Here is a 72,089-nt window from a genome sequence, read left to right on the forward strand (position 1 = left end):
CTCTCTCTCCTTGTTTTGTTTTCTAGCATTTTTAGCCTTACAAAGGAGCCCTTATTTGCATGCTTCCAAGCCATATTTCAGGCCATTTTTGGTGAGTTTTAGGACCTGCATGAGCTCTGTCCAGAGTTTGTTTTGCCATATTGGGTGCCCATCCTGCATGAGTAGAACAACCCTCTTCATAGCTTATCAAAGGAGCATGCCATTCTTGCATGCATTGACTATGTTTCAGTGAGTTTTTAGGCTTTATTTGGCATGTCATACCTCTGAGTTTTACTGGTTTAGTGACCTCTTGAATGCCTCATATGCTTGTAGTATAAATCCTCTTTACTAGCTTACATTGCATGCTATCTTGGCCTTTGATTCTAGCATATTTTGGCCATACTCCAAACTGATTTTGTGCATGTTTTGGACTGCCTTAGCTCTATTTTTAGGCCTCTTGGTCGAATGATGCTTGCTATGCATGCTTGTAGTGTAATGCCCATGCCTAGCTTTGAGTTTTGAAGCTTCTTGCATGCTTGAATGGTGGTGTTTTCATGTTTTGGGGTCATTGAGCATGTCATTTCAGAGCCTATACTTGTTCCATATTCCCATGTTTTTCACTCTTTAAATGTGTTTGAGAGTCGTGCTTAAATACCTCATTTATGGGCCGTTGCATGAGCTTCATTTCCATGCCTTTCGAGTCATCATTTTAGTCCATTTTCCTACTGTTTTGGGCCTGCATAGGGACTGTTTGGGGCTGGTTTGGTCATTTGTGCATTGCTTTGCATACCTCTAATGTAACGCACTTCACTAGTTTCGGTATCCGGACCATCTAGTATGCATTGTGTGAGGTGTTTGCATGATTTGGAGCCACTCTGTATGACATTCAGAGCTGGAAAATGTGTGATTGTATGCCATATTTAATCCCTTGCCATGCCTTAGCAGAGTTGCACTTTGTGCCTTAGGTTTGGTCCCTCGCATTGTGCATGTTTGCATAAGTGTTGTTGCCTTAATTTCATCATGTTTGGCCATTGATTTGAGTGTAGCTGAGGCCCATTCATTTTAGTTTAAGTCCATCTTGCATTATGTATACCATATCCATGTTGTCGCATGCTTGATCGTCGCATTGTGTATGCCTTGTTCATGTCTCCGTGCATGTCCATCTTCGTATGTGCATTGCGTATGCCATATAGTTCATGTGCATTGAGTATGCCATTCTTAGTTCATAGCATTGTGTATGCTAGTTGCATGTTTGCATATCATCCCTCGCATGCTAGCATAATTAGGTTGCATTGCGTTTAGGGTTGCATGCTAGTCGTATTGTGTATGCCATGTATATTGCATTGTGTTTGGAATAGGGTTTAGTCTAAACACGGGAAACGAGGGACGTTTCGTACTCCAAGTGACGAAACGTGCCTCGATTCTCAGTCGCCGACACTCTGGATTACCCATGATGGAGTTTAGGCTCTGTTGTGTTTATATGTGCATTCATTTTACATCGAGTCGTGCAATCCGACTCCTCGGCCATCATGCATCGAGATGCATGATTGGTGGCACGAGGATCGAGGATTACACTTCCTGGAGCTTGTGCAATGATAGGGAGAGTGGTCATGCACACATATGTTGAAAATACTTTGCTATGCCCCTTTCTCGCTCTCTGTTACAGCAAATCGGAAACCAGCAGCAAAAACTGGTTAGCAGCCTTTTGGAGCTTTGTACAGTGTTCTGGGACCAGTTGCAAACTGAGGCAAATCGGGGCATCGCGATGGATTTCCCGACAAGGCGACTTGAGCATGCATGCATCCCTATCATTTGGAACAAAGCTGAGGCACTCCATTTTGTTTAATTTGCATGCTAGTTTCCTTACTTACTTAGTTAATTCGTTAATTAATTAATGTTGTGTAATAATTAGTTTAATTAGCTTAGATTAGCTAGTTTATTCTGTACTATTCATTCGGACCCTCCGAGGAGGGCAATGTTGTAATAAGTGTGCGTGTGTGTGTGATGCATGCCTTCCAACCTCACATCTTTCTCCCTTTTATTTACCAGCTTATGATGGTTAGTTTAGGGCACGTTTCAATTAGCATACTTATGCTCGCATGTTTGCATCCATTTATCTGTCTTGCATGCACCGAGCTCAGCACATCATACTAACTGCATTGTATTTCAATTCCGAGTTTAATACGTGTATCAGTTGTTGCATTTCATATGCCATTTTAGAATAGCCGAGCCTATCTTAGTTGCATTTTTGCATGTGTTGCATTAGGCATTTCAGCATAATTAGGATTCATGCATGATTTCTAATTAGCTTCTTTCTTTGGCTTGGAGTACTCGGTAAGTATTTATGCTTTAGCATCCTTGCATGCGTGTGAGTGACTGCCATGATAGCATGCTTACCATGAGGCTATTAGCTTATGTGATATAACTACCTGAATGCCTGTGGGTGAAGATTGGGTTATTTGAATTGAAACAATTCACCAATTGGGAGTTTTAAGCCCACTTGAGAGTGGCAAAATTATGTTTTCTTAAGCCCACTTGAAGGTGGCAAATCCACCTCTTAGCCTATTTGCGAGTAGCGCCATCAAACCATCTTTCAAATAAACAAACATGAAATGTTTTGTTCCAACTCAAACGATCCAGTCTATACTTGTATGTTGCGTGCATCACGTAGAAATTCTAGGCTAATAACCGGAATAAGAGCACATAATGTTTTCAAAACTCGATATCATGGTTAGTAGAGGCCGATCTTTGATCGGGCCAGCGGGGGTGCTCACGAAGTGACCTTCCCCAATCGTACCCAAGTTCCCGAGCCGAGGCAACTTTGGTGATGATGGACACGTGGCCTTAGGCACGAGTCAGGGTTTCCTAAATTCCTCAAAAATAAAATATTTAGGTGGCGACTCTGTATCTGGCAAAGCAGTCCATGTTTGGAACTTCTTTCTAAAAATCTGTTTTCCAAAACGATTTGCCGGATTTGGACTCTTTGGTGATTTATCGGTCTCGCATTGCACTTTACGGGACTAGATTCAGAACCGTGACACATTGAGTTTGAACTGTAGTGAGCCCAAATGAACAAAACAGGATTTCTTCCGGGACATTCGGAGACGTCTACTAGCGGCCATCCTGTAGACACCCCATTTTTGACCGTCCTCAAGACTTGGACGTCACCGTTTGAACACTCGGTGATTATCCATGTTTGTGTTCGTTTGGAGTTCCCGGAGGTCTCGGCTCACGCGCCTTGCCTCAGGATCCCCGAACTCGACCGTTTAGTGTCTGGTTTTGCACCAAACACTTGCATCTTGCCCTTGAGAGGCAGGGTGGGGCTTGTAGACCATCCCCACCCACCACCGGCAATGGCTAGAGGCCACCGGCTGGTGTTTGCTGCCACCGGCAATTTTTATTGCCGGCCGGCACCTTTTGTTGCCGGTCAGCACTATTTTGTGCCGGTCGGCACTCTTTTTGGCCAAGATGGCATTTTTGGCCGGCCGATTGCTGTTCATCTGCTTTTGCAGATATTTTTAGACAGCTGTCTTGCTTTTGCATCCCTTCATACACGTGTATGGAGGGATCTCCCTCTTGTAAAGCTTGTCTTGTAAGCTTTACAAGACATATAGAGAGAAGCTCTCTCTAAGGGAAAAAAAAAAAGAGAACTTAGGTTAGAGAGAGAGAGATTTTGGAGAGCAAAAAACAGCCATTGTTGAGCTCTTGTTCTAGGGTTTGGGTGAGATACATTTTCTATCTCTCTTTCCCTCTCATTTGTTCACTAGGTGCTTTGTGTCTTACTATTGCACACAAACACCTAGTGTTTCACCTTCCTCTTGAAACTAGGGTTCTAAGGGCTTGTTCTTGAGTTTCTTGACTGGTTTGGAGCCAAAGGAGGCCATTGGAGCATCATTTGTGAAGAAGGCTTCAAGGGTGAGAATCTAGTCCCATTTTCCCCCATTTTTGCATTGATTTTATACCTATCTTAGAGCTGTTTTTGTGCTTATTGTATAACATAAAAAAGTTCTGTTTTTAGGCCCTCTTTATTGTTTATTAAGAGTGTTTTGTTGTTTGAGGGTTGTTGACCACCCTTAGGCCTTAAAAGGCCTCATTTTGAGCCATTTTGTGCTAGCTCCGGGATTTTGGTGTTGGGGTCTCTTCACCACTGAAATCTTGAGGGATTTCAGTGGTGAGGATGATGCTTTGAAGTCCCAAGAAGGAGAGGGCCACCCCCTCTCCTTGTTGTCCTTGAAAAGGACATATTTTGGCCTCTTAAGGAAGCCTATGCTTGAGTGTGTGTTGAGCATGTTTGGTTTGTTTTTCATGCTTATATATCCATAATATAACATGATTTTAAGTTGGTTTTGGAACACCACGCATGCTTAGCATAGTTGCCATGTAATGCCTTATTTATGCCTTAACATGTTTTAGGTTGTTAGCCTTTGTTGGAGCATGTTTTAGGCTTGCATTTGTGAAGATTTTGTGCTTATCTTGACATGTTTTAGGTCTGTCCCTAAGTGTTTGGGTTGATTTTGGCATGCTTAATATAGCTCCTTTGTATTTGGGCTTGTTAGCCTTGAGTATGTGCATGTGTAACATGACACCTTTGCATCGAATTGGTGATTTGGGGTCCCTCCACATTAGGGGTGGGCGCGGGTCGGTTGTGGCCACGGAACCTCCAATCCGCCATCCGTCCGCCAGATTGGCGGATTGAAGAAAATCAATCCGCATCCGTCCGCCAATCCGGCGGATGTGGATTGAGCGGATTAGCGGTTTGGCGGATGGATGCGAATCGGTTTGGCGGTTTAAAATTTTATAAATTTTCAACATAATTCAACTTGTGCACTTCCTCAAATAAAAAAAAAAGAAAAAAAAGAAAAAGAAAGTATTACAGTCAATGACTTAAAAAAGTATTACAATCATTGTATGCCTTATCCAAAGAAAAAAAGTTTGAAACTTTAGAATATCACGATCACTGCATGCCTCATCCACATATTACAATCACAGCATGATTCATCCCCATAAAATATTACAATCTGTGATTCTTAAAATATAATAACAATTCAAACCACCAAAACCATGAACAGAGTAGTAGTAGAGATTGAATGTCTCTGTATTGTTACATCTACATATGTTTTTGAAAACAAAAACCAACCATCATATATCATATTTTCTATTTATTATTTTTAGAGTTACATTTAAAAACTAAAAAATATATATGAATAATACGTTTATTTTTTTCAATTCAAAAAATATATTCTAGTTGAAAACTTTTTTTCAACAAAATATTTAAACTCTTTTTCAATTGAAAACACAAACATAATATTTAATCAAATTGAAAATACAAAGTCTTATAAATTACTAGGGGTGCTCGTGATTTGGCGGTTTGGCGGTTCGGTTGCGGCCAAAAAATCTCAAATCCGCCATCCGTCCGCCAAATTGGCGGATTTGAGAAAATCAATCCGCAACCATCCGCTCGTCATCACGCATCCGTCCAAAATGTGGCGGATCGGTTCGGTTCGGTCGGTTTTGGCGGATCGGTATATCCGCTGCTCACCCCTACTCCACATGTTATTTCAGTCCCATTTCCATGCTTGTTTGATTGCCTTGCATGCCTCTTTAATGCTTTGGAAGCTTGTGTAGCAATGCTCCATGTTTTGGTGTCTATGCATGCCTTTGTTTTTGGGTCATTTAGATGCCATCTAAGGGGTCCTTAGGCCTTGTTTTGATGCCCCAAAACTCTGTTTTTGGTTGATAAGCTCATACCATGTTTAGTCTTGTAAGTGTATTTCAATGCTCCTTGGATTTGCTTTGAACACTTAGACTATTTGTTGCATGTTTAGCTTGATTTGTTGCTTGGTTTGGCACCATGTATTAGCATGATTTTCAGAGCTTATGTTGCATGCTTTTAGTCCATGTTTGTCCCTTTCAAGTGTGCTTGAATGTTGCTTGATTTGTGCTTAAGTGTTGGTCCTTATGTGCATATGTGTGTGTATGCCATTTAGCCCTCACTTTTTAGCACTATGGCTACTGTTTTAGGCCTATTTAGAGTTGCCTAATTCATGTACAAGACCATCTTGCCATCCATTTGCATTGCCATATGTATGCTTGCATGATTGCATAAGTTCATTGCCATGCCATGTTGCATCCTTAGCTTGTATGCCTAGGTTGCATTGCATCTTGCATGCATTCCTTGTCCCTTGACTTGGGTGATAGGGATTGGGAGTTTTGTTTGATTGGTTTGCATACATTTGAAATCAAAGTTGCATACTCGGTTCTTTGGGCCATCATACATGGAAATGCGTGATTGGTGGTCCGAGAATCGAGGCACATGCCCCTTTGAGTCATTATCATGATAAGGGACATGATTATTGCATACATGCCTTGAATTGTGCTGCCATGCTTTGCCTTGCCCTCTGTTGCTGTGAGTTGCAGGTTCTGCAGGCCTTCTTTGCCGACCGGCAGTGTAAGGTGCCGGCCGGCAATATTTTCTCTGCCAACAGATTTATTTTGTGCCGATGGCCATACCACACTGCCGGTGGCAATTTCATTCAGCCGGTGGTACTCCCCAGTGTCCAGGGATGCAACCCTGAGGTTTTGACAGCCTCCAGATGAGTGAAGGAAGGAAAACAGAGGCAGCTTGCGCATGGCGACGCGCTTCTCGAGGCGTTTTACTGTTTTTCTTATTCTATTTAATTTGTTAATTAAATTAGGCAATTTGTAATATTAATTAGCTTGCGTAGTTAATTAATTTGTAATATTTATTCGGTCCCTCCGAGCGAGGGCAAATCTGTAATAAGTGTGTGTGGGTGGTGTGTATGTCTTCCAACCTCACTTCTTTCCTCCCTTTTACTTACCTGCTTTAATGGTTAGTATTAGGACACGTTTAATTTAGCATACCTTATGCTACGCATGTGTGCATCCATGCATTTGTATTACATGCATTAGGCTCGGTATATCACGCTAACCGCATTTGTACTTCAAATTCTAAACTGAATATGTGATAGTTGTGCATTCTCACATGCCATGTTTAGGATAGCCGAGCCTATTCTAGCAACACTTTGTATGCGATGCATTAGGCACTTAACATGGACTTGGATCATGCATGTTTGCTAACAAGTTCTTTGTTTTGGCACGGAGTACGATGTAAGTATTTCCGCTTTAGCATGTCGCATGAGTGTGAATGTTGCCATGACAGCATGCTTAACATGTGGCTAGATGCTTATGTGTTAAACTGTTTTGGATGCCTGTGGGTGAAGGTTGGATTGTTTGAGTTGGAAGAACTCATTGAAATCCGTGTTTTAGCCTACCTGCGGGTAGCAAATCCAAAGCATTTTCAAAACAAACGGATATGCAATGTTTATTCCAAATTAGGCAATCTAGTCTATACTTGTTTGCTGCGCGCATAACATAGTAATTCTAGGCTAATAAATGGAATAAGAACACATAACGTTTTCAAAATCGGATATCATGGTTAGTAGAGGCCGGTCTTCGGACCGGGCGAAAGGGGGTGCTCATAGCTGACCTTCCCCGATCGTACCCAAGCTCCCGAGCCGAGACAACTCCGGTGATGACAGACATGTGGCCTTCGGCACCGAGTCAGGGTTTCCTAAATTTCCCCATTTTAAAAATATTTAGGTGGCGACTCTATATCTGGCAAAGCAGTCCATGTTTGGCACTACTTTTTCAAAAATCTGTTTCTCAAAACGATTTGCCAGATTTGGACTCTTTGGTTCAGATTAAGAACCGTGACACAAATCGAGAGTCCGAACTGTAGCGAGGTCCCTCCGCGGACTTGTTACACATCCCCATCAACTTTTGAACCTCTTTTACTGAACATGGGGAGCCAAGCTCCAAGATTGCTGTGATTTGCCTCAGGTTGGCTTCAATTCCTCTGTGGTTGACAATGTAACCCAAGAATTTTCCAGAGCCGATTCCAAACGCACATTTGGAAGCGTTCAGCTTCATTCTGTATTTGCATAAAATGTTGAATGTCTCTTCCAGATCGGATAGATGATTTTGCTCTTCCATGGACATGACCACCATATCGTCAATGTACACTTCTATAGTGTGGCCGAGTTGCTCCTTGAACATGGCAGTGACTAGTCTCTAGTAAGTAGCCCTTGTATTCTTCAGCCCAAAAGGCATAACCTTATAGCAATAGATTTCTTTTGGGGTGAGAAATGCAGTTTTTTCTTGGTCCTCTGGATGCATGGCAATCTGATGATAACCTTTGTAGGCATCGAGGAAGCTCATACGCTGATGACGTGCCGTAGCATCTACAAGTTGGTCTATTCTGGGGAGAGGAAAACAATCTTTGGGGTAGGCTTTGTTGAGGTCCATGAAATCAACGTACACTCGCCAAGTCCTATTTTTCTTCTTCACAACCACAGTATTAGAGAGCCATATAGGGTAGGTCACTTCCCTGATTGCCCCAGCATCAAGCAACCGGTCAACCTCTTCAACGACAGCGGCAGTGTGCTCTGTGGCTGACCGCCGGCTTTTCTGAATAATCGGCTTGCATTTAGGGTCAACATTTAAACGGTGCTGGGAAACAGACAGATCTACACCTGGCATTTCATATGGAGTCCACGCAAATACATTAAGGTTATAGAGAAGGAAAGAAATCAGCTGTTGCCTGTCGGCTTGATTCAGCGAAACGCCGACTATGAAGAACTTGTTTGGGTTTTCGTTAATCTCAACTCAGTCTAGGGCTTCTGTGGCCTTTTCACTTGGGAGCCGCTCGACATTGTCGAGGTTGACTCGATCCGGCACCTCAATAGAATTGACTTGCAACTCCTTTGACATCTTCCAGAAAGGAGATAACATGCTTGTGCCGATTGCCGGGAGCCACGGATTTGCTCAATGCCATGTTTTGTCGGGAAGCGTAGCAGTTGATGATAGGTGCTTGGCACGGCCCGCATAGTATGCAACCAAGTTTGCCCCATGATGAGATTGTACGGCGAAGGAAGCTTGACGACTAAGAATTCCACATCCTCTGTTCGGGAGCCCGCTCGAACCGGTAGTGTGATTTTTCCCAACGGGTACTCTGGATTTGCATTGAAGCCGAATAATGGATAAGGAGCCGAAGACAGGTCTCATTCGTTGAATCCGAGTTTGACGAAGGTCTTGTAATACATAACCTCCGAAGTACTCCCCGGGTCTATGAGAACGTGTTCAACGGTAAATCAGTTTACGCATAGTTAATAACCAATGGATCAATATGGGGTAGTGTTAAGCCGATCAGATCAGAATCGTCAAAGGTAATATCCGGAGCTTCATGGGGCTATTTTACTGGTGTGAGTTGCTTTTGGGGGACTAGATGCGATTGAATTGCATGCACGGTTGGGGCCGTTGGCAGGCTATATATCATGTGAATGACGCCGAGCGGAGGTGAATCTTGCTAAAGGGTAACTATTTTGGATGTGCTCTTTCGGACATGTTGTTGGAGCCGACCATCTTGCACCAACTCCTCAAGGTGGTCTTTCAAAGCATAGCAACTGTTAGTATCATAACCGTGATCTTTGTGATAGTCACACCGCCTATCCCGTCTTCTCGTTTCGGGAGGTCCCACCGTTTTTGATGGCCATTTGAAGAATAGAAGGTGTTAAACCTTGGCCATAACTACACTGATTGGATCTGATAACTCCGTGTATTTCTTGTCAGTGCGCCTCTGGTGCCTGCTGCTATCCACTTGAAGCTGCTCACCACTTGAAGCTGCTCATTAGCTCGGTGTGGACACTAGTCATTTGATCGGCGTGAATCCCGTCTTCTATCTCGCTTAGCCCGATTTCGTGATTCAGGACTCCGTGGTGGTATAGCATTTATCGGCTGCACGACTTCAGGCTAGACCAACTTAGCGGCTTTATGCCCATCTTTGACCCAGAGGGCATTGTCTTCTACTTTGCAGTATTCCTCAACTTTTTTCATCAACGCCCAGACCGTTTTTGGGGGCCGTCTGGTCAAAGAGCTGCGGAGGGCACTGTCTGGATGTAACCCCATTTTGAAGGCGGTGATGGCCATGGAGTCATTGTAAGCATCCTCCACTAGATTAAAACATTCCCAATACCGCGCCGAATACGCACGGAGGGTTTCGCCCGGTTGAATTTGCATTGCCCACAGAGAATCGGCTTGCTTCGGTTGGACCTCGTTAGTGATTAACCTTGCCCTGAAGGATTTTTTGGAGTTGGTGAAAGCTTTTGATCGATGCCGGCTCTAGTTTATAATACCACCTGACAGCCAATGGTCCCAAACTACTGGGAAATATTCGACACATGAGGGCCTCGTCGCCTGCATGCAATGTCATGGCTTGCTTGTAGTGCTGGATGTGATCGATGGGGTCTGATTTTCCATCATAGAGAGTGAACGACGGAGCTTTGAACTTTTTGGATAGAACCGCCCTTGCGATCTGTCGCACAAAAGGATCGTGTCGGTCTTCTTCGTTTGAATTTTTTCTACGTCGCTTATGCCTTATACGTACACTCTCTTCAGAGGAACTGGTGGCTTCGAGGCGACCCTTCTTTTTGGGCTCTGGGGATAATGAGTCAGAGTCGCTATCAGTGTTTTGTTGTCGGGCTCGAGGTCGTTGACCACCTACCTTCAGAGGTCGTTTCGGATCTTGGCGTACAGCTTGTTTGGACTTCGCCACTTCCAAGGCCAAATCCTGACGGAGACGTTCGTTCTCAGCGATCATGTTCTCCAACCTCTGCTCGTTTTGCTTTGCTTGCTCCATGATCGCTTGCATTGTCTCATGCGCTGAAGTCAAGGGTGAACCGAAGTTCAAGGCGAGTCTAGCGGCGATAGTCTCTAGTCCGAGCATGTTTGTTGGAGTGAGATCGTCTCTCTGTGTGGTCTCGTCAGTGACTATCAGACGGTCTTCCATTACGCCCGCCATGGATGTATTTGAGTATTCCCACAGACGGCGCCAATTATGGAGAAGTGGTTTGAAAATACTCTTCTGATCCTGGGGACGCTCGTGATCCTCAATTAGTCACCTGAAAAGGAATAAACACTCTGGTCGGGGGTGCCAGAATTAGCACTCCGACGGATAAGTCAATATATACTCTCTTGATTGCTTGTACCTTAAGTTAAGCACACTCATTCTCACATACCTCTTTCTGGCTGATATCCCTCTATTTATATCTTTTCTTTCTTGGGCCTCGGGGTTGGGCCCACCTTCAGTTCGCCATTCGGCTTATTTTGTAGCGAACTGCTTTTCACTCGGCCCCTTGTCCAACCGGCCATTTGACCGAATAAGGAGGGATTTGAACATGCGAGACGGAGTCGAATGCTATATATATCTCAACTCTCCAAGTTAAACTATTCGGCCTCTTTATGACTTCCAATATTCGGCCCCCACAACACTCATGCAAGTATGCTAAAGCGAAAAAAGCTTACCGAGTACTCTGAGCCAAAACAGAAACTAGTTAGAAAAATGCATGATCCTAACTATACAAGATGCCTAATGCAACACATACAATATGCAATTAATAGGCTCGGCTACTAATATGGCATATGATTGATTTGACAACATGCGGTTGACACATATTCAAATAAGATATCGAAATAGCGATGCAGTTTGAATGATGCGCTGAGCCTTGGTGCATGCAAGACAAATGAATGGATGCAAACATGCAAGCACAAGGTATGCTAATTGAAAATGTCCCTAAACTAACTATCAAAAGCGGTTAAATAAAAGGAAGAAAGACGTGGGGTTGGAAGACATTCACACACACGCACACTTATTACAACATCATACCCTCGCGAAAGAGGGTCTGAATGAATAAGCTAAGCTAAACAAACTAATCTAATTAAGCTAATTAGACTAATTATTACAAGCCGATCAAATAACTAGTAAACTACTTACTAATTATTACAACACTTTAACTAATTAGCAAACTAATTAATTAAACAAATTCACATTTTAACTAATCATGCAAAGCATTAAAACTACACTGCCACAGCTCTGCTTCGGGAAATGGAGGATGCATACGCTCGGTTTTTGCCCCGAAAAGCTACCATTTTGCTCTTGAGAGGCTCTGTTTGCAGGGTTGAACATACTCCAGAATCTTTCTGCTCCACCTTACCAAACACTTGCTGAGGATTGCACCAGTGGCCTGTCGGCTATGGGAGGTTGCTGTCGGCCCCTTGCCAGCCAAAAGTATGCCCTGCCGGCCAAGAATAGGCACTGCCGGCCATCAGTGAGCCACTGCCGGCCATTGGTGCTCTGAGTCACCACACTGCAACAGAGCACAAACAGAGGAAAATGGAGGGTTTTCTAGGGGTTTATTTGTACTGTGCCCCTCCTTATCATCTCAAAACATCAGAGGAGTGGCACTCTTGGATCCAAAACTACCAACCAAGCATTTTTAATGCATGATGGCCAAGGAACCAAGGAGTACAATTTCATTGTATGCAAAAACAAGACTCAAGACCATCACCCTATCATGTGCAATCAAGGACAATGGAGACTAAGGAGATTGGCTCATTTCATCACTTTGAGTATGAAATACTCCAATCTTCCTTGTGTTCAATATAACGTCCGATTGAACACATGCAATGCAACACAACATGCTTATCATGCTCAAGTTTTACTTGCATGTTTTGTTTACTCATTTTAAGTTACCAACTCATTCTTTAATTGATTTAGTCCATTGGTGAGAGTCCTCTAAAGAGAAAGGAGTGTCAACCAAAAGATGATTTAAGGCAAGAGAGAGGTCATGCCTTTGGTTAGTAGAAACCCTTAAAGAGGATTAGAACCATTAAGCACAAACTCTATCTCAAGCTTAAAGGATCCCAAACTTGAAACAACTCTCAAAAGCAATTGAAAGAGTAAAACAAATGAGAATGTGACAGAGCTATATATGCTAAAATTACATGCAAAATGACACTACAACATGCAACCAACTCAAGCAACTCATGTTTAAATGCCTAAAACAATAAGCTAGTGAATGAAATTGCACTACAACCATACAAAGCAAAGCTCAAATGACCCTAACCACCCAAAACAGAGCTAAGGAAGGTCAAAATAGTAGCAAAAACATGCTAGACTTGAGCTAAAACAAGCTAGATTACAAAGCTAAAACATAGAGCATGCTAGACTAGTAAGCAAGACACAAGGAGGGGAGGCTAACTCCTCCAATTTTGGACATGTTTTTTGCCATTGAAATAGCTCTGAAAAACAGTGGTAAAAGCCTCAACAAAAGATGATTTAAGGGTGGGAAACACAAGGGCAAAGGCCTCCAAAACAAGGTACAAAGAAGGGCCATCAACCCCTCAACCTTTAATGGCCTTAGGACCCAAGCTTCAGCCCAAAAACATAGAGTTTTTATAGCCCAAAATCAATTGGAAAACATGCTGGAATGAAGACAAAACTAGCTAAGACAATAAGCTAAAACATGGGGTTACACTATAACCATGCAAAAGACTACTCATACAACACAAACAACTCAAATCAAAGCTAAAGAAGCCCAAATTAGAGGCAAAAACATGTTGGAAATAAGCTAAGTTAAGCTGCAAAAACATGCTAACATATGGAGCTAACTAGGCATGAAAGCTAAAAACAAGGAGGGGAGGCTAACCCCTCCAATTTTGGACCTCAAAACAAAGTTTTTATCACTAAAAAACCTCTGAATTTCAATGGTTAAAAGGCCAAAAGAGTTGGTTTGAAAGTGATGAAAAGATGACACAAAAGCTTAACAAGCAAAGAGACAAGAAGGGTGGACCACCCCCAAACTCAAAATAGCCTCAAACCACCATTTTTCAGCCTAAAAAATAGAGGTTTTTGTAGTTGAAAACCAGCTCAAAAATAGTGTGAAAAGATGGCAAAACAAGTGTTCAAAGCAAGCTAGCAAAGCAAGTAATATACCTCTTGGAGCCAAATCACAAAATAGGCATAAATTTGAGCTTGAACCACCTTCTAGAGCTCAAAGGAGGCTCCAAGAGAGCATTAAGCAACCTCAGCCCAAAGATGAACCACTTTGGTTAAGGATGTATAGGCAAAAGAGAAGTGTATCTCTACTTGTATGCATAAAGGTTCAAGAGAGAGAAATGTAGAGAGAGAGACTCCCCAAAATATTTCACTCCTAAAATATTCTAACCTTGAAAACCAAAGAGAAGGCCCTCTATATATAGAAAAATGAGGCTTCAGGTCGAAAATATCTCAAAAGGGACAGCTGGAACAGTTGGAAGATAAATATCTGCCAAAATCTGACTTTTTGCACCGATGGCCAGCAAGGGATCATTGATGGCCGGCACAGGTCCATTATTGGCCGGAAAGGAACACTCTTGGATGGCACATGGCCGGCACATGGCCAGAAAATCCCATCCATGGCCAGCAACCCCCACCTCTGGTTGACCAGAAAAATATGCTTTTTGGGCCCAACTTCAAATGGGCATATCTCCTTCATCTGGACTCCTTTGCAGGTCATTCTTGAGCCCTAATTTTAGCCCCAGATGTCTTCTTTCCAATGGTGGAAACCTCACATCACAATTCCAAGTTTTCAAGAAGATATTCTTGTTTTAGTGAAGACTGCTCAGTTTCAGCCCTACCCAGATTCATGCATAACTTCTCCTCAACTAGTTCTCTTCTCTCCTCTCCCATTTACTTCAACTACAAACCCCAAAATAAGGTTTTTTTGAAAGATTTTTCAAATATTTCACCTCCCTTTCATTTATTTCCACTTTATCCTTGCTCGGTTTACCGAAAAGCGCAACACTTAACAAAATGTGAGCCTCGGAATATCGTAGAAACTTCTTTTCGAAAATATTTTGAAAGAGAGGGTTTTAAGGTCTAAAAACCATTCAAAATAGTTTTGGTCCAAAATGGGGTGTAAGGTTGGGATTTGACTCTCTCATTGCAGAAGAAATCAAACCTTTGCACTGCACAATTTTCACCATCAAGTAAGCAATCAGCGGTGCCCAAGTCTTAAGGGCAGTAAAAAATGGGGTGTCTACACCAACCAAAGTAGAGAAAGCTATGGGGATTGATAATAACCCATTTCCAGAGATTGAGGAAGCTACAACCAATGTTGGTGTGCCAGACTTCCAAAGCCTATTCTTGAAGGAGTTTGAGGAGGTTAACGTGTAGATGCATGTTGCCAGCAAGACTGATTTCAAGAAAGAGGTCAGAAGTTTACCAGCAGATGGACATAACTTTGCAGACCAAAAAGAGTACTTCAGTGAGGAGGCACTGGATGATGATTCTCTAGAGGTAGCTGTCATGCAAAGGATGTGTCCCCGTTGCAGGTTAAGCTACAAATGGTTGAAAGGTCTTCCAATTGATGGAAAATAATATTATAAGGATTTACAGAGAAGCCCTAAACCAACCAGTACTTACAACAAGAGGCCATACCCAACTGGTCCCAAACAACAACCATTCTTGGCTGGACCACCATCTGCTAGATTGTATCCCAAAGGTAAGAGACCCTGCATGAGTTCAGACCACCCAACTACTGCAGGATGAAAAGTAATTATCCTGAGAGGAGGCCTGGAGTGGGCCCAAGTTATGGGATTAGGGCCAAAGATTGGCCTCCAAGATCAGCCTTGAACAACATGGAAGGTAACTCCCCTGACAAAAGGCCTGAGTTAGGCCTAAGACATGGGTTTAGGGCCAAGCAATGGCCTCCACAGGCAGCTTCGAAGCTGGCTTCGAAGACAAAATGAGTTGGTTCAGCAACTGAACTAATAAGTTCATGGGTACCTGGGGTTCCAATTTGGTTTGTCATACAGAACAAGCCTAAGGAAATCCCTGCCCAGAGGAGTGTCTTTGGAGACCAAGGCAGAATGGTCAAACCTCCCTTGGTGGCTCCAAATAATTGGGTGTTACTGAAGTATCGAAAAACAAAAGAACCAGATATGGTTCCAGTAATCTCCAGATCTCAAAGGAGGAAAATGCAGTGAAGGTACACCCAGTACCAGAGAGATCTGAAGGAAAGTGAGAAAAGTTCTTCACTAACCCAGTCAAAAAGCCAGATAAAGGAAAGCCCAAAATTGGCTCTTCAAGTCAAGGGAAGCATTAGTAGGGAACAATTGGCTAAAGTTCACACTGAACTGAAAGCCAAGGAAAAATCCACCTCAGCAGGCCTTGAAAAGGCTTTGATGGAAAGTAACAGTGAGACAGAAGGAGAAGTTGAATTAGGCCAAAGGAAATAAATGGCTGAAGAGGAGATGTTCGAAGCCTTCATGGCTGAACAGACATTTTTGATCGAAAAACTAGTGGGAGCAGACCATTCGAAGGAAGTCACTAGTACTGAAGTTCCAGAGTGTAGCATAGAAGATGCTTATGAAGTAACTGAACAAGTTAGCCTGGAAAAGAAACAAGATCAGCCAGCAGTTCAGTTTGGCTCATTTCCTCCGGTGTCAGTAAATATGGCGCATATACTGCCACATGAGTTCTAGGCTGAGAACGGAAACCAAGAAGGTCAGGAGATTGATCCTATTCTAGTTTCTAGTGAAGACTCACAGGTTAGCATGATTCAAGATGAGTCTGAGATAGCTACACCAATGGAAACTGAAAATGAGAGTGAGGAAGTGAGTATTAACCTCTCATACCCTTTTGAGTATCTTATAACATCCATGACACAGTATGTCAAGCCCTTGTATATCAAGGCTTTTTTCGATGGGATACAGATGAACAGCGTAATAGTGGATAATAGGGCAACAGTGAACCTGCTTCCGAAATCTTCTTTGAAGAAACTAGAAAAAAGGAACCCCAGATTAATCCTAACCAGTACAACCATTGTTGGCTTTGCTGGGGATAAGCAGATGGCTCAGGGTATTTTACCCTTTAACCTGAGTGTGGGAACCAGAGATTGCATGACGACATTCTTTGTTATTGATAGTAATGCTAAGTATAATGCTTTACTTGGCAGGGATTGGATCCACACCAACAAATGTGTGCCTTCCTCTCTACATCAAAAGATAATGATGGCCTTATGCAATGGAGAGACAGAGGAGATCAATGTAGACCCTCAACACTTTGTAGCTTGTGCTGACTTTGCAGAAGCCAAATTGTATACTGAAGGAGTGACACCACTCAGTATACTGAGAAAACCTGATGGATCAACCGAAGTGATGGCTGATGAGGAATTAGCACACCTGAAGCACTTAGTCCAGGAAAGTGCCAATGAAGAATTTGTCACCAAGGATGACAATGATGCTTGGTTGTAGGCAAAAAGATGAAACCCAGGAGGCTAGATCTTTGGCTTTAGTTAAATTTTCAGTATTGGACATAAAATTGATAGTCTAGAAGGTTCAAGAACAAGAGAAAGAAGCCATGGTAGTTGGCTATAAGCAAGAGCAGCAACAGGTCATGTTTTTGGCCTTTGATAAATACTATGCAATGGACATTGAAACAAAAGTCCAGGAGATATAGAAATAAGAAGCCTTATGGACAGACTTTGTCTATGAGTGTAGACACCCCATTTTTGACCCCCCTTAAGACTTGGGCACTACTGATTGATTATTCGATGGTGCAAGTTGTGCAGTGCAAAGGTTCGATTTCTTCGGCAAGGCGAGCGTCAAATCCCAACCTTACACCCCATTTTGGACCAAAACTATTTTGAATGGTTTTTAAAACCCTCTCTTTCAAAATATTTTTGAAAAAGTTCCTACGATGTTCTGAGGCTCGCATTTTGTTAAATGTTGCGCTTTTTGGTAAACCGAGCAAGGACAAAGTGGAAATGAATGAAAGAGAGGTGAAATCTTTGAAAGAATCTTTAAAACATCTTATTTAAAGGTTTGGATTTGAAGAAAATTGGAGTGGAGAGAAGAAACCAAGTTGGAGAAGAAGTTGGGCATGAATCCGAGTAGGATCGAAACTAAGCAGTGTTCACTAAAAGAGGCATATCTCTTAGCACACTTGGGATTTTGATGTGAGGCTACCACCATTGGAAATAAGACTTCCAAGGGTTCAGTTTAGGCTCACGAATGACATGCAAAGGAGTCCATATGAAGTAAATATGCCCATTTGAAGTTGGACCCAAAAAACAGATTTTTCTGGCCAACCAGAGGTGGAAGTTACTGGCCATGAATGGGTTTTTCTGGCCATGTGCCGGCCATGAATGGCCTTTGTCGACCATGTGCCATCCAAGAGTGTGCCTTGCCGGCCAATAATGGACCTACGCCGGCCATCAATGATCCCTTGCTGGCCATTGATGCAAAAAGTCAGATTTTGGCAGATATTTATCTTCCAATTGTTCTACCTATCCCTTTTGGGATATTTTCGACCTGAAGCATCATTCTTCTATATATAGAGAGCCTTCTCTATTTTTTTCAAGGTTAGAACATTTTAGGAGTGAAATATTTTGGGGAGTCTCTCTCTCTACAATTTTCTCTCTCTCTCTCTAGATTTCTCTCTCTCTTGAGCATTTGTGCTTAAAAGCTTGCATACATCAAACTTTAGCGCATCAACCCTTAACCAAAGTGGTTCATCTTTGGGCTGAAGTTGCTTGAAGCTATCTTGGAGCTCCTTAAGTGGCTTTTGGCTTGAATTGGCGCCATTAATCACTCTTCTCTTCAAGAGGTATAACTATTACCTTTTAAGCTTGTTTTTATACTTGTTTTTGCCATTTTTTCGTACTGTTTTAAAAAAAAAAAATGTAACATTTTAAAAAAAACGTTCTTAATGTATTTTTTCCAAACGTAACATTCCAATCAATGTAACACACAAAAACTTCTTAGTTTACTTTTTCCAAACGTAAAACTCTAATGTAACACATTAATAAATTCGTTAGTGTACTTTTTCCAAACATAACAATGTAACATTCTAAAAAAAAAATTAGTATATTTTTTTCAAATGCAATACTCTAATCAATGTAACACACAAAAACTCCCTAATGTATTTTTTTCCCAACAATGCTAGAGGGTCACAATTTTTGTGGCCACAATGGCTCAAAACTGTCAAAACGACGTCGTTTTGGCATGTTTTGCACCCAAAACGACGTCGTTTTAGCAGTTTTGAGCCATTGTGGCCACAATAATTGTGGCTCTCAAACATTTTCCTTTTTTTCCAAACGTAGCACTCTATTGTAATACTCCAATGTAACACCAGGAAACCACACTACAAAAATGTAGATTTCCACACTCGACAACCAACACTTCAGCTAACAATTTCTTCAAAAATAATCTTTCACAACTCACCTTTCCATTCTTATCCCAAAAATGAATTGGAAAATTAGAAAAATGAATCACAAAAAGGCATTTATATATTATATAAGGAAAATGAGATTTTTAACCCACAAGCCATGTCAATATCTCAATCTTAATTTTCTAATTTTTTCTAATTTTTTTTTTAAAATAAAAAAAAATCCCGCTCATCCTTATTTTTGGCACTTTTTGAATTTGAAAAAAAAAAAAAAACCCTAACTACCAGAGTCGTTTTTTAAAATGAAAAAAAAAATCTCGCTCATCTTTATTCTTGCCATGATTTTTCCAATTTTACAAATCAAAAAAAGAAGGCGTTTTTTATTCCTAAAATTAATCATTCCTTCCTTACAGTCAAACAAAGAAGAAGTTTTCCAATTTAAAAAATAATGATTAATAAATCACACACTCAAAATTACTAACCGTTTATTACTTATTTTCTAATTTCAAATAATTAATTACAAATCAAATAATCTATATATATTAAGCAAGAGGAAGTTTTCAAAGATGAAGGGTGTGGAACCTCCAAAATCTCATACTAAATTTTACGGTTTTTTAATAATAAAAAAAAAATCTATTGGTTAATTCTCATTTAATCATAAAAATAAAATTCTAATAATCCCATAAAGAACTCTAACTATCCCATAAATTATGACTTTGAAAAGGAAAGTTTCTTAACCATTTCAAAATTTAGATTTGTGTCACTATACATGGATGCAATTTACTAGAATCTAATTATAATCATAAAAATAAGGAAAATGGTAATTTATCACTTTTAAAAGGAATATATATTTTTCCATTTCAAAATTTAAATTTATGTGCCATTAAGTATGATAAACAATTCATTAGAATTTTCAATTTCCTTAAAAGCAACCAAAACCATGAACACAACTTCCCAATTGAAAACTTTTCGTAACCATATATTTAACAAGATGTAACCATATATTAAAGCTTGCTATAATGGATATATCGTAATTTTCTAAGAAGCTTCTACTAATTGAACAAAAATCTTGCCATGAATTTATATCCTTCTTGATTTTCCTTATTTTTGTACTTTACCACAGCCACCACCCTTTATAAATTGTCATCAAATTCAATGATGCCTTTTCTCAACTATCATCAACAATCCCTGTGCTTCGCCTCATATTTCGAACAGTAAGAAAACTTCAATTTGTAATTCTTCATTTACAGTGATTTTTTTTTCATCTATTTTTTGTGATTTTTTCTTGATATTTGATTGTTGTTCTTTTCATCTATTTTTAGTGATTTTTTCTTAATATTTGAGTCAAGTCTTGTGGGAGCTCCAATATCCCAATCTTAATTTCCTAATTTTCTAATTTTTTTATTAAAAAAAGCCTCCCCCCATTCAATTTCAGCCTTTTTGAATTTTGAAAACCATAAACCCTACCCCGCCGCAGCATTCAATTTTAGCCTTTTTGACTTCTCCTTATACCGCCGCTCATCATTTTTTTTTTACAATCTTCACTTATTTTTTGTATGAGAAGGACAAACCAAGATAGAGAGAAAGTTTTAGAGAGATACAGAGAAAGTTGGAGAGTATACGGGAAAAAAGGCTGACACATCCACAGTCACAATCTTCAAAATCTGTAAGTAATCTTTTCATTTACTTTTCAATGGTTCTTTTTTATTATTATTATGAGCAAAAATGTGATTGTGGTTTTTTTTTTTTTTTTTCAAGTAATCTTTTAATATTTGATCACACGATGATTGTATTTTTGAACTGATTAAGTTTTTTTAAGTCACTATGTTCTTTGAAAAAAAAAATGATTGTGTCATTTAAATATTGATTAAAAAAATTTGTAATTAATTTGTGATTGAATTTTTAACTCACTGTATTTTTAACTCACTATATTTGTGATTGTGTTTTTTAACTATCAACTGACTTCATTGCTCTTTTTTTTATTATGAGCAAAAATGTGATTGTGTTTTTTTACACGTTTTGATCATACAATGGTTTTATTTTTCAACTGATTGTGATTTTTTACTCTCCATTTTGATCACATGATAAAAAAAAAATTGTTTCGGTTGTGACACTCTCTGTATTTTTTGAAAAAATAATTGGATTATATTCATTAGGTTGACTTGAAGTACTCACTATCAATTATGATTAGATTGTATTTTGTCTACCAAAAAAAATTATAATTTAATTTTTTAACTCACTGTATATTTTGGAAAAAAAAAAATGATTGTATTTTTTCACTATCAATTGACTTAATTTGTGATTGGGTTTTTATTCACTTTGTTTTTTGAAAAAAAAAAAATTTGATTGATTGTATTTTTTAACTATCAATTGGCTTCATTGTTTATTTTTTTATTATGAGCAAAAATGTGATTGTATTTTTTTACCGATTATGTTTTTTTACACTCCATTTCAATCACATTATGAGAAAAAAAAATGTTTGGGTTGTGACAAGTTTTTTGAAAAAAAAAAAAAAAAAAAAAGATTGTATTCATTGTGTTTTTAACTATCAATTGACTTCATTGCTTTTCTTTTTATTATGAGCAAAAATTCACATATTTTTTTTACTCGAATGACAAATCATGACCAGAACAAACCAAGATAGAGATAAAGTTTTAGAGAGAGAGTTGGAGAGACTATGGGGAAAAAGGCTAACACCTCCACAATCACATTCTTTATTTCAACACAATTTTCACAATCTTCAATTCAAAGCCGGTAGGTAATCTTTTCATTATTTTTTAATGATTCCTTTTTTTTATTTTTCTTTTTTATTTATTATGAGCAAAAATATTATGAGTTAATTACTTAAAAATTCTATTTACAAATGTTATGGTAGCTCAGGTCTTATTTAAGATTTTTTAAATCAATAAGTCATATTTAGTAAAATTAAAAATATTATCAGTTTTTTCTAATTTTTAAAACCAAGAACATTATCAATTTTGCATACTAATGTTTCAGATAATTGTTTCACTAACTGATGGAAAAAAACAAAATATGGAATTAAACATTTTTGCCCTTCTATTTATTGGTTTGATTCAACTATCTAATAAAATCGAGAATATTAACAGTTTTTTTCTAGTTTTAAAACTGAGAACATTATCAATTTTTTTATTTTTAAAGTTTTTTTTTTCAATTTTGCACATCAATATTCCATCATCATTCTCTTTTATTGACACAAAATTTTCACTTGTGCACAAAAAAATAATTCAATTTTTTCAAAAAAAAAAAGTTTTTTTTTACACATAATTTTTTTTAGTTTTTTCAATTTGAAAGTTGATATTTTAATGTTTTGAAAATCAAAATAAATGTCAAATCATTATGTTCCTTTATAGATAATCATAAATGATGAACAATCATGGTTTGAAGGGCAATTCCGACTATTAAAAATTTAACGGAACTTGAAGGTCTAAAATATCTTAGTTAGGACTTAATGGAGTATAAGTTTATAAATTAGGACTTGTGTGTAAATGTCCCAAATATTATTCTGATTTTTAACACTCTGTTTTGATGATACGATGATTGTATTTTTAAACTGATTGTGTTTTTTTATACTCCATTTAAATCACTTGATGAGAAAAAAAAAATTATAATTGGATTTTTTAACTCACTGTGTTTTTCGAAAAAAAAAATTATTGTGTATTTTAAATATCAATTAAAAAAATTTATAATCAATTTGTGATTGGGTTTTTAACTTATTGCATTTTTTTTATAAAAAAAAATGATTGTTAACATTGTTAACTGTGTTGTTTGAAAAGAAAAATGATTGTGTTTTTTAACTATAAACTGACTTCATTGCTTTTCTTTTTATTATGAGCTAAAATGTGATTCTATTTTTTTACACTCCGTTTTGATCACACGGTGATTTTATTTTTTAACTGATTGTGTTTTTTTACACTCTATTTCGATCATATGATAAGAAAAAATATTGTTTGGCTTTTGACAATCTCTATGTTTTTTGACCCCCAAAAAAAAAGGTATTGTATTCATTAGGTTCACATAAAGTATCCACTATTCATAATTATTAGATTGTATTTTGTCTAGTAAAAAAAATTATAATTGTGTTTTTTAACTCACTGTGCGTTTTGGAAAAAAATGGATGCATTTTTTAACTACCAATTGACTTCATTGCTTTTTTTATTATGAGCAAAAATGTGATTGTGTTTTTTCACACTCCCTTTTCATCGCATGGTAATTTAATTTTTTAACTGATTGTGTTTTTTTACACTCTATTTTGATCACATGGTGAGAAAAAAAAAATTGTTTGGGTTGTGACACTCTATGCGTTTTTTGAAAAAAAAAAAATGAATTATATTCATTAGGTTCACATAAAGTACCCACTATTGATGATGATTAGATTGAATTTTGTCTAGCAAAAAAAAAAATTTGTAATTGGATTTTTTAACTCACTGTGTTTTTTAATTATCAATTGACTTAATTTGTGATTGAGAAAGATTGCATTTTTTAACTATCAATTGACTTAATTTGTGATTGGGTTTTTAACTCACTGTGTTTTTTGGAAAAAAGAAAAAAAAAATTGATTGTGTTTTTTAACTGACAATTGACTTCGTTTATTATTATTATTATTATTATTATTATTATTATTATTATTATTATTATTATTATTATTATGAGCAAAATTGTGATTATATTTTTTTTACATTCCGTTTTGATCACACAGAGATTTTATTTTTTAACTGATTGTGTTTTTTTACACTCCATTTCGATCACATGATAAGAAAAAAAATTCGTTTGGGTTGTGACAATCTCTATGTTTTTTGAAAAAAAAAAAAATGGATTGTATTCATTATATTCACATAAGTACTCACTATTGATAATGATTAGATTGTATTTTGTCTTGCAAAAAAAAAATTGTAATTGGGTCTTTAACTCACTGTGTTTTATGGGGAAAAAAAAAATAATCAGTGTGTTTGGTTTCAATTTTTTGAATTTAGTTTTTTGTTTTTCATATTTTTTTGTTTTAGTGAATATTTTTAAAATTTAATGTATTTTTTTTACTTTTTTAGATGGACCTTACTTAGATGTATCTAAATAGTAAAATATTTGTGAAAATATATTTTTAAAAATTAATAAATACACAAAAATATGAAATTGTACTGAATTTTCATTATTTATTTTTTTTGTATTTTTTGGTATTTAGTGTATTTTTTAAAGATTTTTTCACAAATATTATACTTTTTAAGTGTATTTATGTCAGGTGTGTCTAAAAAAAATTTAAAAAAATGCTTAAAATATTTTAAAAAATCATTGAAAACATTAAAATACGAAAAATAAAAAAGTAGAATTTTCTGAAAATTGTTTTCTGAAAACTGGAACCAAACAAGCTTTATTGTATTTTTTAACTAGCAATTGACTTAATTTGTGATTGAATTTTTTTACACTCCGTTTTGATCACACCGTGATTTTATTTTTAGCTGATTTTGTTTGTTTACATTCTATTTCAATCACATGGTGAGAAAAAAAAAATTGTTTGAATTGTGACAATCCTTGTGCTTTTTAAAAACTTATTCAGTCAAGTAATAAATATTTTTTTTAAATTCAATCTCGTGCATAGTACGGGTGATATACTAGTTCACTTAAAGTAAAATGGCACCAAATCAAACAAATGTAACTTTCCAAAACCTAAAGGACTAATTGGTTTATAAAAAACTTTTAAGACTAAATAAATTAACATTCCCTTATATGAGATTTATGAGTAAAATTTCCGTTAAAAGTATTACAATTTTTAGTTGAGAATAATAGGAGACAAGAGTTGTGGGGGTCAAAATATAATATACCATTTACTATTTCATTTTTTAAACACGTTTCAACTAAACTTGCTGGGTAGCCTCGATTCATATCACATTCCTTTCCCTCCGAATTTGTCTCCGAGGTCCGAACCGACTTATGTTGAAAAATCAGCAGATGAGTTGTGGTTAGGGGTGAAATGCCACTCGAACCCGAGCTAGCTGGTTCTCCCTGAAATGCGTTGAGGTGCAGCAGTTGAGCCTGACTTCTTTCTTTTATTCCCTGCACTTAGGACGATAGTCAAGTCAAGTCAAGCCAAGCTAAAAGTAGTGAAAGCTCTTTTCTGATCTGTCTGTTGTACGTGTTTTCGACTTACGCAACCGGAAGAGAAAGTCGTCTCTGTAGCCTCGATTCATATCACATTCCTTCCCATCTACTTCTACGCCGACTTTCACGAGGATTACTATGGTAATACACTAAATTTGCATTGTTTTTATAATATTTAAATTTATTTACTTTTATATTATATATGTGTATATTTGGGTACATTAATTTATGGTAATAGTAGATAGATTTATTATTATTATTATTATTAATATTTATTTGTTTATTTTAAGGATTTCAATCAATGGATATCTGATGCTTCACGAACAGAGGATGAGATTTGGAAACGACATGGTCAAATAATTATTGGAATGGGTAAAGTTTTTATTGAATTGTCGGGTGCTATTATAAACTATCTCAAAAGTATGCATGAAGGGGATAAGTATAATGGCAAACTGTTGACTACCATGCAAATCACATCTATTTCTGTGGGTCTTAAATTGTCGTTCAAGATTGATGGACCGGTAAATGTATCCCATGATCCAACAGTAGTAAGAGATGGAATAATGAAAGATATATTGGATCTTCGTAGCATGGTAAGAGCGGCGGGTAGGAGATTTTGACAAAACCAGTATCCACCAGTGTGGAATTTATTCTTGCATCACAATTATAATCCTCAACACTTCCGTCTCACGACTATGAGAGATATCAAGAAAGTTGCTCTATTCAATTATACTCATCCTGTTTTCTTTGATAACGTCAGCATGGCGAAATTTATATTCAAAATACATGAGATAAGGAAGAAAAATGATAGAGATTTCGATCGTCATGTAAGGTTGAATTTCCATCCGGTTGATATGAGGGGTTGGGAAAGAAGAATTCCGCTTAATGCTCACCTTCCAGATTATGATCCACATCAGTCACCCCTTCGTCATGTGCTTTACTACCGCAATAATCCAACAGCACCAACGCCTCCACTTCAGATAAGGTTCAGATATCCGCCACCATATGGAGTGACTCCATATTTGCGGATTGTGTTAGCCCATTGCGATGACCATCAACCCCAAGCAATTTGGCTAGGTAGAACGGTGAAAGAATTGCATGAGATCTTCCCCGACGTTTTGGCAAAGATTCACTACCTATTGGTCGACCAATTTTATGATGATCTTTTTTGCAATCAAAAATTTGGCGCTGACTTGCCAAAACTTTTGAGACATGGACCCTATGGGTTCAAAGGGCTCAAATTATAAGGCAATACAATTGTGTAAAATTTCAGATATTTTTTTTATATATATATTTTATAATGTAAGCTTTCGAGACTTCCTCATTTTGGGTTCATCTCTTTGTTCTGATTTTTCTCTCTCATATTGTTCCATTACATATTGGATTGTTTACAATTTTCATTTATTGCAACTTGATTAATGCTCTTATTCAAAAGCATGATAAACATGTTTATTGTCTTTGGTTGTTTACTGGAATAATAAAAATAAAAATAAAAATAAAAAAACTCTTGACTTAGATTTTCCTGATGTGTGTTTCAGATGTAATTAATCATTGGTATTGTGTCTTATTGGTAAGCTTCCATCTTGGCTTATTCTTTGACTCCTTTCTTGAATTGACAAAAAGAAGAATCGAACAAAGCCTGTAGAGATCCTAATTTTTGGTAATTACACTTGAAACCCAAAGCCTTAGGCTAATTGCATTTTAATCCCAAATTTCATAAAATTTTACAAAATGGTCCAAGAAAGAATAATTTTTCTGTATTTATTTTGTATTATAACTAAATCCTAGAATGCCATTTTTATATTTGAAAATACCCTAACACTTAGTTTTTATTTATTTTAACCCTTTGTCTCTATGTTAATTCATACATTTTATTTTTTTAACCTATTTAAATATTTATTAGTTCTTTGCATCTTTATTATTTATTTGAGCAAATAAATATCTTTAAATAAATATTTTTATTATTTATTTGAGCAAATTAGTGGAAAACAAAATATCTAGATATTTATAAGTTTTCTTAGTCATTAAGCAAGAAGGGTAGAATGGTCTTTTTAACCCAAATTCATGGCCTATAAATTGAGATCATTGTCTCAATTTCCACTCACACATTCGAGCAGCCCAAGGAGAGAGTGAGAGAAGGATTGTGTGATTTGGGGGAAGTAGAGAAGAAGAAGAAGAAGAAGAAGAAGAAGAAGAAGGGGAAAAAAAAAAGGAGAATAGGAAGAAAGGGTGCCTTCTTGAGTCAAGGTAAGAACACACCGCTTCCATGTCTTCTCCAATTCTTTCACCCATCTCATCCTATTGTCTAGATGCCCTCTTGTGTTGCATAGTAATGGTATATAGGGTTTTTGATGTGTATGAAAGTGTTGGTTTGATTTAGTGACTTTGCCTTACAAATTTGTCAAATTATGCACTCCTGCAACTTCTCTAATTTAAAAGAAATATCAAACCTATTTATTTCTCAAATCTGAATTTAATGTAGGATATTTGGTGTGTTTAGAACTTGTGATAATTTTATTAGCCCCTCCTTGTGTGATTTTAGGGCTTGGATATTGTGTTTAAAAATTTAGTCCTGAGTCTCTGAAAAACAGTCCACTTCTTACAATTTTATAAAATTCTAGAAAAATCATCTCATGTTGGTTCTTCTATCAAAATTTATAATTCTGATTCCTCTTTCCAACAGAATTTATTTGGGCGAAAATCATCGGGTAGATTGAGAGGAAAGCTAGTTTTCCCAACGGGTGACAAATCTGGACAGGTTTTGGAACAGAGCTTATAGATGAATTTCTGGAGGTGCTGTGCAAATTCTAATAATTAGAATTGAAACTAGACAGGTTGATTATTGTTTTTGTGCAATTTCAGCCCCTAATTTGACCTGGAAGTATTTTTTCCAAAGCATTATTGTTAGCCCTGCAGAACCGAATAGTGCTGAAAATTTTGTTTTATTGTGTTATTTGTCTCTAAGTGTTTCAAAGCATTCTTAATGTTGTTTGCTTGCTTTACTATACTTATGTATGCTTATCATGGGTTATATTTCCTCTCTTATATTTGTCTCATGATCTTTTATATTACCGAATGTGACTAACTTGCTTGGCAAAAGATCTAATAAACGGGAAATGATAAGGGGTTGGCAATGGGTGACGTTCACATTAGTGATGGAATAATTTATACATATGAATGACATGAATTATGATGGGATTAAAACCAAATGAATTAAGTCTTATGCAAGCGGTCTAAGTGAGCCCCTAGGTTGACACAGATGTATTCAGACTCTATGCGGTGGTTTCAAGGTGTAAGCGAGCCCTTTGGTATGGTATGTGCAAGGTGTAAGCGAGCCCTAGGCACGATTTGGGTGTAAGCGAGCCCACTTGTTTGGCCATCTCTTTTGAGGTCCATCAATGTCACTAACCGGTAAATAACCGGAAGGTGGGCATAGGTGGTAAGGTCTGCAAAGCAGCAAAAGGGAGAGTTCTGAATAGTCCGGTGTTCAATCCTTGTGGTTGGGTAGAAGGATCTCTTTGGGGAATTCTAGATGTCTAGTCTAACTACTAATTCATAGAACCTTATTGTAATGTTGTATTTATGTTACCCAATTTGTTCTGTGTATGGTTGATTGGTTGATAAAAGATATGGGGGTGTGTGTGCGTTTTTACTAGGCATTCCAAGCTCATGGCGTGTCATGCCAGGTGATGAAGCAGTTTACAATGGTGAAGGTTAATTCGAAGGCAAATAAGATGAAGTGTTGGAGCTATAGTTCATTTGAAGACTTAGACTAGTTGTTTTTTTTTCCTTTTAACTTTTGGTTTGGCAATGTTTTGGTAATCCTATAATGACGCATAAACAAATTATCTATGATATTAACTCTTCTTGTATATGTATATTAAAATATTTTTGGTTATCTATCCTACTTGTGTTGTATTATTGTACTTATTTAACGGCCTGGAAGTTGGGGCGTTACAAAGCCTTTGTTTTTTAGTATTTTACTCGAATATAATTGCACGCAGCTACCATATGCAAAATACATTGTTGTACACGTTTGCTAGAAGCAACTTTGCTTGCTTGAAAGTCTCAAGTGATCATGCCTCAATTATATTGATAAATTATGTTAGGAGAATGTGTTGTCACTTAGTCTTGAGTAGCATGTTAAGAGTTAAGACAAGTATTGGTCTTGCCGCAATATAATGTGTATTTTGTACTCTTAATTTATATTTTATTTAGTCTTATCGCATTTAATTTTATAATTGAATAAGCGCATCAAATCATATCACGGTGCCTAGCGTAGTTAGTGGAGCTTTGCACCTCATTTCACTAAGGTCACTGATTAAAGCTTTTTATTCTACAACTTTAATTTCTCAGGTGGTTTCTAACAAGTTTCTACAAATTTCAATTTCTCCGGTGGCTTCTACAATTTCATGCTTTTCAAGTGTTCTACAATTTCAATTTTTTAGTAGCAATTTTCTCAAGTGGTTTCAAGCCTTTTAGGATGTAGCGTTTCTACAATTTCTCAGGTGGTAATGCATCATCGATCACAACATTCGAAGCCTTTTATTTTTTAACAAAAGGAGCTAGGTGGTAATGCATTGATCACAACAAGCGTGCAAGGTCTATCCGAAGTGACTAGGCAACATCCAATAAACTTCCATTATATATGTAATAGCAAGCATAGATATTAGGTTTCTATCCAAAGAGATTAGGTAGCATCCAACAGTTTATAGATATGTCTAACTTCCATTCAATATGTAACTCTTTTAAGTCTTTTACAACTTTGAAACTTTCTTGTGTATACCTAAGCATAGAAGGAGAAGAATGAATTATATTTTGTACGTGGTTTATTTAATGCATTCAAGTAAGCTTCTTTTAATTATTGCTTTTAGTATGAAGCGTGCGAAACTAAATGTACTACATGTTGGGCATTCTATATTGAGTGACCATTGTTATTTCCTTTTCTCTTGACCAAGTTAAGCTTTCAGACAAGTTATCACATGGGCAGTCTCTCTGTATTCATGAGATGATAGTACAAGCTTTTAAGTGCATTCTGGAGGCAGTGGTTGTTGCTGCATTAGATTTGATGTTTGGAGACCCTAAAAATGGGCCAATTAAATCAATCTTGTAAAAATTTTAGTCTCTCATCTGGAGTTAGCTGGACATAGTTTTAAAGAAGAGATATGAATGGAATCTCTGCAGCTGAAAATATAAATATGCGAGGAAATTTGCAATTCTCTCTGGCTTATGCCATAAAGGTACTTGATATTGGCTTCTGAGTTCCGAACTTTTGGCAATGGCCTGCATTTTTAAAAGAAGTTATCCTCACCCATTTTTGGGACACATGAATCTGTTTTATATAAGAGTATTAATAACCATGACTAGTGCCTAGTAAGGAAACACATTTAGGATGGTTTGAAGCTGGAGAAATGAAGGATGCCATTGAACTAGTAAAGTTGAGAATTGTCTCATTTTTTATTTTTGAGCTAAGCGGCCTTCTAATTATGTGTTAAAATTTGCACATGACATTTTATACGCATAAATCGGATGCTTTTGTGAAACGAACTCCCACATTGCCTAGGCACAAAAAAAAAAAAAAGAAAAAAAAGCGTAGTAGTAGATAAGTGTGAGGGCACCCCACCCAAAGAGCTAACTTTTTAGGTTGAGTTTTATCCAAGACCATGTAACATGATATCAGAGCCAGAGTACCTAGGGATAGGTAAGGTGTGTGTCCTTGGTCTACATGCGAACTTCTCCGATGATTACCATGTTACACAGTATTGGGTAGAACCTCAACCCCAAAACCTAGCTATTGAGGTGATGATGCCCTCAAGCTTATACTGCACATTACCTTTGTACTCGGGCAATGTGGGACTTCGCTTGATAGCTTTGTCCAGCCAATCAAATTCCAGTCAGATCTCTTTGTTAACAGCAATCAATGGACATATCACATGTTTCTTGATGGCATGGAGGACTTTGGACTCACCACTGTTCACGACTTCTTGGTGAATGCATATGAAGTCACTAATTTATGAGAAGAGTTCTTGCTTGGGGAAAAAAAATTGTAAATATATGCAAAGAAACTGATGTATTTCTTGAAAACTTTTATGAGTGAAAAGAGTTTTGTATGATATTGTAGGTCTTGTCACTACAAGAAAAATGGCCTTAAATGGTGTTTATAAAGAATACAGTGCTCTGCTCTTGTTTTATTAGGTTCATATCTGAAACAATTATTGCTTGAATACTATCTATGAATTACATCTTGCAAACTAAAATCATCGCTTTCTCCACATATTGGGATGTTTTAGACATATATAAAATGAGTTGTTTGGAATTTGATGACATCTCTATTCATATACCAAGTAATCTTCACAGTTGCGGGCTGGGTTGGTTCAATTCATGGTTTCTATTTTCAGAGAAGTGGCTCCTGGTGTCATCTATATCAAGGGCAGAAGGAAATTGTATAGCTTGAGTTTAAATGAGGGTTATAACTTGTAATTAATTATGATCAAGTCTATTTTTTCCGCCGTGAATTGGCTTTTGTCTGTGGCTTTGAGCTTCTTCAACCGGTTATATTCTAGCTTCGTGTGCTCAATCCCTTTGGGATGCAGCAGAGGAAGAGGTAGAGGAAAGACACTGTGGAATGGACAGCAGCAGTATGACATCACCAAAGTTTCTTTGATCTTGTCATCACCCACCTTTAACTGCAGTTAGAGTTGTTAGCTTGTCACGCCCCAAGCTCCGTGACAACGCCGCACACTCATTTAAGTGAGCATGCAAGGCTAAGAGTCCAATGCATAACCAACAATGTAAAATACTCAAATTAAATCCTTAATTATCAACTAAAATCCATAAAAATAGATAATTCTTATCATATGAAATTGTCCACCAAGTCCACTAATATAATCCACTAACAAAACAATAATCCAAGTACTAAAATCATAGTCCTACTCTCGGCACTCCCACAAGTAAAAACCCCGCGCAGCTATACTCCTCAGAATCTGAAAAAAAATAAATAAATAAATAAGGGTAAACTAGACAGCCCAGTAAATAACCAACCATCATTGCTAGCTGGATCAAGTATACAAAAAAATAAATAAATAAATAGTCAATAACCAATAAATATAATTTTTGCTACAATTCAATAAATGAACAATTATTTGTAAGATGGTTTCGTAGCTAAAAATAAACAATGTACAATACATTTTAATTGAAAAGCCAACAAGATAATTCAAAGTAAATTCATTGTTCAAATCTATGGTTCGATATTCAGATGGTTCAATGATTTGATTCACAAAACCCAAGTCTTGGTGACTACAGTCACTTATCCTGTGACAAGGCCCAGAACCACACATAGACGGGTGGTAAAACCCCAAAAGAAACTAGTTTCTATGCCAATAAATAACCCCATTGGCTAGGGTCCAAATCATAGTCAAACTATAGTGATGTTTAAAATTCAAACAATACACAACTTTTAAATAAAATATTTGATATTTTCAGAATAAATATTTGGTACAATTTTCAGAATAATTTCATAAAATATTCAAATAATTTTCATAATAATATTCGATGTTGTTTTATACTTGACCCATATTTTATTTTAAAAGAACATGAAGGCTATAAATAAATATTTATAATTTTAAACGATTCAATAGGAATTAAAATGAACCAACAGTGATAGAGGGCTACTTACCTCAAACAGCTAAAATAATATTTCCCAAGCTAATCTCAAATTACCAAGATCCACCTCAATCTCACAAACCTAATAAAATATTACACCACATAAACAATTATTATTGATCACCATGATGCATCCATCATTCTTTTCTTTATAATGTAATAATCTAATCATATAGTCTATAAGTAAATTCCAAAACCCCAAAATACCGCTTCCGCAATCTCCAAGACTTATTTTATTCTATTGTTATTTTTTTACATATGTAAACCCATAGTTGCTAGCAGTCAAAGCTTGTATCCTACCAATGCACCACCATTAGAATTACCTATCACATATCAGCCCCAAAATACACACACCCAATCAACATACAAGATACTCTGTCTAAAGAAATCCCCGTTTAAGTGCCAAAACAACCCCCCCAAAATACACACACCCAATCAACATACAAGATACTCTGTCTAAAGAAATCTCCGTTTAAGTGCCAAAACAACCCACTGTATTCATATTTTGGCAAAACCGACACCCAATATCAGATTAGACAAATATGTTTATCTTTTCATATTTATCCATACGAATCATGCATTGTTATATTGAAACTAAATCAATAGATAGGAGTACCATTAAAAATCTTACCTCCAAGAGATGATTAGATCAAAATCACCACTCTATAAAACTTTCCCTTTTTTTTCCTTTTTTTTTCTCTTTTTCAAACCCTGAACCTCCCAAGCCCTCTGTTTTTTTTGTTCTTCTCCTAGACTTGACCTAGTTTCTCAAACTTACAAAATTGCCCATCTATGTTACAGAAATTATAATACCATCTCATAACTAATTCCTTGATATTACTAAATGACCCATATAAATTAATTTAATTACTAATCTATCCAAAAACAATTATATACAAAACTTGGATTTTACATAGCTGATATGCAGTTTGTTTCTTTTCCTCTTCCTATATTGATTTTTAGATCTATCTTTTGGATCAGCACCAACACTACGATAGGCTGCTTGAGCATCTTGACACGACCACTCCATTTTCTGGATTTGGCATAAAAAAGATGGCAGAGTCTAAGGTTATATTTCTACATATTTTTCTTTGAGTTTTTGTTTTGAGAACATCTCTAAGGTATTTTTGTAACTGTTTGTGATAGTACAAATAATGAAACATCTAATAATTAATTTCTATTCAGATAATTTGATGGATATTCATTTAATAATGGAATGTATCTTTTTTATCTCCATTAATTGTTAAGTTTCATATATAGTTCCAGCACTTCAATTAATTTGGTTGTGAAAAGTTTTCCCACTATGTTCTCTGTTTATTCTTTTGCTCTCTAGAAATGACCTGGCTTCTGTTGTCTTCCATAGGTTCAACGAGTTAATACATGTGGGTAAGGAAGCTTCTTGTTCCTTTATTTTTTTTGGTTTGTTTTCTTTGTGTTTCTTGATTTAAATAAAAAGATTCTGGAAACCTAAGACGACGGCAGCATAGTTGGCGAAAACATTGCATACCGGTGTTTTTTTCACATTTTAGCAGTGTTTTAGAAATGTCGTGAAAGAAGACATTATTAGTATAGTGTTAGTGCAATGCAATACACCATGTTACTTACTTGGTAGAATAATGACGCATTCTATTCTATTTTGTCGTCTATGAATTGGTCAGTGCTCTGTACAACTTCTGAATTCTCCGTTTCTTTGTGGCAGCATGCATCATGCTCATCTGCAGATGGACGACAGACAATCAAAAACAGCTTCAGAAGAGGGAAAACTCGAAGATGCAGTCAGTTGTAGGGCGAAGGTATTTAATATGCACAATCATGTGATATATTTCCTTTGCGTATATCAAAAAGTATTTAGGTTATCAAAAAGTATTTCCTTTGGCTATATATTTCCTTTGGTATATTATGTGGCTGTCGTGCTTCTCTGATGTTACCAGGCTCTTGCTGTAGTTTTGTAACACACAGGAAACTTTAATCAGGTTTTCTTTTATCCATTCTTGTTTTTGGTGTTGCTGGGCGTCTTTGAAACAGAATGAGGTATCTGCCAACTTTATCAAATATAACCATTTCTGGGAATGGTGACTGATATCTATTGTGTTTTTACTTGCAAAAGAAGGTTAAAATGATAAGGGGAATCAGAGAGTTAGAGTAAGCAAAAAATGAGCTTAGACGCCCACATCTCAATCCCAAAAGAGGGAGAGGGAGTGATGTGGAGTTCCCTTGGAGAGGGGGGATTTGGTGTTCTAGGGCTCCCCACAAAGTGGCATTCTTTGCTTGGATGGCTGCACATGTGAAACTATTTTAACGACTAATAATCTTAGTAGGGGTAAATTTTTTATGGATGGCCCGACATTTGCAACAATGCAGGGGAAAATGTTAATGACACTATAAGAAAAACTTCATATGGCGGCATTTATAAGACAGCGATTTTGTAAATGCTGCATATTAGCCAACGGTTCTGAGAAAATGTATTTACAAATAAAATATGAAATAATTATATTATTATTTATCACCAACCTATATTATTACCCGTGATATTAAATAAACTATGCCATACCTTTAAATTTGGTAAATAAACTATGCCATACATTTACTAAATTCATATTTTTTCTTGAATTTGGTAATTTAGGTTGGTGATAAATAATATCATATTAACTATGATATATTTAGTATGATAAATAATAGGATGATATAGGTTGGTGATAAATAATAAATGGCATAGTTTAGGTTGGTGATATATTTAATATGATATAGTTTAGGTTGGTGATAAATAATTAAATAGAATTATCACATTTTATATAAGTGAAACTAAGCAATTTAGAAAGATTTTTTTTTTTAAAAAAAAAAAACTCTTATATTTCAATTTTTTTTTTCTTGGGAAAATTACTAATAAGTGGTAATTTAAGAAAAATATTAAATATTTATGAGAAAATTTATAATTTTACAGACAAAAAAAAAGAAGCTAAAATTTGCTATATATTATGTGAAGGCATCATTATTAATAAATCATTCTCTCTTTGTGACGTAGCAAAAAGTGGACCCTCTTATCTAGAGCCCTTCACCTTTTCATTTGAGTTATTCTCACCCAAACGTCCATCTTCCCTTACTCGTTCTCTCTCTCTTCTTTTGGGTTCTCGAGTTGTACTAATGAAAATTGGAGGGTCATTAGGCCTTATGCAGTGAAGTCTGAAGACCAATAACTGTACTAGCAAAGAAGAATGCATGGTCTGCGTCAAGGATAGTTTTGGAAGAAGGGGAACACCATACTTAACATGGATGGGAGCTTCTATTTGCACACACCCATTACACTCTATACACATCTTTTTCAATAAATAATTGGTTCAGAAGTGCATTCTGAAAATAAACAATTAGTTCGGAAGTAGCATTCCGAAAATAAACAACTTGTTCGGAAGTAGAATTCCGAATTTTTTTCATTTTTTCAACATTCAACTTCCGAATATGTTTATTTGATGTCCATAATAGTAAATTCACTTAGAAATAAAATTATAATAAAAATAATTATGTTTAAGTGTGTGTAAAGAGGGGAATGGAGATGTGCAAATAGAAGCTCCCAACATGGATTGAAATAGCATAAACATGGAATATTATCTCAAAAAGGAGAAAAATAGTGAAACATGTTCATGTAACCAACCCCAAATAGTTGTGGCAATGTTTTGTGAAGCTGAGTTATTTTTATTATTAATACCTATGATGTGAAATAGTGCTGTTCTATAGTTTACAGATGAAGATCAAGGAATTTTCTAGATTTCCTTAGGTCCATGCTTATTACATGAACTGATGAATATTGGCAAAATTTAGGCTGATCAACTGGGTCAACTGTGCCCGTGTCTAAAAAATCTTTAAAAAGTTTATCGCCAGTTGCACTTTGGCCTTGTATTATTTGACCATTTTACCTTGGATCCTTGGCAACTGCTACAGCCATTGTGATATGACAGACTAGGTTCTTTGTTGGTTTTGTTAGTTTCTCTATTTGGTACCTCCTGGAGCTAGAGTCCTTAACATCTATGTGCGTTGTCCCTTGAGGGCTTGAATTGAGTTGTATTGTATATTTTTTCTTTTGCTAATAAAATGCTTACTTACCCACAAAAAAAGAAAAAGAAAAGAAGACATAGACTCTGATATTAGTACAACTTTCCATCAAGTTTGCTGTCTGTAAGGATGTCCTAACTGGTATATTACAAACAATAGTAGTAATGGATATATAATGCCTAAGGATGTCCTAACGTGTGCTGTTTTCTTTCTTTACTTGCCAGTTTGTCCATTCTTTCTCCATATATTTGGTGCAATGCATCCTATTTTATGGCAACCAGAAGTTATGTTTAGAACTCTGTAGATTTATTACTGGATCAAAGTTGGACGAGACAGAAAAATCCAACCTTTTTCTTTGCCTATGATGACGTTGTGTAACTTTTTGATAGGCACCCATTAAGGGCATTCTTACCCTTCAAAAGACAGCTTTGGTTCGGCATCATGGTGAGAGGTGGCTCCTAGGAAGTAGATATTTAGCACGCAAGGTGCAACAACTGCTGCCAACCCACAACCTCCACCACCTCCTCCACCTACTGAGAAAACCCATTTTGGTGGCCTGAAAGATGACGACCACATTTTCACCAACCTGTACAGTTTGCATGACCCCTTTCTCAAAGGTGCCATGAAACGGGGTGACTGGTATAGAACTAAAGACCTAGTACTGAGGGTACTGATTGGATTGTTAATGAAGTTAAGAAGTCTGGCCTATGTGGACGAGGTGGTGCTGGGTTTCCATCTGGTCTCAAATGGTGTTTCATTGCCAAAAGTATCTGATGGCCGCCCTTCCTATCTTGTGGTTAATGCTGATGAAAGTGAACCTGGAACCTGTAAAGATAGGGAAATAATGCGGCATGATCCACACAAACTCTTAGAGGGATGCCTGATAGCTGGGGTAGGAATGAGGGCTTCTGCTGCATATATCTACATCAGGGGTGAGTATGTGAATGAATGCCTTAACCTTGAGAAGGCTAGAAAAGAAGCTTACGAAGCAGGATTGCTCGGGAAGAATGCATGTGGATCCGGTTATGATTTTGATGTGCATATCCACTATGGTGCTGGTGCCTATATCTGTGGTGATGAGGAGACAGCACTTTTGGAGAGTCTTGAAGGAAACAAGGGAAACCAAGACTAAAGCCTCCTTTTCCAGCTAACGCAGGGCTATACGGCTGCCCTACAACTGTCACAAATGTGGAAATAGTGGTTGGCTATACGGCTGCCCTACAACTGTCACAAATGTGGAAATAGTGGTTGTTTCTCGGCCCTAAGATTTAGGGGGCCCAAGACTAACTTCGGAAATGGGGCCCTCTTACATTGAAAAAAAAAAATTCATGGATAAAACTATAAGTTACAACTTTTTTATTTGTTTGTAGTTACAAAAAAATTTACTTGCATATATAATTATTAAAATTATAAACAAAAATTTTCTTTCATATATTAAGATAGAAGAAATCATTACAAATACTTAAAAAAAATAAAAATCTAGTCTTGTTGCTTTATTTGGGCCCCATGTTCAATTACGCTTACAGTATTTGTGTCTTTTTTTTTTTATATCTAAAATATAAAATTATATTCAGGGCCCCTATTTTTAGCTCAAATTTGGGGGGCCAAAGTGCAGGCCTCTCTTGCCTGCCCTCGGGGCCGGCCCTATCTCCTATCATTTTAAGGCGTGGGCCAGAGCGGTTTGCTAGTTTTGGCAGGAAGAACAACTCTGGGACAAAGCTATATTGTGTGTCGGGTCATGTTAACAAGCCTTGCACAGTTGAAGAGGAGATGAGTATGCCTTTAAAAGAGCTGATAGAGAGGCACTGTGGGGGTGTTAGAGGTGGATGGGACAATTTACTTGCAATTATACCTGGGGGTTCATCTGTGCTGCTGTCTGTGCTGCTGCTTCCCAAGCACATATATGATGATGTGCTGATGGACTATGATGCGCTCAAGGCTGTCCAGTCAGGGTTGGGGACTGCAGCTGTGATTGTGATGGACAAATCGACTGATGTTGTGGATGCAATTGCAAGGCTGTCTTACTTCTACAAGCATGAGAGCTGTGGTCAGTGTACACCTTGCAGGGAAGGTACGGGATGGCTTTGGATGACCATGGAAAGATTGAAAGTTGGGAATGCAAAATTGGAGGAGATTGACATGCTGCAGGAGGTGACGAAGCAGATTGAAGGGCACACAATCTGTGCATTGGATGATGCTGCTGCTTGGCCTGTTCAGGGTCTTATCAGGCACTTCAGGCCAGAGCTTGAGAGGAGGATTAAGGAGTGTGCAGAGAGGGAATTATTGGAGGCTGCTGCTTGAGCTCTCTATTCAGGTTGTTTCTTGCACCCTTTTACTACCTTTCAGCTTTCAAATTGACTATTTTCTTTCACTCCCAAGGATCTAGGCAGTTGCACCATTCCCAATCTCATTTTATTGAGTATATATATATTTTCCTCGATAGTTTTTAAGCAAATGGGAGCGTTAGTAGAAAAAAACTGATAAATTTTTTTGGATGAAGCTAAGATAACACTCATTATCTTGTTGTCTAATAGAAGAGAAATGTGGTTACAATTTACTAAGTAGGTGTAGCTTGTCACTGTATACTTATCATTGGAGTATGGATATTAGAATCTGAGTAATGATGTCAGGGTAATCATTGTCATTTGGCAACTCTACGGGCATTACTATTGGGTTACTGATTTAAACTAATTTTGTCTCATCTTCTGCCATATAAGGAAACACCTTTGAAGTGTCGGACAGTAGAATTAAAACGTGGAAAGTACTCCAAGAAAAGAGGTGACTCGGGCTGCTGGCTGTCCTAATCCGCAGCATGTTTGTTTTATGCTTGTATTTATTACAATTGCATCAGAGATACTCTAATTCCTTCCCAAAGTGTCTGGATCGGGATAAATTATTGTTATTCATATGTTTTGAGCCTTGAGGATGTAAGATCGTCTTACATGATTTTGATAGCTGGTGGCGTTGGGGCTGAGGAATGGGGTTACGGTTGGGCTGAAGTATAGCTGGTAGCGTCAGGGCTGAGGAATGGGAGGGGTGTGGTGTCATGGCCGGTGAAATCAGATTGAGATTTTCAAATTGCAATTGTGAAGATGGAGATAGAGATAGAGATCTACATATTGAGATAAGATGGATATTTGCAGATGGAGTTAGAGATAATCAAGATTTGGAGATTGTGATTGCAATCATCCTTACCAATTTTTTTTACTTAGATTTTCATTCTGATTCTTATTTTTATTTCGATTTTGGCATTATATTTTTGATTTAGTTTTGATTGTAGTTTGGTGCTGTTGTTTGGTGGTAACAGAGTGTTTGGTGGTGTTATTAAGGTAGAGTGGTGGGTGGAGGATGAGGTGGCACGCATGGATGGTGTAGGTGTATGGAAGCTCTGGTGTTATTTGATGGTGGCAATAGGGTAACCAGTCACTTGAAGGAGGAGGAGCATAGTGGCTTTCGTGGTGAAGGAGCTGCACAGTGGCGGTGAGGAGGAGGAGGAGGAGGAGCTGTGCAGTGGTGGTTACTTCTGAATGTTGCAGTGATGGAAGGGAGAGGATAGGTTTAAAATGTCCATTTTGCCCTTGGAAACATGTCACATGTTGTGCACATGACTTCTTTCTGTTAAAATTCTTAACGGAAGTTACTGATTGGACTAAATTGGTACAAAATATAAAATTTAAGGTTAAAATCGAGCAAATTAAAAATACAAGAACCAAAATGACAGAGAGAGTAAAATGCAAGGACTATTTGTGTAATTTATCCCTTTTTTGTAATTGTTTATTATTTATTATTTTTTGTAATTTTAATATCTATATTTTTTATACTTACAAATTTTAATATATTTATGACATCACGGTTCAATTCTGATTCACCCGTAGTTGAACCAATGATCCATCCATCCAATTACTTTTTCAATTTGCTTACCGGTACAGTTTTCAAAACATTAGTTTGGTGGTTATAGGTCATGTTCTTAATTTGAAGGAGAGAAGTTTCTTAATGGTAATAGGTCAAGCAAGCTGTCCATATTGTTTGTTGCATGGTTTATAAACAGGTCCAAGCACATGGGCTGTATCTTCTTATATCCATTGTTAAGTTGCATATATAGAGTAGAAAATTTCCAGCACTTCAATTTATTTCATTGCGAAAACATGGTCAATTTGGGCATGTTATCTTGGTTTACACTTCCTTTGAGTGCAGGTGATTGAAGTTCACATTGCATAACCATAAAGACAGGTTAATGATGATCGAACCAAGGACTGTTGCAGAAAGTTGACATCGGTCCTGTTAATTCGTTACCTCTCTCTTTCTCTCTCTCTCTCTCTCTCTCTCTCTCTCAAGATACTGCATTTTGTACACATTTCTTAAAATTCAGGGGTTTTTTTTTTCAATCAATTAGAATGTAACTATATGCATATAATTGAACATAAGGTACACTTGCTCTGTTTGATGTTGTTCTATTGATTTTTTTTGGTTTTTACTGAATTAAATGGTACCTTACTTGAGGAAATAAAATACAATGGTAGCTTCGGTTTCTCGCACTGGAAGGCATTGGCAGCATTACAACAAAGGTTCAATGGTCATCTTTCATTTTAAAACAAAACACTCATAAAGATAACTTACATTTTACATTTATAACAATGTCACTACCACATCATTCTTATGGTATTTTTTTTATTTTATTTTTTTTGTATGAATAGAGTTTTCCTATCAAAATATAATTAATTCATGTTGAAGTCCCACTACAGTCCAAATGTCATCTGCAAAAAGCCTTGGATATTAATGAGAGAGAAATAGGACTTTGATAATCCAGATTCGACGCAAAGCTATGCTATAGGGATCTTGTGTTCTATTATAGACTTCAGCATATAGAGAGCTAGCTCTTAAGTATATGTTTTTAGCCTCTTTATCTGAAAGTGCACATTATGGTTGTTAGTTAATAAACTCTCTTTCTTTATTGTTGTGATCTGACATTAAAATTTAGATTCCTCATAATTTTGGTTTTGCAACATTTAAGTATCTTAAACTTTACTAGATCCACCACATCATGTTGGTTAAATTGGTTATAGTATGTGAGGAAGTTAGAATTGTACGGTGAAGATAAAGTGAAGAGAAGAAAAAGAAAATAAAGACGAAGGAGATAATCGTTGACATTTCGATTAATAGATTGGCTTCGGAAAAATTGCAGAGTGGGATTCCTATTAACTTTGTAACTAACAAGATGACCTTCAGAAAGACCCATGGCACGAATTATGCATTGTGACTAACAGGATGATCTTGGGCAAGTTCCCTTGCACGAATTTAGTTAAATCCTTTCCTAACATCTTTGTCAATAGGGTCTATGCTTCCTTCTTCAATGAAATGACATTGAGCCAAATGAACTCTCACTTTGATACCACCTTTTTTTTGAATTAACACTTTGATACCACTTGATGCAGCAAATTACACATGAGCAATAGATATCATTCTGGTAGACGAATGGATTCTCAAATCCACGAGAAATATATAATTTTAAATTCACAAAGGATAAGAGAACTCCAAATATATTGATGAGAAATTAACTTAAACTAAGAAGCTTTACAGTTCAAAGTTTTTTCATACTAAAATTACTGGCTTTCAAATCAACTAAATACTCTCAAGATAATAATAATAATAATAATAAGATATAGTACCATTTTAAATCTTCTCCTACTACATATAATGTTTTTGTTGTGAAGACAGATGATACTTGCACAGGAGCCACCAATGGAATCACTGTCCCTAATCATGTCGTTGAAGTGCTGCCCATCATAGCAATGTGTGCTTGATTAAAAGAACTTAGTGTATATATTATATATATACATATGGCCACATCAATGCCAAGCGATAGCCTATATATAATCCAACTATTTTTTCATGAAAATGGGATACGATATCAAAGTCGTAATATAGCATGTATTTTGGGTGTTTGGTAATGTGTTGGGATCTCATTGTAAAATTTGTTATATTTTTTTGATGATCGGTTTGTGCAAAAAATGGAACCCAGACAGCTATGGACTTGTGTTGTTCATCGCTGCACTAATCCTCATCCCATGAAAACTAAATCCCAGAATACCAAACTGGGCTTTTCTCCTCCCCTCCACAAACCACTTGCCCAAAACTGCCTGACAACAGACAGGCGAAGCTAAATTGTATAAATAAAATGATGGGTAGATTTATATCCAATGAACATATTCAAACAAGCAAACAAAAATTAAATAGTGTATATATATAGTTCGTCATCAGTGGACCTCCAAAGGACTTTGGAGATTCGTTGGGGGAAAAATTACAGCAAAGATATACTCAATGCATCAAGTATAAATGAAGATATTATAGCAGACATACACATTCACCAAAATCATCAACAAAAGGAACTAAATCCCAAGAGGATAGGCATAGTTTACCAACACTAGATTAAGTTAAAATGTTTAATCTAGCCATTCATGTGAAGTAACAGCTGACAACTTCACCTTTTGAGTCAAAAAAGTAAATGACATTCCTGGTCCAATCAGCTGCTAGGCTCCCCATCTTTCCACTGTGCCGTGCAGCAAATCATCTTCAAATCAGCTACTCAACTGCTTAGAACAATGATAAAATAAAACCAATAAGAAAGATAAGTTCACATTAGACATTCATTTTCCTTTTTATCTTATTTTTCGAATAGTTTAATCATCTTATAATTTAAGACAGATTTTTTCAGCTTGGCATCAACTTAGATGACACTTTCCTAGAAAGCACAGATACAGATATGGCATAAGCATATGATACAATAGGTATACACAGATATGGAGTGGGCAAGAGAAGGTGTAGCAAACACAAACTGGGATGGAGGAGCAATTTGAGCAACCTTGAAACGGGTCTCCTTTGCAAAAAGTTTTCTTTCTCTCTCTCTCTCTCTCTCTCAAAAAATGGAGGACTTTTCTCATCTTGAGAGAATGGGCAGAGAACTCAAATACCACATCTGGTAATTTCCACAGACAAGCACGCATTTATACGCTTACAAATATGTGCAAAGTATCTACATTTCTATATTTCATATTGAAATTTTTCGGCATCTAAACATGTAACCATATATATATATATTATTTGTACATCTACATTTCTATATTTCATATTGAAATTTTTCGGCATCTAAACATGTAACCATATATATATATATATATATTATTTGTACATATAAAGATCCATCTTTTTTTTTAATCAAGCTGGTTGATGCACAGTATAAGAACCTCTAGGAAGAGTAAATTTAAAGTAGCGGCAATATTTGGAAATTGACATGACTTTAAAGAGAAACCGATAGTAACCACACATAATCACATTTATAGTGTTAATAGAGTCTTATTTTATAATTATTTTTATATGTTCTAGGATTTTTAAGGTTAGGGTTATTTTGGTAATTTACAGAATTTCTAAATATGGGTTGTGTGGGTAGCCCATGAGTCGTCTTGTGGGTCAAAGTCATTTAATTAGTTTTTTATTTGGTCTTAAATTGGTTTTAAAAGTCAAAGTTTAGTAATTTCCTATTTTTGAGTCCTAGTTGGTTAAGGAAGCCTCTAAAGTCCGTAGAGCAGAATTTTACAGAATTTTCAGAACTTTGAAACTTTCTTATAGATTGTGTGATACAATCAAACCCTAATTGTGATGCCTAAGGCCTCTAGGAATGGTTCCTAGAAACTATCTTCTTCTTCTCCTTTCTTTCTTTCTTTCTTTCTTTCTTTCTTTCTTTCTTAAATTTCAACACTTTAACAGCCAAAACTGTTCATGATTACTGTTCACAGCCCCCAAACAGTGTCAAAAAACTCATATTTTCATGCTAAAACACTGACCCATTTATTACCCTAGACAAACCCTACTTGTCCCCTATACTCTTATTGCAATTTCAGCCATAAAACCCATTTAAAGTCAGCCCAAAAGCACATTGTTGAGGCTGTCCCTACTTGTGCAATCAACAAAGAGAGTGGGTAGAAGGAGAGGAATGTAGGTTTGTGGTTGAGTTTTCAGCCTTCGTTGAAGAAAAATGTGACGAATCATCATTAGTTGAGAAAGGGATTTCAAGTGAGAAATTAGGGTTTTTATAGGAAATGAAAAATTGGAATTCTGCAGAGGTGGAAGTGTGAGGTAGGCCTTCCCTTTGTTGTGTGATGAATAAAAACAATGGAGTAGAAAGGACAGAAAGTAGGGCTGGGTCAAGCTCTCTCGAATTGTGCAGCCATGTGAGGACTTTGGCATTCTCCTTATCCCATGTGTGAAGAGCCAACTGACAGCCCTTGACTTTAGAATCAGTGGGTCTACATGTGGAGCCGTTGATGTAATGGCTTGCAACTTATGATGAAATAAACAAAGACATACTGAACTTGTTTTTGGTTGAGCAAAAGAAAGTCTGCAACTTTTTTTTAATTTTTTAAGTCTATCACACTTAAATCCACACTGACGGTAAAGAAAGGACACACAAACCAATAAAGAACCAAAGGCTGCAACAAATGAGAGAGAGATAGAGATAAGAAACCTGGAAGACCTGATACCACCAGTCCTGATCGAAGCAAGGACCCACCGAAGTTTACCACAAACCAGATGGAGAACATAACACCCAGATCTTCAAACAACCACAAACTAAAGAAGAGGATTACAACCAGAAATGACTGACTAGAGGAGGAGCAGCAATCGACAGAAAATAAAAGAAGAGCCACAATAGATGGAAGAAAGAGGGCTACGATCAACTGGACCACGATCGACTAAACCCTACTTGCGGCAAACAACAGGAAAGAGAGAAGAAGGGCTTGCAACCAACGAAACCCTAACAATAGCAAATGATTATAAGAGAAATAAGGGGCTGTGACCAACAGAACCCTATTCGACAATGAATGATGTTGGCGGCTAGGGTTGTAAGTGCTTTGATACCATATTACAAAAGGGAAATGATATTTTGCATTACATTAATAAGAAGGTTACAAGCACTAATATATATATGTGTGTGTGTGTGTGTGTGTGTGTGTAACAAAAGCTGAATCCTAATTAGAAAATTACAACTAAACAAATGCTGCTTACCCTTTTACAAATCTCACTCATGAGACACCACTACAAATACTACTCTTTTAACCTAATATTCACCCTGCATATGACACGATGGAGGGGAAGTACGCATAAATTGAGAATTAAAATCCTAATTTTGGTTTGGTAAGCAGAACTTGCCTCCTTTTTTTCCTTCTTTTTTTTAATAACAACTTCTATATAAAGATGGAAAGCACAAAAGCTATCCACCACAACAAAAATGTTGTAGCATAGAAACAGATGATCATTCTTTTAATATGTGGAAAATTGTTCCTCACTAAAAACAACAGGAACAAGAAGTTGATTACATTCCAAAATTTAACCATCCCAGCATATTTCAACATACAGTCACTTCCTAAGTAGCTCGGATACAACACGTGGTACGACACTAACACACCAACCCCAAAAAATTTTGAAAAAAATGTAAGGCACGACACGTGGGGCACACCTGCAAAATATATAATTTTATATATTTATTATATGTCATATATAAAGATAAATAACTATTATATGTTATGTACATGAATATTTAACTTTAAGAAAATAATTTTTAGAACCATTTAAGATAGTGTCCGACGAGTGTTGTTTCATGTCGTGTCGTGTCAGTATTGGACACGACACGTTATCTTCTTAAAAGTGTCAAAGCTTCTTAGGTCACTTCCTAATTGGAAACAAGTGTATAAATAGAACTTCCTAACTTGAGATTGAGGTTGTTCAAGCTTTGAGAAGATGGCTCCCAAGCAAGAAGAGCTGATTTTCAAAGGTCCAACTATGGTGTTCTCAATGAACATGATGGCTCGAGCAGACTGTGGATTTGAAATACTAAGTCCTCAACTTTAGAAACGCAATTTGCCTGACACTGTTTAATTTAGTTGAATCTTAATTCTAGTTTTTAGTTTAACCAATCATAACTCAAACTCATTGAATTAATTTGAGAACACCGACTTTTGAATTAACATAATTTAGCCTCTTAGCCCCTGAGGTTCGACTTGGATTCAAGCCACTATTTATACGAATTGAGGCATAGTTTGGACACTAATCTAATTGATTAGAAGCCGTGGTAATATAATCAAAAGGCAACTTTCAAAAGTGACACTTCAAAAATAAATCAGTTACATCAAGTTACATACTTTCAGCAATCCAGACATGCTTTACCAAATCCACCTATGCTAAAGGCCCATAACCAAGTGAGAAACTTTGATAGCAATTATCTTTATTACACTCCACCTACGCAACCCATGGAATTATTTAATAGAAGATCACGACCTTTGGAACCATTTAAGACTTGGGGTAAATACACTTGGTCCCTATAAACTATAGGTGAGATCTCACATTGGTCCCTGTAGTTTCAGTTGCATCAATTTTAACTCTACACTTTTAATTTTTTTGCAACGTAGCCCTTCTCATCCAAAACCATTAAAAATATTAACAAATGTTTGAGTGGATACTTTCCATCTCAAACATGTGGATATTTTCTGTTAAAACCTATCACCTACTTCACCCACTTAAACCTACTCCACTAAACCTAACTCACTACACCACTACCACCTCACCTACTCCACTAAACCTAACCCACTACACCACTACCACCTCCACTTCACCTACTCCTTACCTACTACACACTCACCCTCTTCTATATATAGGAATCATGAATCATTGTAACAAATAGATCAATAAAATCAATCAATAATACAATTCTCTATTTCTTTTTATACATTGATTTTTTAACATGGTATCAGAGCTAGTTTAGAACCTAGTATTTTCGCTTTTCCGGCGGGCGGCAACCTCACCTTAGCCGCCCGCTGGATCTCAACCTATTCAGCTTATTTTCTACACATACCTTCCCATCACTGCCTAAATCCTCACCTTAGTTCTGGGTCTTTTGAATCGTCTCTACAATTCACTGAATCTCGCTGCCTCGTCTCTTGCCGAACCTCCGTGAGCCTCGCCACCACTTCCGGAGGAGCCCCCACCTTTCGACAGTCCATGTAAGCTTCCAAAAGGCTAGAGTAGTGAGGATGAGCGATGATCTTAGCTTTGATAGCTTCAACATCATTCGAGTTCTCATTCTCTTCTTGTTGTTGATCATTATGATGAACAGTACTGCTTTGGTGAGTGTGGGTTCTTATGATTGATGGGTAGTGAAATTTCTGGGAAGTTTCGGCTTCAAGAATCACTGCTACTAAAGCAATTGCCCCACATGGGCATGTCCCTCTAAAACTAAATATATTTGTCCACCCACACACAACTTTTGTCCCCCTCTTTTCATTTCTTTATTTTTTTTATTTTTTTTTTCTTTTATTCACCCATGTGACCCACGATGTTCCAACCTATACTTTTTTTCCCCACTTTCTTTATTATATATATATATATATCTTTTTATTATATTATATTAAAAATAAGAGGTGCTAAGGCACTGTCTCAGTTTGCTTTTGTGAATCGGGACATCTGTTGGGAGGAGCTTGAGTGGATGGGGAAACATGGGCAATCTCCTGCCATGGTTGCTACAAAGCCTCATTACTTCCTTGATTTGGATGTCCAACGAACAGTGGAAAATTTTATAGAAAATGTGCCTGAATTTTGGTCATCCAATGAGTTTGCTGATTCATTAGAAGATGGTGACATTTTGTTCATTGACACCAAATTCTTTGTAGATTTTTTTTGTTGATTTGATGTTCAAGGAGGATGCAAAAGAAGTATGGGAAGTCATAAATGAATTTCATTTTCTTTATTATATATATATATATATCTTTTTATTATATTATATTAAAACAAAAAATTATATTATATTAAAAAATATATATATATATATATTTTTGATTTCAAATATATTTTTATTATTTTTTCTTTATTTTTCTTTCACATTATTTTTAATCTTTTTCCAATTCCATTCATCCCACATATAGCTTTGCACACCAAACCATATTTTATTCATCTCAGGGATCCACCCCGGTCACAATTTTACACAAAAAAAAAAAAAAAAAAAACAACAAACCCAAACACAACAACAAAAGATTTGTTTTCTTTTCTGCAGACGGCCACCCACCGACCTACTCTGCCGCCGGTCTCTTCTTTTTGCCTCCGTCCTGGGCGGTCCTTACCGGTGCTGCCTCTGTGCTTCCTAATCCACCAGGCATGATCACTACTCCCTGCTCCTCCACTGCAGCATATGGCGGCCCTCCAAATCGAAACATCACGGTGGCCTTCCGCTTCAGTTCCTTGTTTTCCGTCTTTAGCACACTTATCTCTGCTCGCGCATCCTTATACATGCGTTGGAGCAGAGCCAGTTGGGCGTTTAACTGCTGCACCTCATTTGTCCTACTCTGCAGCCGGTTCGACAAATTTGTAACCGCAGTCATGGTTTCCACACATGACTTCAAGGTATACTGATTGGCCTCCACATCCGACTGCACCGCCATTTTTTGCTCCACAGACCGCATCGGAAAGTTCAACGGAGCAAAATCAGAGGTGTTTGGTTGAGGTTCACGGGCCACCGCACCAGTTATCTCTCTTGTTGACTCGTTGAGGTCGGGAAAAAGAGCGAGCAGACCACGGGACGAAGAGGCCATATTCTGGGTAGCTGAACGGGAAGAAGAGGCCATGTTTTTTGGGTTGCTGAGTGTTTCAGCGAAATAGCAATTTCAGACTGATAATGTTCGGAAGGGTTGGTTACAGAGTGTTTCAAGATTTGAAGCTCTTAGAGGCAATCTCTCAGAAAACGAATATCTCTCTCAGAAAATGAAGAGTTTTTCAGAAGTTTTTTCCCAGGTTTTTTTGTCTTCGCTTCTGCCTCAAGCACAGCCTCCGCCTCAGTTTATAAAGACCCTGACGAAGAGGCAGACACGCGCATCATGCGCCGCTCGGCGCTCGACGACAACATGGGTGCGCCTTTTGATGGCCCGTCTTTTGATGGCACGCCTTTTGATGGCACGCCTTTTTTGACAGATTGGGCACACCTTTTGAGGGCGCGACTTTTGAGGGCTCACTATATATATCCATATATATATATATATTTGGGCAGCCTATATACACCATCATACAGTGTATTTTTTAAGGGTCCGACAAGACTCTGTAAACTGTCCCGACATTGATTCCGGTTAGCTCCTTCAAGGGTCCGACAAGACTCTGTAAACTGTACCGACATTGATTCCGGTTAGCTCCTTCAAGGGTCCGACAAGACTCTGTAAACTGTCCCGACATTGATTCCGGTTAGCTCCTTCATGGGTCCGACAAGACTCTGTAAACTGTCCCGACATTGATTCCGGTTAGTTTCTACAAGGGTCCAGCAAGACTCCGTAAACTGTCACAACATTGTCTGCTACAACGGTCCGACATGACCTCATAAACTGTCTTCTACATCAGTTTGACATCGCCATCCAGTGTCCTCTACAACGTTATGACACCACCATACAGTGTCTTCACCAACGGTCTGACACCACCATACAGTGTCCTCTACAACGTTATGACACCCCCATACAGTGTCCTCTACACCGTTATGACACCACCATACAGTGTCTTCACCAACGGTCTAACACGACCATACAATGTCTCCTATCCTCTTTTATTTTATGTATTAACCTATTTTCTTGTTTTGTTACTCTCTCCAAACTCAAGTTGGCTAGTTCCTATCCCCCTTGAATTTGCGGGGGGCTGTTAAAACCTATCACCTACTTCACCCACTTAAACCTACTCCACTAAACCTAACCCACTACACCACTACCACCTCACCTACTCCACTAAACCTAACCCACTACACCACTACCACCTCACCTACTCCACTAAACCTAACCCACTACACCACTACCGCCTCCACTTCACCTACTCCTTACCTACTACACACTCACCCTCTTCTATATATAGGAATCATGAATCATTGTAACAAATAGATCAATAAAATCAATCAATAATACAATTCTCTATTTCTTTTTATACATTGATTTTTTAACATTTTCTGTGAGGATTTTTAAGAAAGGACTATATTGAAAGGCCATGCAAGTGTAGGGTTAAAATTGATTTAATTAAAAGTATAACTTTTGCCTAAAATATAAGGACTAATTGTGTAATTTACCATTGGTCCATGTAGTTTCAGTTGCATCAATTTTAACTCTACACTTCTAATTTTTTTTCAATGTAGTTCTTTTCGTCCAAAACCGTTAAAAATATTAACAAACGTCTGAGTGGATACTTTGCCTCTCACTCAAACATGTGGATATTTTCTGCGATGATTTTTAAGAAAGGACTATATTGAAAGGACATGCAAGTGTAGGGTTAAAATTGATTTAATTAAAAGTATACCTTTTGCCTAAAATATAAGGACTAATTGTGTAATTTACCCAAAGGCTTATGACGAATTGTGTAGCAATTTGCTACACAAACTTAGCAACACAGTAGAAATGAAAACAAGGGACTAGAGAATTGCGTCAAATGCATTAAAGATGAAGATCAATCAATGTTAGTAAAGGACGAAAAGATTAAAGAGATGCAGGAGAGTTATTCTTTCACTAAAAAAATAATAATAATTTAAGCCATACAAGAGATGGGAACGAACTGAATAATCAAATTGGAATCGAATAATTTAAGCCATATCAGTCTAATCGAATAATTAGGATGACAAGGTAAAGGACGCATTGAGAAAACGATGAAAAAGGGAAAAGGGATAGGGATCAAGGAAATAAAATGAAGTTTGAAAGTGGGTGAGTGTGGAGTATAAGATAGTTGATAAACCTTTCAATTATGCATAGTGAGTGGAGTAAAATCAATGTGATGTATATAGTCTAGTACTGTAAACAAGAACAAAGGAGACACTGAAAATATCTCCCCTAGTGGGTGATTTGTGGGTAGATGATCTTTTCATCATCTGTTGGGCTGGGGCCGAAACCTAATCTTAAGAAAGTGTTGTGTTCTTTGCTAGGGTGGATAGTGCAAAATCAGAAGTGTTTGAGATTGATCCTGTCCATTCCAGAGAGTAAAATACCACCAGTCACATAATGTGGGGTCCCATTTATATCTACTAGATTGAAGACGCAGGACTGTGAACAGTTAAGAATCAAGTTGCTGCAGAGGATTCAAAAAAGAGTCATTCCTCTCCGGAAGTTTTCTCACAGGGGTGTGTAGTTAGAGGTCCAAGATTGTATATATATCCTCTGAAATAAAGGCTTGCAAACTAACCCAACTAATACATACTTTGTTGTTTCAGCTAAAATGAAAAAGAAAGGCAATGATGTATAAGTATAATAATAATCATAATTAAAGCAATAAACGAACAGCAGAAGAAGAAGAATAAAAATGAAAAGTAGGTAAAATTAAGGACAAGAAGATGCTGTGCTTACATTAAACCACCAAGCCATTACAGAAATAAGTTGAATACTCAGCAACTAAGTAAGATTGGCATGAAATGGAAGAGATTTCCAAGGGAAATATTCCACTCTTTGGGGGACGGCTGCCATCATTAACTCGAAACTTCAGGCAGTGAATACGAAGAGAGTCCTCGTTAAGTGGTCTGGGGACCACCTCCACCTTCACCTCCTCCTCCCCGGACGACTCCTCCTCCTCATCAGTTAAGGTTGTTGGCTTGGGATGCGCTACCGAAAACCAAAATAAGCAGAACTTCTCACCGCCTAGATGAGCGAAGCTCGGAGGAGGAGGAGGACCAGTATCTTCAGGTACGTAAAATTGTCCATAGTCATGGAGCTTGAGCTTGCCCATGAACCATATCTTCTTCGCCAAATCATACCCAATTAGGCGACTTCGAGTGTGCAGAGCTGAATACCAATACAACTTGCTATCAACAGCCAACGCATGTCCCATTAAGTCATCTGGACCAAAGAAGCGGGTTTTGGGTATTTCAAACTCTTCACTTACCCAAATTTTGTTATCAACATCATACCTTCGGAGGACACTTTCCTTAGGCCAACCCACGAGAATACATGGCTTGGGAACCTGTATAGCTACAGAGAATATACTATAAATCCCATATGGAAAAGGTGGAGTTGGACAAGGGTTAGGTAGAGACTCCCATTGATTTAGGGTCGGGTCAAAAGCCAAGGCCCATGGTGATGGTGGTGGTTCTAAACTACCCAGGCAATAAAACTTGCCAGCCAGAACCAAAGTGTGCACATCTGGAGCTAGGGCATGAGGCAATTGAGGAAGAATCTCTAATTTCTTGGCCATAGGATTATTACCAAGGTCAATTCGAACCAATTGATATTCCCTTTTGCAATCCTTACGGTGAATAACAAATTGGTACAATGAAGTGTTGTGAATCACCCAGCTAGTACCATCTACCGTATACAAATTTGCAGTTAATACGGGTTTAAGAAATTGTTCAGAATCAGAATCCAAATCATACCCGTCTTTGTGGAAAGGAAGACGAGGGTTGTTGTGGAGAAATTGTTGATTGTCATCGTCGTCGGAGACTTGAAAAGCGTACCAATGATACTGGACCCAGTCCGTAAGACACATGTAGGCGAGTTTTGAAGAAGAAAAAGAAGAAGGCGGTAATGGTGAGAGTGATGAGATTGAGGGTGGTGGTGTTTGACAAAACGGATGAAAGAACGGATCAGGAGGATCAAATTCCATAACAAGTTGCAGACCGACTCTCATTTTCTCCTCGTCGTCGAAGAGAGGCGGAGGATTCATGTTGCCACGATGCATCATCATCTTCTTCAAAAAAACACCCCTAGGGTTTAGGTGTTGCATTGCAGGTACGAATTGGCATTGTAATTTGTATATAGTAGCAGGTGATCAAGTATAAATAAAAATAAATAGGGTAAATTACACTAGCACGCCCTGATGTTTCTGTTAATACATATTCTCTCCTCACACGTTTGAAAAATTGCGCACTTGCTTGTTAATCATTTTATTTTCAGTTTTTAATTTATGTTTATAAAAATTTTAAAGCTGTCATAAAAACTTGTTTACTAATTTTTTTTAATTTATAAATGGTTATCTCAATTTATAAATTTGAGGAAAAAACATAAATTCAAAAAAAAAAGTTTATGTTGGTTTTCAAACAGAAAAATTTGACTAACAAATTTTTTTTTTCAAAAAAATTTTTTCTAAATAATTTTTTTTCCAATTATAATGTATATAATTCCATTGTCATAAATAATAAAAAATAAATATAAATATTTTAGGCCTGAACAAACATATTTTTTAATTTATATTTTTAAAAATTTTCTAACATTTTGTTTAAACCAAATGCATTTATAGTTTATGTTTTTTTTAAAAATAATCAAAAACCAATTTATAAAAATATTTGAACATATAAATCAAAAACGTAAACGTTATCAAATGTTAAAATTATTTAGGGTTTAAAGGTTCAGATTGTAGTCCATGGAGGTTTTCTCCGTGATCACTGTAAATATTCAGAACCATGGGTTTTGGTTGATGTTTGCACAATGGCCCCATTGTTTATCCATAACTACCAATCGCAACCCAAAACAAAACCAATATTATAAGTAATTTATTTCCCAAATTGCACCTTGTTCCCTCAACTACAAATTATTACATTTTGTTCTTAATTTTTTTGATTTGTTTTAATTTAAGCCTTCTATTGCCGTTCTATTATGAAAGAGAACAGAAAAGTAACATATGAGTTACACCTGACTTATTCAAATGCTAATTATATATGTGCATGTGTGTGTGAAATACATATATCGTTGCAATAGTTTAAGATTGACTTTAATTTTAAATGATTGATGGATTTATGATGAATTAAACTTGAACGCGTAATTGATAGTAAAATCAAATATTGGTATACAGTTAAGCCAAGTTTGGAAAGACTAAATAAGTGCACTTTTTGTCTTTTTGGACTAAAAAATTGAGGTTGGAAATATGGATGTTTGGGTTAACTTTTTGACTTTTTATTGAAAAATGTGTAATAAAAAATTGTAAAAATTGATTTGTAGGGAAAAATTTGAATTGGGAGTTGTGCAGCCGTAATTGTTGACTTTTAGTGAATAGTGTTAACTTTTTAACTTTTTGAGTAACTTTTTGGCTTTTTGACTTTTTTGGAACATCCCAAACTTGGCCTTAGTCTTTAAAAAGATTAGGATAATTGACTATTTATCCATTAGATTTATTGCTAAAAAATACACATTAAGAAAATTTGAACACTCTTGTGTCTTTAAATTTTATACTTGAGAATTATTAGTGAAAATATTAGAAAAAATTATATTTTATTGATAAATGATGCAAGGAAAATGAGATAGAAATAGATTAGGCTGAGGCACAGATATCTCGTTTACTTTAAGGAGATCAAGCCCACCGCGGTAGGAATAACCCAAATACCGATGCAAGAGTCATAAAACTATGACTTGCTTCTGTCACGACCCAAACCCGGCCCTATGGGTTTAGCACCGTAACCGGCCAGTAATCCGAGATTACCGAAGGTCTGCTTAACAGTAATACAATAAAACAGAGTACAGGGCCTGGCGGAAGCCAATACAGTAATTAGACAATGTCCAATGAGCTGTGACAGTCTGTATGCCAAAAAGATTTTTCATGCATTCATACATATACAAACAGTACAGTCTATACAAAATTTACAGTCACACAGTACAGGGACCTACTCCCTTGATAACAGTACAGTTAGTAACTGAGACAGTCTATACAGTGATCCGAATAGTATGGAGACAGACGGGGGAAAACAAAACAAAACACCCCAAAGCCATAGCATGGCAACGCGGAACCTCGCAGTGAGGCACAAAGGCTGGCTTGACAAAACTGGAGTCTAACCCACGCTCCTAGCTCCGATCTGGTGGCTGAGCACCTACATATATATATAAACAGTGAGCTAAAGCCCAGTGAATAACATAATGCGTAAAGAGGTTTAGAATGAATGTCCTTACGGTAATGAAAACAGTTCAATTCAATCAGTATTTCAGTTGTTCAGTACAGTAAACAGTCATATGTGGTACATCCATTAGCATAACAGTAACAGTAGGTCTTAAAAGACCGAACAGTAATGATGGCCATCAGTCAGTAAACAGTAGTGGCTCCACGAGGGAACCGACGGAGAATTCTGTCGCAGTAACAGTAACAGTAAACAGTAGGTATTAAGGATGCCACAGTACAGTTCAGAAATAAAGGACATACATTCATTCAGTAATACCAGTTCAGTAAACAGTTCAGTTCAGTATTCAAAGATATCAGTTGAACATATCTTTACACAATTGTTACTCACAGAGTTTGGGCTACGGTATGCTAGAGCGTGTCTCTCCAGTCGCCAACCCTACACAGTTCACAGGTTGAACACACTAAGCTACACAGTTGGGAAATATCATAACTTAATCCCTAATTTGCCTTGGTGTGTTCTACAACGATATCCTCATCAAGATGTCTTAAACTAGGCCTAAGAATGCCTAGGATGGGATGAGGATGCAAAAATACACTTAGAAAACATTTTGCAAACTTTGCTGAAAATAGGCGCCTCGCTCGAGCGAGACTTTCTTCGCTCGAGCGGAAGTCCGAAATCAAAGTCTTCGCTCGAGCGAGTAATCCTTCGCTCGAGCGGTCTGTCGAAACAGTAAAAATACTGGATGCTGTGATTTTGCGCGCGATGGTCGCTCGATGGTCGCTCGAGCGGATCCCTGGACAAAGGTGCTCGCTCGAGCGGGGAATCCTTCGCTCGAGCGAGGAAGCCAAATCTGGAATTTCCAGATTTGCCTCCCAAGCTCAAACCAAGCATTCTACCACTCCAAACTCGACTTCTTGGGCCCAAATTCTGGAAAACATAGCTAAATTCAATGTATAACAAGTTTCAAAGCTCAATTTATGAATTCAAGCCCCAAAGGTGAGTCAATTAAAACCATATTCAATCCCATTTTCCAAGAATAATCCTCAAACATGACATGCATGATCTTAAGTCATTTTCAAAGCCTTAATGCTGTTTCAAAAGAGCTTAAACCTTCAAAAACAAGATGAACTCATGGGGTACCACAAAATTATGAACATGCATGCACCATTATACCATGAATTCAACTCAAAACTCATTAATTCAAACATGCATGCATGAAATGAGCTTCAATTCACCATTAATGACCCAAATCATGACTTAGCTCTACAATTTAACATGGACCATGCAACAATCAACTCAAAACATGAACAAGAAGACAATGGAGCTACCTTTAGTCTTGTAGCTCAAGAAGGGAGCTCAAATATGCAATCTCCTCAACAATTTCTTCAATTTCCCAACAATTCTACAAGTGAACTCAAGGCTCTCATTTCCTCTCTCTCTAAATTCGGCTAGAACAAGAAGAAATGGCTGATGAAATGTTTTGAGAAAGCATACACAAGGCTCCAAATATGAGTAAACAAAGGCCCCACTAGATGGCAAAAGTGTAATTACGTCAAACTCTTTAATTAGCTTATTTTAATCTAATTTAATCATACCTAATCAGTTTTCAGGTAAATACACCATAAAATCACATTAATTACGAGGGTCATGGAACATCAATCGATTTCTAATTCGACCGCCAATAAGGCCTTCAATTAGCAGTTTAAACATATAAGCATGAACAGATAATCATACAGTCAAACAGATAGAATGCAATTTAACTAACATATACTCAATCAATTCGGTTTCCAATTTCAGTCAGTCAGTTCAGTACTTTAATCAGTTCAATTATCAGTCATAATCAATTCAGTTTAACGGTAATCGATGGTCATCGGTAATCAATCAATCATAAGTCGGTAAACAGTATGAGGGTTGTTACAGTCTCCCCTCCTTATAAAGAGTTTAGTCCTCTAAACTCGAGTTACCTCCATTCTGGAAGAAAACAGGATTCAGTGGAAACAGTTCAGGATGTCGTTTGGCCATGTCATCTTCCCTTTCCCAAGTGGCAAACACGCCACCGTGGTTTTGCCAGTCAACTTTCACTAACGGGATCTCCTTGTTCCTCAGTTTCTTGATTCGTCTGTTTACAATCTGTATAGGCCGTTCCTCGTAAGTGTAGTCATCACTCAACACTACGTGGGTAGGCTCTATTACATGGAAGGGATCCCGGAGATAATCTCTTAACATAGAAATGTGGAAAACATTATGCATGTGTTCCATTTCAGGAGGAAGCGCAACTTGATACGCCACCAGATTGATTTTCTCAATAATCCCATACGGTCCGACATATCTCGGCGCTAACTTGCCTTTGACTCCAAAACGAGTCTGGCCTTTCATTGGTGTCACTTTCACAAAAACGTGATCACCCACTTCATACTCTCTGTCCCGTCTTCTGACATCTGCATAACTTTTCTGTCTACTCTGTGCAGTTTTCAGTCTTTGCTGTATCAGTTTCACCTTTTCAGTTGTTTCATACACAATCTCGGGCCCAAGCAAAGGCCCATCTCCAACTTCTGCCCAGCAAATCGGAGATCTACATTTTCTGCCATACAATGCCTCGAAGGGCGCCATACCAATACTCGAATGGTAGCTGTTATTGTAGGCGAATTCAACTAATGGCAGATGACTTTCCCAGTCTCCTTGAAAATCAAGGACACACATTCTCAGTAAATCCTCCAGAGTTTGGATGGTCCTTTCTGATTGGCCATCTGTCTGAGGATGATAGGCACTACTCAGTCTCAGTTCAGTACCCAGTGCAGTTTGTAGGCTTTGCCAAAACCTCGATGTAAACTTCGAATCCCTGTCAGAAACAATAGACACAGGCACTCCATGCAGTCTTACAATCTCATCAATATAGATAACAGCCAATTTGTCCGCATTATAGATTGTCTTGACAGGTAAGAAGTGAGCAGATTTGGTTAATCTATCAATAATAACCCAAATTGAATCCATACCCTTTCTGGAGCGAGGCAATCCAACGATAAAATCCATCGCGATATGCTCCCATTTCCACTCTGGTATGGGTAGGGGTTGCAATAGTCCGGCAGGTCGTTGATGTTCAGCTTTGACCTGTTGGCAATGAAGACATTTGGATACAAAATCAGCAATTTCTTTCTTCATTCCCGGCCACTAGAAATTCTGTTTCAGATCGTGGTACATTTTCGTATTCCCCGGATGGATAGACAATTTCGAGTTGTGGCCTTCTTGCAGAACTCTTCTTTTCAGTTCAGTATCATTTGGTACACACAGTCTTTCTTGAAATTTCAGTACATTATTCTCAAATTTGAATTCCGGTCTCGGTTTAGATTCTCTTTCTTCGATGATCGTTTTCAAGAAGTCATCCAGTTGCTGTTTCTCTTTAATCTCCTCAATCAGCGCCGGTTGAGCAGAAATAACAGCTAAGATTCCACCTTGTTCTCGTAAAACAATTTCGATTTCAGATTTTTCAAGGTCACAAAGCAACTCTTTCTGTCCTGTAAGCAAACAAGCTAAGTTTCCAATCGATTTCCGGCTCAATGCATCGGCAACGGTATTGGCTTTTCCCGGATGGTACAATATCTGTAGGTCATAGTCTTTAATCAATTCCAACCATCTCCGCTGTCTCATGTTCAGTTCTTTCTGTGTGAAGAAATACTTTAAACTCTTGTGGTCGGTGTATACTTCACATGTCACCCCGTACAGATAGTGACGCCAGATTTTCAGTGCAAATACTACTGTAGCAAGTTCCAGATCATGGGTCGGGTAGTTCTTTTCATGCGGTCTCAGTTGACGGGAAGCATAGGCAATTACTCTCCCATTCTGCATTAAAACACATCCCAAACCCTTATGAGAAGCATCACTAAATACAGTATAACCATCCGTACCTGAAGGTAAGGTAAGAACCGGTGCAGTCACTAATCGAGTTTTCAACTCCTGAAAAGCAGATTCTCTTTGGTCAGTCCAGTCAAATGATGTCCCCTTCTGAGTTAACTGAGTCAATGGTAGGGCAATTTTGGAGAAATCTTTGACAAATCTTCTGTAATATCCAGCCAGTCCCAAAAAGCTTCGGACTTCAGTCACATTTGTCGGTCTAGGCCAATTCACTACAGCTTTAATTTTCTGCGGATCAACAGAAATTCTATTTTTGCCAACAACATGCCCCAGAAACATAACATGGTCAAGCCAAAATTCACATTTAGACAGTTTAGCATACAGTTTCTGTTCTCTTAAGGTTTGTAGGGCCAGTCTCAGATGATGTTCATGCTGTTCTATACTTTTGGAGTAAATCAATATGTCATCGATAAATACAACAATAAAGTCATCAAGGTATGGTTTAAAAATTCTGTTCATGAGGTCCATAAAAGCAGCAGGGGCATTCGTGACTCCGAATGGCATAACTAAAAATTCATAATGGCCATACCTCGTTCTAAAAGCAGTTTTATCAATATCTTCTGGTTTAACCTTCAGTTGATGATGCCCCGATCTGAGATCGATTTTGGAAAACACTTGTGCACCCTGTAACTGATCAAATAAATCATCAATACGCGGTAATGGGTATTTATTCTTTACAGTTACCTTATTCAGTTCACGATAGTCAATGCACAGTCTCAGTGAGCCATCTTTCTTCTTGACGAACAAAACAGGAGCACCCCATGGCGAAGTGCTAGGTCTGATGAACTTTTTGTCTAACAATTCTTGCAATTGCACTTTCAGTTCTTTCAGTTCAGTTGGAGTCATTCGGTAAGGAGCTTTAGAAACTGGTTGTGTTCCGGGAATCACATCAACGGTAAATTCAATCTCCCTGTCAGTCAAATCTCCTGGAAGATTATCTGGAAAAACATCTGGAAATTCTCTGACTATAGGAACACAATTCACATCAATTTTAACACTATCATCAGTAGACGCAGTCAGCACAGAACACAGATACCCTTTACACCCCTTCCTAATTAATTTAACAGCTTTCACTGACGAAATCAAATACGGAGGAGGTACTACTCCACTCCCATTAAACACGAATTCAGGCAAACCAAGTGGACGGAAAACAACTTGCTTGGTCACACAGTCAATAGTGGCATGATATTTTTGTAACCAATCCATCCCCAATATTACGTCAAAATGATCAATGTTCAATGGCAGTAAATCAATAAACAGATGCATATCCCCAACAATGATTTCACATGCGGGGTACATATAAGCACATGTCATGGACCCTCCTACGGGTGATGATACGGCTAGCAGATAGTTCATAGGTTCTAAGGGTCTATCCAATTTCCGTGAGAAAGCATGTGATACATAAGAATGTGTAGACCCCGAATCAATCAATACATATGCATTTTGTGTACAAATAGAGAGAATACCTGACACAACGGTCTCAGTATTTTGCACGTCTCCTGGTACTAGGGCGAACACTCGGCCCTGCCTTATGGGCTCTTTCCCGGTAGCTCTGGGGTTAAGCTTTGGTGCTACAGTTGACGCTGCTGCGCTTGGCGTAGCTTTACGACTGGCTTGTGGAGCAGAGGGGCAGTCTTTAACCATGTGGCCCACCTTGCCACACCTGTAACAGGCTCCAGATATTCTGTAGCAGACCCCCTTGTGCTTCTTGCCACACTCAGGACAGGGTGGTATGAACCCACTCCCTTGGCTGGGGCTAGTTGTCAACCCAGTATTCTGTTTCTTGTTGGCTGGGTTGTGCTTGCCTTTCTTGAATTTGAAACCCTGCCTTTTACCATGTCATTCTGTTGTTGGTGTTTCCGATTGTTTCACTGCTACAATGTTCGACTCGGCCATCAATGCCCGGTCGAGAACACCCACAAAAGTCGGTAGTTTCAAAACATTTATTCGGTCAAGTATTGCAACATTAAGGCCACCCTCAAATTTTCTGGCCTTCTTATACTCAGTATCCACCATATGCGGTGCATAACGGGCAAGTTCAGTAAATTTCGTTTCATATTCGGCAACCGACGTGGTGCCCTGTTTCAGTTGTTCAAACTCAGTTACTTTCCTATCCCTGACACATTGTGGGAAGTACTTTTCAAAGAAGGACTCCTTGAACTGAGCCCAAGTCATAACAGTATTTGTATCACGGATCAACATCCACCACCTTCTAGCCTCTTCTTGTAGGGTGAAGGTAGCTAACAATACTTTGTTTGCTTCTGAGCACGGAAATACTTCAAATAGTTTCTCTGTTTCCAGAACCCAAGCCTCAGCTTTTAACGGTTCAAGGCCTCCCTGAAAGGATGGCGGTTTCATTTTGCTGAACTTCTGGGTCAGAGCAATAATATCCCCATCATTCACATTCACATTAGGCTCCGGCTGTACCGGAGGAGGAGAAGGCTGTTGGTTCTGTTGTTTAAGTCTAGCAGTTATCAGTTCCATCATTCTTTCCATTCTTTCCATTCTTGCCTCAGTAGATGAGGACTCAGGTTCATTTGCATTGTCCATTTCACTATAAACAGTTATAACAGTTTTAAACATAAGCAGTCATTTGTTTAACAGTTTACCACATTAGCATGTATTCAGTCATAACATAACCACACACTTAATCATGCTCATGAGATGCCCTAATAACTTTTCTAGGACACCCTATAGCTCATTTGGACACGTGTGTGCGGTATAACTCGTGGTAAGTATCGCTCTGATACCACTCTGTCACGACCCAAACCCGGCCCTATGGGTTTAGCACCGTAACCGGCCAGTAATCCGAGATTACCGAAGGCCTGCTTAACAGTAATACAGTAAAACAGAGTACAGGGCCTGGCGGAAGCCAATACAGTAATTAGACAATGTCCAATGAGCTGTGACAGTCTGTATGCCAAAAAGATTTTTCATGCATTCATACATATACAAACAGTACAGTCTATACAAAATTTACAGTCACACAGTACAGGGACCTACTCCCTTGATAACAGTACAGTTAGTAACTGAGACAGTCTATACAGTGATCCGAATAGTATGGAGACAGACGGGGGAAAACAAAACAAAACACCCCAAAGCCATAGCATGGCAACGCGGAACCTCGCAGTGAGACACAAAGGCTGGCTTGACAAAACTGGAGTCTAACCCACGCTCCTAGCTCCGATCTGGTGGCTGAGCACCTACATATATATATAAACAGTGAGCTAAAGCCCAGTGAATAACATAATGCGTAAAGAGGTTTAGAATGAATGTCCTTACGGTAATGAAAACAGTTCAATTCAATCAGTATTTCAGTTGTTCAGTACAATAAACAGTCATATGTGGTACATCCATTAGCATAACAGTAACAGTAGGTCTTAAAAGACCGAACAGTAATGATGGCCATCAGTCAGTAAACAGTAGTGGCTCCACGAGGGAACCGACGGAGAATTCTGTCGCAGTAACAGTAACAGTAAACAGTAGGTACTAAGGATGCCACAGTACAGTTCAGAAATAAAGGACATACATTCATTCAGTAATACCAGTTCAGTAAACAGTTCAGTTCAGTATTCAAAGATATCAGTTGAACATATCTTTACACAATTGTTACTCACAGAGTTTGGGCTACGGTATGCTAGAGCGTGTCTCTCCAGTCGCCAACCCTACACAGTTCACAGGTTGAACACACTAAGCTACACAGTTGGGAAATATCATAACTTAATCCCTAATTTGCCTTGGTGTGTTCTACAACGATATCCTCATCAAGATGTCTTAAACTAGGCCTAAGAATGCCTAGGATGGGATGAGGATGCAAAAATACACTTAGAAAACATTTTGCAAACTTTGCTGAAAATAGGCGCCTCGCTCGAGCGAGACTTTCTTCGCTCGAGCGGAAGTCCGAAATCAAAGTCTTCGCTCGAGCGAGTAATCCTTCGCTCGAGCGGTCTGTCGAAACAGTAAAAATACTGGATGCTGTGATTTTGCGCGCGATGGTCGCTCGATGGTCGCTCGAGCGGATCCCTGGACAAAGGTGCTCGCTCGAGCGGGGAATCCTTCGCTCGAGCGAGGAAGCCAAATCTGGAATTTCCAGATTTGCCTCCCAAGCTCAAACCAAGCATTCTACCACTCCAAACTCGACTTCTTGGGCCCAAATTCTGGAAAACATAGCTAAATTCAATGTATAACAAGTTTCAAAGCTCAATTTATGAATTCAAGCCCCAAAGGTGAGTCAATTAAAACCATATTCAATCCCATTTTCCAAGAATAATCCTCAAACATGACATGCATGATCTTAAGTCATTTTCAAAGCCTTAATGCTGTTTCAAAAGAGCTTAAACCTTCAAAAACAAGATGAACTCATGGGGTACCACAAAATTATGAACATGCATGCACCATTATACCATGAATTCAACTCAAAACTCATTAATTCAAACATGCATGCATGAAATGAGCTTCAATTCACCATTAATGACCCAAATCATGACTTAGCTCTACAATTTAACATGGACCATGCAACAATCAACTCAAAACATGAACAAGAAGACAATGGAGCTACCTTTAGTCTTGTAGCTCAAGAAGGGAGCTCAAATATGCAATCTCCTCAACAATTTCTTCAATTTCCAAACAATTCTACAAGTGAACTCAAGGCTCTCACTTCCTCTCTCTCTAAATTCGGCTAGAACAAGAAGAAATGGCTGATGAAATGTTTTGAGAAAGCATACACAAGGCTCCAAATATGAGTAAACAAAGGCCCCACTAGATGGCAAAAGTGTAATTACGTCAAACTCTTTAATTAGCTTATTTTAATCTAATTTAATCATACCTAATCAGTTTTTAGGTAAATACACCATAAAATCACATTAATTACGAGGGTCATGGAACATCAATCGGTTTCTAATTCGACCGCCAATAAGGCCTTCAATTAGCAGTTTAAACATATAAGCATGAACAGATAATCATACAGTCAAACAGATAGAATGCAATTTAACTAACATATACTCAATCAATTCGGTTTCCAATTTCAGTCAGTCAGTTCAGTACTTTAATCAGTTCAATTATCAGTCATAATCAATTCAGTTTAACGGTAATCGATGGTCATCGGTAATCAATCAGTCATAAGTCGGTAAACAGTATGAGGGTTGTTACAGCTTCTTCCAAGATACAACAGCCCGACCACTTGTCATATGGTTCAGGCCAACTCTGCACAAGATGGTGAACCCAAAGCTCTACCAAGAAAAATACCCTTCTTTGCTAGTAATCTCTCTTGCATAGAAAATAGTTAGTATGTGTTGGTGTAGAAAATAGTAGATGAGAAGGACTATTTATAGGCCACTAGGACCTTACAAGTTACACCAAAAATAAAGATGATCATTAAACTAAAGAAAATTGAGTCACTCCAAAAACTAACTCACCACCAAGTTCATGAATTCTAATTACTCTCCGTTCATGAACAAGATAAGAGGTTACCAAAGTAATGAAACTCCATTCATGAACAAGATAAGAGGTTACCAAAGTAATGAAACTCCATTCATGAACAAGATATATCAATAAATAAACAAAAGATATTAAAATGGACCAACAATCCCCCACTCATTTTAATATCAACAAGGACAAGAGAGATTACCAAACAAAGATAGACTAGTATGCATCATAAAGATATGCTCTGCATTAAACCTTCATTAGTGAAACAGCAACCTCTACTCCAGAGTCAGTAGTGGTCTCAGACTTGAACTATGATTGCTTAAGGGAAATAAAGTATTACTACTCACACATAATAGTCCAGGTGTTGACATGAGCTTTACTAGCCAGCACATTACAGCCTTGTGCTAATCCCAGCTTTCATGAGCATATTTAAGAATAAAGTCTTGTTCTCATAGAAAGCAGCCCCACTTTCATGCTCACATAGGTGAAATCTATCAAAGTTGTTCCTGTAATTGACACACCCTACTCAACAAGAGCTACAGAATTTCATTAAGAGTATAAAAACTCAACCCTCCAACATTACAGGACAAATGCACTTACATCATAGAGATGGATAACAAAATATTAAAGAGTGCATTTTTACTACCACCATATGATTCGTTCTTCCCATTGAACCTAGTTACAGGATCTCTGGTCCCTAGGTTGGGTATCCTCATACATGGTTTATGATTTTATAGGCTTTCAACTCATCCCCCTTGATGTATTCCAAACCCTATCTCTCGCCAAGGCCTTGGTTAACGGATCCACAAGATTATCACAAGATTTTACATAATTCACAGTTTTGATGCCATTACTCAAATAGGATCTCACATTACTGTATTTCCTTCGAATAAGTCTGGATTTACCATTATAAAAATGCTTGTTCACTTTACCAATAGCAGCAGTGCTATCACAACAAATTAACACAGGAGGAATTGGTTTTTCCCAAAAAGGAATTTCATGTAACAAATCTCTCAACCAATTCGCTTCATCACATGCTGAAGCTAACGCTATAAGCTCAGCTTCCATTGTAGAATTAGCAATTATAGTCTGTTTTTAGACTTCCAACATGTAGCACCACTCAAAGGTAAAAATAAAATCTGAGGTAGAGAGAGAATCACCTGACAAAGTGTTCCAATAGGCATCACTATATCTCTCAAGTACCGCAAGATACTTGTTATAAAACAAACCATAATTTTTGGTACCAGATAAATATCTCATAATTCTTCCCATGGCTAGCCAATGATCTTGACTTGGTTTGCTAGTAAACCTGCTAAGTACTCCAACATCATATGCAATGTTAGATCTAGTACAGTCAGTAGCATATCTCAAACTACCAATCATGCTAGCATATTCCTTTTGATTAATCACTTCTTTTTCATTTATTACAACAGATAAATGTATGCTTCCATCAAAAGGAGTAGCAATATGTTTACAGTCTAGAAAGTTATATTTCTTTAAAACTTTCTTAATATAATGCGACTGATCAAGAAAAATGCTATCATTAGTCTTGGTAATTTTAATTTCCAAACTAAAATTGGCTTCACCAAGATCTTTCATATCAAATTGGCTATTAAGCATATTTTTAATCTCATTTATGATATGCAAATTAGAGTCAAAGATAAGTAGATCATCCACATATAGGCTAATAATTACATGTGCATTCTCACAAGTTTTGTAATATATGCACTTATCACATTCATTCGTCTTATAGCCATTCTCAAGCATGTAGAAATCAAATTTCTCATGCCACTGTTTAGGAGCTTGTTTTAAACCATAAGCTTACACACCTTGCTTTATTGGCTAGGCTCTACAAAGCCTTCGGGTTGGTCCATGTAAATCTCCTTATCTAGATCTCCATTTAAAAATGCTGTTATTACATCCATTTGATGAATTTTTAAATCATGAATTGCAGTCACTGCAATCAACAATCTAATGGATGTAACTCTAGTAACCGGAGAAAAAGTATCAAAGAAATCAAGATCAACTTGTTGCTTAAAACCTTTAGCAACAAGCCTCGCTTTATATTTATCTATAGTTCCATCCGGTTTAAGTTTTTTACGAAAGACCCATTTACACCCAATAGTTTTACAACTTGGAGGTAAATCCACTAACTTCCATGTTTTATTTGAAAGTAGTGAATCTATCTCATCATTTAAAATCTTTTTCAACTCTAGCTCGTTTACTCCTCCTTGGTTGGATTTGAGAATTTTCTTATTATTGAAAAACTTGAGAAGGAGTAGAAGAGCTAGGCATGGATAAATTATTTTCAGAAATTATTTGACCCCCACTATTTCTAGATTTGAAAAGAAATTTATTTTCATGAAAAATAGTATCACCTGATTCAAAAATAATATTATTTTCCATATCACAAAATCTATAAGTTGTACTATGCAACGCATACCCAAGAAAAGCACAAGTGGTAGCTCGTTCATCCAATTTAGGTCATTTAAGATATGCAAGCCTCACAAAAGCTAAACAACCCCAAACCCTCAAATAACCTAGATTTGGTTTATGTCCCCGCCACAACTCATAAGGTACAATTTTAATCTTTTTGTGTGGCACTCTATTTATCACATGGCAAGCTATCAAAATAGCCTTGCCCCAAAGATTTGAGGAAGCACCTGAATCAATAAGCATAGCATTTGTCAAGTCAATTAACGTTCTATTTTTTCTTTCAGCTACGCCATTAGATGAAGGTGAATATGGTGGAGTAGTTTCATGAATAATTCCCAATGATTGAACAAAAGAGTTGAATCATAGAGATTCATACTCTCGGCCTCTATCACTTCTAATTCTTTTAATCTTTTTACCAAATTGATTTTCCACTTTAAGAAGGAATTCTTTAAATTTCTCAAAAGTATCACTTTTATTTTTTAATAAATATACATTTGTGTATTTTGAAAAATCATCAATAAAAGTGATAGAATAGTGGTTACCACCTCGAGTTAAAATTCTTTCAAACTCACACAAATCAGTATGAAATAATTCTAGCAATTCGGTATTTTTTGCAACATTTTTATGAGACCTCTTGGTAATTTTTGCTTTACTGCAAACTTTATATTTCTCAAATTTTTTTGTCAACTTTAGGAATTAATCCTAAACTACTTATGATTCCCACATATTTACTGTTAATATGACACAAGCAAGCATGCCAAAAATTAATAGAAGACAACATGTAAACTGAATTGGTAGATGATTTATTAATCTCAACATTCAATTTGAACATCCCATCACAAGCATAACCCTTACCCACAAAAACACCCTTTTTGGTAATCACATATTGATCAGATTCCATAGTTTGCTTAAAACTAGCCTTATTTAACAAATAACTTGACATCAAATGCTTTCTCATGGACGGTATATAAAGCACATCTTTTAAAGTAAGCACACGTCCAGACGTGAACTTAAGGTCAACCTCACCACTCCCAAGTATCTTGGTTTGACTAGAGTCACCAAGCATAATTGTTTTCTCATCATCAAAAGGAGTATACACCTTGAATCAAGCTTGATCATAACCAACATGTTTATTGGCACCAGAATCTGCCCGCCAACCATCCACATAATTAACCATGCAAATATCTGTAATCATGGCCATAAATGGCTCCTCGACAACGTTAGCCTTTGAGGCAGGTGCACGTTTTCGGAATTTACAAGTTCGAGCAATATGCTCACTTTTGCCACAGACAAAGCATGTATAATTTTGTAGAGATGATGGACCTTGGTTCTTATTTGGATTTATCCATTTATTGTGAGGTTTACCATAATTCTTCATATTCTTTTTATAAGGCTTCAAATAAGCATTCTTGGAATTGTGACCTTTGGGTAAGTTATTATTTGCTGAAACAAAGTTTACCTTTGTGGTAGAATTGTCATTACCCGCTTGTGTTATTAATGCATCTTGGCCTCTAGCCTTCTCTTCTACTCGGATGCGAGTGATCAACGCCTCTAAGGAAGTCTCCTTTTGTTTATGGCGCATGCTCTTTTGGAATTCTATCCAAGATGGCGGTAGCTTGTCAACAAGTCCTGCAACTATCAAGTTGTCACCAATCTTGATGCCTTCTGATCTTACTTCTGCAACTATCATTTGGAAATCTTGTGCTTGCTCCACAACAGATTTTCTATCTACCATTTGGAAGCGAAAAAAGCGGCTAGCTACATACTTTTTTGCTCCTGCCTCTTCAGTATCATACTTAGGCTGTAAAGTTTTCCAAATTTTCTTTGTGGAAGTGTAAATGGTGTCATAGTAATCATAAAATTGATCAGCAAGGCAATTTAAGAGATAAAAGCGACATTTATACTCATCTGTATTATAGGAAGCCACTTTTGCTTCATATGCCTCGTAGTCTTCATCATTCATCTCCTCGGTTGGGATTTTGTTTGGGTTCTTCTCGGTAAGAACATATGCAACTTTCAAAAGGTTGAAGTAAAAAAGAACTTTTCCTTTCCACTTCTTAAAATGAACTCCCTGGAACTTGAAAGGCTTGTTGAGATCTCCAATTCCATCATTGGTTTTTTTCTGGCACTTGTTCCATATTTGATCTCCTTAAAATTGTTAGTGAAAATATGTAACAACCCTCATACTATTTACTGAATAATGACTGATTGATTACCAATAACCATCGATTACCGTTGAACTGAATTGATTATGACTGATGATTGAACTGATTAAAAGTACTGAATCGACTGACTGAAATTGAAACTGAATTAGCCAAGTATAACTATTGTGTTGCACATTTTATCTGTTTGATTGATTAATTATCTATTCATGTCCTTGTGTTTAAACTGCTAATTGAAGGCCTTATCGGCGGCCGAATCTGGAATTGATTGAAGTTTTATGATCGTCATAATTAATGTGATTTTATAGTAAAGTTATCTGAAAAATGATTAGGTATGTTAAATTAGACTAAAACGAGTTAATTGCAAACTTTGACTTATTCACCATAGTGCCATTATTAGTGGGCCTCTTATTATAACATATTAGAGCCTTTGCATACTTGAATCAAAACACTTCTTCAGCCACATTTTGAGCCTACAACCGACCTTAGAGAGAGAGAGACTAGAAGAGTTGATTTCATCTCAAATTTGCTTGTGAATTGCTTGGTAATTGAACTTTGAGCTCCCAAACCTTGAATACAAGACTAAGGTAGGGCTTTCATCTTCTTATTGTTGCCATTGAACTAGTTCTTGCATGTTTCATGCTTCAATTGTAGAGCTAAGTCATGTTTTAGTTCATACATGTTGATACAGAGCATAATTCATGCTTGCATGTGTTCTTGGTTGAATTTGGAGTTGAGTTCATGGCAAAATGGTGCATGCATGTTCATAATTATGTTAAGTCCATGATTTCACCATGTTTTGAAAAGAATTGGCTCCTTAGAGCATCAAATTGGAGCTTCAAAATGGTTTGAATTCATGCATGTTTGCATGTTCATCTTATGCTTGAAAAATTGGTTTAAATTGAGTTTGAGTTAAACACCCTTGGGCTTTGATTTCTTAAAATTGAGCTTTGAAACATGTTATTCTATGTGTTTATAAATGTTTTCTAGAAAATGGGCCCAAGAGGATCGGTTTTGATGCATTTGATTGTGAGTTTGAGCTTGGAGGTGCAATCTGGAATTCCCAGATTCCGCACTTCCGCTCGAGCGGGGGAAGTGCCGCTCGAGCGTGGAATCCGAGCAACTAGTATCTCTGCACTGTTTTACAGTCCGCTCGAGCGGAGGATTGGGCGCTCGAGCGGAGTCATGTCTCAAGCTCGAGCGGGCGTCGAGCGGAGATTTCACCCATCCAGTACTTTTACAGTACGCTCGAGCGGGAAAGTTTACGCTCGAGCGTGTACCTTTGTTGCATGTCCGCTCGAGCGGGGAAACGTGCGCTCGAGCGGGACTCTGTTTTTCTGAAAACTCCGAGACTGTTTTCTGATCACATCTTTGCATCCTCGTCCCATTCTAGGCATTCTTAGACCTAGTTTAAGGCATCTTGTTGAGGATATAGATGTAGAGCACACCGAGGCGTTAGGGATTAAACTATGTTATCTCCCAACTGTGTAGCTTAGTGTGTGTTCAATCTGTTAACTGTGTAGGGTTGGCGACTAGGGAGACGCGCTCTAGCATACTGTAGCCCAAACTCTGTGAGTAACAATTGTGTAAAGATATGTTCAAATGATTATCTTCTGAATACTGAACTGCACTGTTTACTGAACTGATATTGTTTACTGAATGAATGTATGTCCTATCTTCTGAACTGTATTGTGGCATCCTTAGCAACTACTGTTACTGACTGTTACTGTTACAGAGATCTCTGTCGGTTTCCTCGCGGAACCACTACTGTTTACTGATTGATGGCCATCAATACTGTTCGGTCTTTAAGACCTACTGTTTACTGCTATGCTAATGGATGTACCACATATGCTTGAATAACTGTTCTGATTAAAAGACTGAAGTATTGTTTATTGAACTGATTTCAATACTGTAAGGACATTTCATTCTTAACCCCTTTACACATTATGTTATTCACTGGGCTTTAGCTCACTGTTTATATATATATGTAGGTGCTCAGCCACCAGAACGGAGCTAGGAGCGTGGGTTAGACTCCAGTTTTGTCAAGCCAGCCTTTGTGCCTTACTGCGAGGTTCCGAGTTGCCATGCTATGGCTTTGGGGTGTCTTGTTTTTCCCCCTTCTATACCGTCTACTGTTCTGTTTAGACCGAATGTTTATTGTACTGTTATACAGGGATTAGGTCCCTGTACTGTGCGACTGTAAATTTTGTATAGACTGTACTGTTTGTATATGTGAATGCATGAAAAATCTTTTTGGCATACAGACTGACACAGCTCAATGGACATTATTCATTTACTGTATTGGCTTCCGCCAGGCCCTGTACTCTGTTTTACTGCACTACTGTTCTGCAGGCCTTTGGTAATCTTGGATTACTGGCCGATTACGGTGCTAAACCCATAGGGCCGGGTTTGGGTCGTGACAGAGTGGTATTAGAGC

At 37.4% G+C, this 72,089-nt stretch overlaps 1 protein-coding gene, 1 long non-coding RNA gene and 1 pseudogene across 3 annotated transcripts; 2 read left to right on the forward strand and 1 right to left on the reverse strand.

Annotated features, from left to right (window-relative positions):
* The first annotated feature begins 27,276 nt into the window (after positions 1-27,276).
* LOC145790354 (uncharacterized) lies at positions 27,277-29,987 on the forward strand. The gene is made up of 3 exons (XR_014329038.1): positions 27,277-27,403; positions 27,840-27,990; positions 29,513-29,987. It is a non-coding gene; the product is annotated as an uncharacterized LOC145790354 (long non-coding RNA).
* Positions 29,988-34,539: 4,552 nt separating this feature from the next.
* LOC145792085 (NADH dehydrogenase [ubiquinone] flavoprotein 1, mitochondrial pseudogene) lies at positions 34,540-39,193 on the forward strand (annotated as a pseudogene). The gene is made up of 3 exons (XR_014331241.1): positions 34,540-34,611; positions 37,252-38,061; positions 38,503-39,193. The product of XR_014331241.1 is annotated as an NADH dehydrogenase [ubiquinone] flavoprotein 1, mitochondrial pseudogene (transcript).
* Positions 39,194-43,084: 3,891 nt separating this feature from the next.
* Positions 43,085-53,742, reverse strand: LOC114311456 (uncharacterized). Its single transcript, XM_082871458.1, has 2 exons — positions 52,252-53,742; positions 43,085-43,449 (listed from the first exon to the last, which is right to left on the reverse strand). The coding sequence occupies exon 1, from the start codon at positions 53,618-53,620 to the stop codon at positions 52,253-52,255; it is 1,368 nt and encodes a 455-aa protein (XP_082727584.1). The 5' UTR covers positions 53,621-53,742; the 3' UTR covers positions 43,085-43,449; position 52,252.
* Between the last annotated feature and the right edge of the window lie 18,347 nt (positions 53,743-72,089).

This window comes from Camellia sinensis, chromosome 5 (genome assembly GCF_055761805.1).
Source record: "Camellia sinensis isolate YWXY chromosome 5, ASM5576180v1, whole genome shotgun sequence".
Taxonomy (NCBI): Eukaryota; Viridiplantae; Streptophyta; class Magnoliopsida; order Ericales; family Theaceae; genus Camellia; species Camellia sinensis.

Bases quoted from the DNA above. Each gene is read 5' to 3' on its own strand.
- LOC114311456 (XM_082871458.1), bottom strand. From the start codon at position 53,620: ATGCAACACCTAAACCCTAGGGGTGTTTTTTTGAAGAAGATGATGATG.